At 42.7% G+C, this 72,089-nt stretch overlaps 3 protein-coding genes across 3 annotated transcripts in view; 1 reads left to right on the top strand and 2 right to left on the bottom strand.

The window, feature by feature from the left end:
- Positions 1 to 399: 399 nt before the first annotated feature.
- IL17A (interleukin 17A) lies at positions 400 to 3,907 on the top strand. The gene is made up of 3 exons (XM_022581471.2): positions 400 to 426; positions 1,557 to 1,759; positions 2,987 to 3,907. Exons 1-3 carry the CDS (start codon positions 400 to 402, stop codon positions 3,222 to 3,224), a joined length of 468 nt encoding a protein of 155 aa, XP_022437179.1. The 3' UTR covers positions 3,225 to 3,907.
- Positions 3,908 to 41,336: 37,429 nt separating this feature from the next.
- On the bottom strand, positions 41,337 to 53,952 carry IL17F (interleukin 17F). Its single transcript, XM_089918627.1, has 3 exons — positions 48,750 to 53,952; positions 44,443 to 44,648; positions 41,337 to 43,258 (listed from the first exon to the last, which is right to left on the bottom strand). The coding sequence occupies exons 1-3, from the start codon at positions 48,774 to 48,776 to the stop codon at positions 42,994 to 42,996; spliced, it is 498 nt and encodes a 165-aa protein (XP_089774753.1). The 5' UTR covers positions 48,777 to 53,952; the 3' UTR covers positions 41,337 to 42,993.
- A 10,078-nt stretch (positions 53,953 to 64,030) lies between these two features.
- The window catches only part of MCM3 (minichromosome maintenance complex component 3), a 17,732-nt gene continuing 9,673 nt past the window's right edge, over positions 64,031 to 72,089 (bottom strand). The window contains exons 10-17 of the mRNA XM_022582105.3: positions 71,851 to 72,025; positions 71,383 to 71,509; positions 70,429 to 70,579; positions 67,866 to 68,006; positions 67,270 to 67,373; positions 66,677 to 66,762; positions 66,178 to 66,247; positions 64,031 to 64,784 (exon numbers count right to left, since the gene is read on the bottom strand). Of these exons, the coding sequence (XP_022437813.1) occupies positions 64,586 to 64,784; positions 66,178 to 66,247; positions 66,677 to 66,762; positions 67,270 to 67,373; positions 67,866 to 68,006; positions 70,429 to 70,579; positions 71,383 to 71,509; positions 71,851 to 72,025 (1,053 nt within the window). The 3' untranslated portion in view covers positions 64,031 to 64,585. The remainder of the gene's footprint in view (positions 64,785 to 66,177; positions 66,248 to 66,676; positions 66,763 to 67,269; positions 67,374 to 67,865; positions 68,007 to 70,428; positions 70,580 to 71,382; positions 71,510 to 71,850; positions 72,026 to 72,089) is intronic.

The raw sequence follows: 72,089 nt of genomic DNA, 5'->3' as shown, positions 1-72,089 counted from the left end.
TTCCCCACGAGCCATTAAAATAGAAGATATCTCTTAATGGCAGTTTCACGCACGCTCATAAATAAATGGTTTCTGTGTTTCCACTCAGCTTCTGACAAGTCATAGTTCCTTGAAGAATGAAGAGAAGACATAGTCTTTAGAAGCATAAATTTCTGTCCTTCCCATTTTCCTCCAGAAGCAGATTATTGCCCATCATGAAGGGGAGGTTTTTCTCTGACCTCATTTGGGGATGGAACTTTTAACCAAAATGGTGTCACCCCTGAACTCACTCCTACACGCCAACGTAAGTGACCACAGAAGGAGAAAAGCCCTATAAAAAGAGAGAAGGTAGCGCTACACTTTGTCCATCTCGCAGCAAGCACAAGCTCATCCACTTACAGTGAACTGGGAGAAACTACCATGGCTCGTGTGAGAACTTCATCCGTGGTGAGTCCCGCACTAACGTGCAATGCTCTTGTCGATTTGGGCCAGATAATATTTCTGGACTTCAGGCATGAAATCCTGGATTCTAGCTATGGAAATCCAAGAATACTGTCTACATAGGATGGGAAATGAAACCCTTGATAGATACTTGTCATTGTATAGCATTTTCAAGAACTGGTACACATCAGTTTGAAAGGTGAGATTAAAACTGAAAGATAGCTATACTGGGGCTAAACCACACAAGAAGTGTCACACGATGCTGTGCTCTAAGAAAGAATGCTTATTGAAAATCTGTTTCTCTGAGTACAAGGGATTTAATATAATTCTCCCATTTTTCTTCAATCCAAAATGAGATGGGTCACTATCCTTGAGGATTTAATAAGTTGTGGCAGTGACTTTTCTTTCCATTATCCTATTATTATACTATAGTCTTGGTACGCTAACCCTATTTATTCTAACTAGACATAGATGTATAGATGGTATAGGTGTGGTTTAGAGTAAACGGTCTTTATGTTTTTAAAATATTTAAGTTAAAACGTCTTTTTTGAAACCCAATTTGATTACCGAATCAGTATATGTAAATTTAGAAAACCTGGGAAATATACCTAAGAAAAACATAAGGGGGGGGTCCATTTTGGGTTGGATGTTTGCCAGTGGTACCAACAGAATTTTTAACTGATACCACATGGATTTTCTACAGCCCTTTATTTCTAAGGTGTACATTTGATTTCACATAGGGTTTCACAGAATGCACGGGGCGGGATCGATGGTGCAGGAGGACATTTCTTCCTAGAAAATCAAGGTCATTACCATCCCAATGACCTGAGAGTGATGCATGTACTGACAGGTTGATGACTTGCCATCTTCACTAAAATTACTGCCAGCCAATGAATAGTGTGGTTTTTCTAAGTCAGAAAAGAAAAATGTTCAAGACTGGTAGAAATGCCATCCTAATATTATTTTGTTCATCTAACCAGCTTTTCATTTAACAGACCTGAAAATTTCGTATAGATGGTCCTTGTCCATAGCATGTTCTCAACTATCAGCAATTCCATCATCACCAACCACACTTTGTTGACAAAACCCACGTAGCACTAACCCAGTTTCCCACCTCTCTCTCCTTTCCCACCCAGTTCCAGTCACTGCTGCTGCTGCTGAGTCTGGTGGCTCTTGTGAAGGCAGGAATCATAATCCCACAAAGTCCAGGCTGCCCGCATGTTGAGGACAAGAACTTCCCCCAGTATGTGAGGCTCAACCTAAACATCCTTAACCAGAACGTGAAATCCAGAAGACCCTCCGATTACTACAAACGCTCCACCTCACCTTGGACTCTCCAGTACGTAAAAGTCCCAGATAAACTCTCTGTATTCTTCTACCTTGTATGTATCAGACTGCCAGTTAAATCACCTTGAGAATGGTATTACTCAGAATCATCCATCAAAACTGGAAGGGCCATTGTGTAAACCAATGACTCTCAAGCTTTCATTCTACAGATTGCTTTGATAGAACGCAGCTCTCCCCAGCCCCCATAACACCTATTCTACTAGTTCTCATTGCCCCAGAAATCCATCCAAATGAACGGTGGTCATCATTCTCGTATTTATGACACCCCAAGTCTGTTGTTTATTTATTTTTAAAAGAAACAGACATTTATTGTAGGAGATTAGTGCTTGAATTCCCTTTACCAGAGCTCCCAGAGAAGATTTGTTGAAAATAACTATTAATTAACTGGGATTTTTGTGCTTTTTTGGTTGTATTAACACTGGGAAAATATAGCTTGAATACCAGTGGAAGAAGTATCATGCTGGGTATTTCCACCCTTTTTTGAGTTAGACAACATCCCCAACAGACCAATATTTGCTGTGTCCTTAGTACATCTAGTATTTAGATGGATTAAGTACAAAATGTATTTTGATAATTTGATTTTAGGCAAATAATCCTCAGTTGTATGGAGCCTACAGATTCACCTGACTGTAGGGTTTCTCGTCTTCTTACTTCTACTTACTAAGAATAGTTCAAATAAATGAATTCAGAAGTCGAAGCAAATTATTCACTCAGCTGGAGGGGAGAGAGAAGGTTATAAAGGGGCTTAAGATTTTGTTTGCAGCCCTTCATATCAGCCGTGGGCTTTGTTCCGTCAGTGTGCTGTCAGATAAAATTTGAGTGCATTCTCTGCTTCAAAGACAGACTTCATTAAGTCAGATTAACAGTTATCTTGTTTCTATACTAGTCCTTTAGTCTTTTTTCATCTATCAAATGTACCCTAAAGAAATTAACCTTTGTGTCAAATTTAAATCCTTTCTGTGGTTTCAGTCTATCTTCTCTTGTGTATGCCGGAAATTGGGGGAAACTAATCATTGTCTTTTTTTCTATAACACTTCATGGGCTTCGAAACACAAGTTTTCCCCAAACTACTTCTTTTTCAGACTAACAGCACTTAGAGAATTCACAATGCCTATCATTTGCTCCCCTGTGAATCTGTCTCCCTCTGTTTATTCCTGTTTGATTTCCTTCCTGCTCTACCAGGAATTCACTTTCTTCCTGGCTTTTGTCTCCCTTGCAGCCGCAATGAGGACTCTGAGAGGTACCCCTCTGTGATCTGGGAGGCCAAGTGCAGCCACTTGGGCTGTGTCAATGCTGAAGGGAAGGTGGACCATCATATGAACTCCGTCCCCATCCAGCAAGAGATCCTGGTCCTGCGAAGGGAGCCTCAGCACTGCCCCCACTCCTTCCGGCTGGAGAAGATGCTGGTGGCCGTGGGCTGCACCTGTGTCACCCCCATTGTCCGCCACATAGCTTAAGAGCTTCCGGTCTGACCCCGACTCCCCAAATCAGTTAGGCTTTCTGGGGATTAGACCCAGCCCCATTTCTGACCCAAATCACCAGGGTTCTTAGTTCATCCAGTGGAAACTCCAGAGGGAACACTGGTTTAGAGATGGAATCTGAACCATCTTTCCCTTTCCCCAAGAAGGAAGTTTTAGACTGAGTACCAATTTGCTTCTTGTTTGCTTTTCTAAGGGCTTTAAGTTATTTATGTATTTAATAGGCCCCAAGATAACTTTGGGGCATGAGATTCCATTTTAATGAATTACATGTCTTATTTTGTATTTTTTTAAGACAAGATTACAGACTTGGGAATTTTATTATTTAAAAGGTAAAACCTATATTTATATGAGCTATTTATGGATCTATTTATGTTTCTTAGTCTTTAGAGAAAGGTGGAATATATGAGTATCTGTACTGCCTAGGGAAATCCTAGATAGGATTAAATAGCAGGTGAAAATTTCTGAGTTTGTACTGCATATGGCTACAGGATTTTCTTCTCATTGTCTCTTAAGAGTGCATGACATGGCTGAAAAGAAAGACTAAACCTAGTTTCATATTTATTACCCTAACTTTGTAAATTGTTCAGGTTTCACAAGAGAGACGGCAAGTCTAACTCTGCTCTGTTAAACTCTTGTAATAAAAACAATTGATAATAATAAAGTTTGGGAAGAAAATTCGTTTCCTTATTTGTTTTCTCATTAAAAGGACTTCTGAGGGCTTCCCTGGTGGCGCAGTGGTTGAGAGTCCGCCTGCCGATGCAGGGGACACGGGTTCGTGCCCCGGTCCGGGAAGATCCCACATGCCGCGGAGTGGCTGGGCCCGTGAGCCATGGCCACTGGGCCTGCACGTCCGGAGCCTGTGCTCCGCAACAGGAGAGGCCACAACAGTGAGAGGCCCGCGTAACCCAAAAAAAAAACAAAAAAAACAGGACTTCTGTGAGCTCAGCTCTTTCATATTTGGAAGGGTGTGCAAATTTATCAATAGAGCAAAACAAAGCATGCCTTTGAGTAGCAACAACCTCCACCCACCCCAAGTCCAAGTTCTCAATGTTATTCAAGACAATACAGGATGGAGGCCCGCATACTATTAATAGCCAATGCTGTGGACACGCGCACTCTGGAGCAAATTAAGCAAATAAAAATAATGGCCCTGGGAAAATGACATGTCATTTTTAAAGATCATACGGGGGGAAGAAAAAATCCTCCCGAAGGTATGACCTGAGGTTTGACAGGAAGGAGGAAGTTCTGGGAGGAGACATTGTTTTCAGACTAGAATGGCAGTGTCTCCCCAAGCTCAGTCTGCTTTTGAAGATTAATGTCAACCAGAGATCTAGAAAGGAACATTTCTCTCTTGCTCAGGTCATACCCCTAGGACAACCTCTCCTGCCCTCGGCCTCTGATTCTGTGCACCCCAGGACACAGAAAAGAGCCACCGGGGCAAAACAAACTTCAAGCATGAGAAAAGTTCAGCCCAAGTAAAATAAAAACTGAACCATATTCAATTCCAGAGTAGTTTCAAGTTTCAAGTCATAACCATTTTCCCCAATCATGGCCCAGCGTGTCCTACTTGCCCTACTTCTGGGTGCCCCTGAGAACTCTCAGGCTGGACCCACAGGCTCCCTGCTTCTCGAAAGACCATCTTCTGCAATATTTTATTCTCGAAACTCCAGCCGTACCCAGAGGGCCATGGCTTTTCTCTGCTTCTTTTCCAATTCCAAACCCAGGGGTCATCTTCTCCAGCCCCGCTCCTTCCAGTGTTCTTGTGCCCTGAGATCTTGAGTCTCATGACCAACTCCCATCATGGTTTCCACACAAGAGATTCACAGGCAGCTGCCACTGACAGTTTCTCACAGTCTGTGCTTTAAAACCTCTCCCTGCTGTTCATTTCTCACTCTTCCTTGAATGGTAGTGGTGAAAATAAAACCGTGTTTTTCCTTTGGGACGGAGAGCAAGAAAAGGACATATACATCCACAGTCCTGAACCATGATTTCCCACTAGACTATATTCCTGGGAATTTTGAGGGCGGGAAGAGGCAGTTGCTTTCCAAGCCTCTTCTCCCCTGATGTGGGTTGCTTTTATTCTCCCTTCATTTTCCCCAGTTAGCACCATCATTCACCCCATCATCTCTGCTAGAAATCTGCGAGGCATCCCTGACTCTTCCCTCTTCCTCTCTCTCGCTCCTGACACCCACAAATCCCCAACCTCATTGTTTCACTTCTTGAAAATTCTCAAATTAACGCCCTCCCTGCCCAGGTTCAGGACTTCATCTTTTCTCATTTCCCTCCTGCTATTGGAACAGCTTCCTGCCTGTCGTTGCTGCTGATCTATCCTCCAACATCTATCTATGGCACAAAATCAGACATGACAAAAGACGCCCTCTGTAACCTGGCCCTGGCCGTGCTCCTGCTTTATCTCATGCTGCTTCCGCCTTGATGTTTCACCCTGCAATCTTGACTGCCACGCTGTTCTTGACCTACGTGCCTGTGTCATGCGGTCCGCTCTACCTGTATACCTTTACCACCTTCTCCCTTCCTGCTCCTCTATTCATACCCTGCTGGTATGGTCTGAGTGTCTGTGTCCGCCCAAAATTCATATGTTGAGTCCTAACCCCAAAAGTGATGGGACTGAGAGGCAGGATCATTGGGAGGTGATTAGGTCATGAATGAGATTAGCGCCCTTATTAACAAGGCTCCAGAGAGCTCCCTCTCCCCTTCTGCCAGGTGAGGACACAACGAGAAGTCCTGGACCCAGAAGAGAGTCCTCACTCAATCATGCTGGCACCTTGATCTCAGACTTCCAGAACTGTAAGAAATAAATTTCTCTTGCATATAAGCCACCCAAAATATGTGATATTTTGTTATAGCAGCCCAAATGGCCTAGGACACCTGCCCTCCGCACTCTGCCCTACCCCCACTGCTCTGCCCATTCTCTCCACGTAGGTATCATCTCCTTTAAAGAGCCTTCCTGGACCTATCACTCCAGCAATCCCAAATTAAGTCTCTCTCTTCTGGGCTCCAAAAGCACTGTGGGTATCACTTATCACTACTCTTACATACGATATGAGCTCTTTCTTTTAACCAGTTGGTGGTCCCTTGAGAGCCAGCCCATCAGCACCTGACCTGGCACATAGCAGACAGTCAACATTGAGGTAAACTTTGAACCAGTTGTCCAGAGACACCTCAAAGTCAACAGACAAAACTAAAGTCATGAGCTCTATTCCCAAACTAGCTTCTCTACTGCCTTTTTTATTGACTCAAATGATATCACCTGTTCATCTGAGCGAAAAACCTAGATTTCTCTCTGTCACTCACTCCTCTCATCCAACGAAGAACAAATCCCTCATCAGTTGTCTCGTATCCTCTCCCTCCTCCCTAACTCCAGAGTCATGTTTAAAGGGGCACTGTAAAGGGGGACTTCCCTGGTGGCACAGTGGTTAAGAATCCGCCTTCCAATGCAGGGGACAGGGGTTCAATCCCTGGTCAAGCAACTAGATCCCACATGCATGCCACTACTAAGAATTTGCATGCCACAACTAAGGAGCCCACCTGCCACAACTAAGACCTGGTGCAACCAAAATTAATTAATTAATTAAAAAAAAAGTTGCACTGTAATGGGATCCTAACTGGTCTCTCTGCTTAGCTTCTTATTATAATTCAATGTCTCTCAGCTTCTTGGGGAGTCTAGTCAGGGTAAGTAATTAAGAGCTGTTGCAACAAGCAAAACTCAAATAAACAATGTTTATTGCTTGCTCATGTTACTATCCCCCAGGGGTCATCAGGGAGCTAGGCTCCACTCAGACATTCAAGGACCCAGGCAGATAGAGTTTCCCCCTCCTTGTAGCAGAACCAGAACTGCACTGTCTCATCCAGTAGCCACCAAGCACATGTGGCTGTTGAAACCTTGAAATGTGGCTCATCCTAACTGAGCTGTGTTATAAGCATAAAATAATACTGATTTCAATGGTTTTTTTGTTATTTTTGAGAGTAATTCTTTGCAAGAGCTCAATTATCAGTTTTCTGAGTCATAATTTTAATGTGTGGCCCACATGGAGAGGGTGCTAACAGTACACTTAGCATGTATCTTTCCTAGGTACAAAGCACGAACAGGTAGTGTATAAGATATTAGGGAGATTGTGAAAATATTCTTAATATTTTGAGGGGGTTAAGGCAGTGGAATGGTGAGATACTTGTTTTTCATTTTGGTTCCTTAGTTCTGGGGATCTGACATTTTCCTTTATTCTTAAAAAAATTGAGATGTAATTGACATATAACATTGTGTTAGTTTATTTGATATATGTATATATTGCAAAATGATTATCACAATAAGTTTAGTTAACATCTATCATCACACATAATTACAACTTTTTTTCTTATGATGAGAGCTTTTAAGATCTACTCTCTCGGCAACTTTCAAATATGCAATACAGTATGGTTAACTATAGTCACCGTGCTATGCATTATATCCCCAGGACATATTTATCTTATAACTGGAAGTTTGTACCCTCTTACCATTTTCACCCATCCCAATATTTTTTTAAATGTAAAATATCTTGCTAGTTTTTAAGTGAATCTGAAAATTGGGTTTAGACCAAATTAATTAAAAGAGACCATATTCAAATATATTGAACTTTTTAAATTTTTAGAAGTAAAGAAGATATAAGGCTCACACCTAGGAGGAAAATACAAAATACCAAATCAGGAACCAAAATTATATTGATGTCAAACTTTTCCACATTGAACACCAGGAAGTAATGGAGTAAAATCTTCAAAGCCCCAAAGGAGAGAAAGTACAGATCAGACAGCAGCTGTTCTGACAAGCCTTCTTTGACCACCAAATGATACATTTGTGACATGTTATGGAGTTATGCACTTAAGAGTTGCACATTTCTCTGTATGTATGCAATGGTTCAATACAAATTTTGCTTAAGAAAAAAAAATGTCTAACGTGTAGCTCCTCCCTCTCTCTCTCTCTCTCTCTCTCTCTCTCCCTCTCTCTTTCTCTCTCTCTCTCTATATATATATATATATATGGAATCTTCTTTATCGATTCATCTGTTGATGAGCACTTGGGTTGCTTCCATGTCTTGGCTATTGTAGATAGTGCTGCTATGAAAATTGTGGTGCATGTATCTTTTCGAATTACAGTTTTTGTTTTTTTCTGGATATATGCCCAGGAGTGGAATTGCTGGATCATATGGTAGTTCTTCTCTTAGTTTTTGTTTTTGGTTTTTTGGTTGTTTTCCTTTTTACTTTTTATTGGAGTATAGTTGCTTTACAATGTTGTGTTAGTTTCCACTGTACAGCAAAGTGAATCAGTTATATGTATACATGTATCCCCTTTTTTTAGATTTCCTTCCCATTTAGGTTATCACAGAGTACTTTTAGGTTTTTAAGGAACCTCCATACTGCTTTCCATAGTGGCTGCACCATGAGGTGACGTGAGGACACAGCAAGAAGATGATCCAGGAAGCAGTCCTCTGCCAGACCTTGATCGTGGTCTTCCCAGCCTCCAGAACTGTGAGTTTCTGTTGTTTATAAGCCCTCTAGTCTCTGGTATTCTGCTATAGCAGCCCGAATGGACTAAAACATCACAGAATAGTTCAAGTGAGGGGTTCCTGGTCGGTGAGCATGCCTCCTTCCTGAGGAGATTCAGGAACCCAGTCTCTTTTTCATTTCACGAATATAAGGGGTATTGGGAAATGAGATCCCTGGATGAGCAGATGCATCCCAAATACAACTCTGCACTGGCCAGCTCTGCTTCACTGGCCCCAGCCCACAGCTCGCAGTGTCTGCGAAGCCTCACTGCTGCCCTCCCTGGATGTTCCTGCAAACTCTCCAGGAAGGTGGAGCCAGACCATGAGCAAAATATAGAACACGGCTCCTGGGAGCCTCCCGCAACAGTGGGAATGATGTTCTCCCCTCATCAGCCAGGTTTGTGTTCACCACCTGGTTTTCCAAAACTAAGCAATATATCGTCTAAGCATGCAAATATAAGTGTGATACTATAGAGGACTATAGAGAAAAGCAAGACCAACATGAACACCAACGTCAGGATAGTTGTTCCTTCTAGAGGGGAGGGGAGGAGCATCTGGGCAGCAAGTCCTGGCGATGTTTCACTTCTTAACTTGGGTAGTGTGGTTTTGGGTGTTTGGATTTTGTTTGTCTTTATTGAACTCTTTAAATTGTACACATACATTTTATTCATTCTTTTGCATATATGATGCATTTCACAATTAAAATTTTAAAAAGGTACAGAAAAAAGGGAAAAAAGTGATAGATGCAGCTACACAAAACTGTAAATCTTCAATAGGTTAAAACATTAAACTGAAAGGCAAACAACAAACTGAGAAAATATTTGTCAGGAATACTGCAAGAGGTTAATATCTGGACTATGAGCCTCAGTACTAGACACACTCCCACCTCTGGAACTTTGCTCTTGCTCTTCCCTTCGCCTGACACACTCTTCCACTGAAAGCCTCACGAACTTCCCTCCCCTTATTCGAGTCTTTGGGCAAATGTCACCTTCTCAGTGAAAGCATCTCTGAGCACCCTGGCACTCCCTCTGCAACTTCCCTGATTTACTTTTCTCCATGGCATTCACCTCCTCCTAATATACTATTTCACATATTTATTCTGTCTTTGTCTATCTCTCCTCACTAGAATGGAAGCCCCTTGAAGGCAGGAATGTTTGTCTGCTTTGTTCAATGCCGTATGCCCAGCGTCCGGAACAGCAATTTCCTCCTTGTAAATGCTCACTAGACATCTGCTGACTGAATGATTATGAAAAGCTCACGTTAAATTTTTTGTATTTATTTTATTGAAGTGCAGTTGATTTATAATGTGTTAGTTTCAGGTGAACAGCAATACATATATATGTATAATTTTTCAGTTATACGTATATGCATAAGTATGTATAATTCAGTTATACATATATATGTATAATTGTTTTTCAGATTCTTTTCCCTTGTAGGTTATTACAAAATATTGACTATAGTTCCCTGTTCTATACAGTAGGCCCTTATTGGTTATCTAATTTATATATAGTGGAAAAGTTCACATTAATTGATAAGACAAGCATTAAGAACATCTACTCAAAAGACAGAAGATACAAACTAACAACACAATAAGGCATCAAAATGTCTTTGAAGCACATGTGGAAATATTTACTATCACTAATAAATAAATTCACGTTAAACAATTACCTATCTTTTGCCTATCGAAGTAGCCAAGTTTATCTTTTTAACTATAGTAATGTTGGCAAGAATGTGCCAGATTGAGCAATTATTCACTGCTAATTAGTGTAAAAGTATACAACATCCTGAAAAGCAAGTTTACAATTTCATTCAAGAAACTTAAAAATATTCATGCTCTTTGGACCACTAACTACTCTTCTAGAAAGTTATCAGAGCAAAATAACTTTAAAATATATTAATAAAACTGTGCACAAAATTATCACAGCTTATCATAAATATCAAGAAAACTTTTGAAATGTTTAAAATGTATTCTAAATACTTGGGTAAAAATCAGGATGAGAGAGAGAAAATAATTCAATTATCGAAAATAAGCTGGACTTCCCTGTTGGCTCAGCGGTTAAGAATCTGCCTACCAATGCACAGGACACGGGTTCAAGCGCCTGGTCCGCGAAGATCCCACGTGCCGCGGAGCAACTAAGCCCATCCGCCACAACTACTGAGCCCGCGCTCTAGAGCCCGTGAGCCACGACTATTGAAGCGCGCGCGCGCACCTAGAGCCTGCGCACCGCAATGGAGAGTAGCCCCCGCCCTCCGCAACTAGAGAAAAGCCTGGGTGCAGCAACGAAGACCCAACGCAGCCAAAAATTAATCAATTAATTAAGTAATTTTTACAAAAGGAAATAAGGTATTAAAAAACAGGAAGGAAATATTAAAAATACTAACAGGAATTACTCTGGGTCATGGGGAATGGATAATTTTCATGTTTTCTTTCTAATTTCTCATTTTAAATGAACATCTATTTCTTTTTAAATAGGGATGCCTTTATGGTCTGAAAACTGGCAGCTTTAAAAATAATGGTTGGGCTTCCCTGGTGGCGCAGTGGTTGAGAGTCCGCCTGCCGAAGCAGGGTACACGGGTTCGTGCCCCGGTCCAGGAAGATCCCACATGCCGCAGAGCGGCTGGGCCCGTAAGCCATGGCCGCTGAGCCTGCGCGTCCGGAGCCTGTTTTCTGCAACGGGAGAGGCCACAACAGTGAGAGGCCCGCACACCACAAAAAAAAATAAAATAAAATAATGGTTAAAAAATAAATAAACAAATAAATAAATAAAAATAATGGTTGTTTGGTAATTTGAATAAATCATTTCCTTTTTTTTTTTTTTTTTTTTCTTTTTCAGTACATGGGCCTCTCACTGTTGCGGCCTCTGCCGTTGTGGAGCACAGGCTCCGGACGCGCAGGCTCAGCGGCCATGGCTCACGGGCCCAGCCGCTCCGTGGCATGTGGGCTCTTCCCGGACCAGGGCACGAACCCATGTCCCCTGCACTGGCAGGCGGGCTCTCAACCACTGCGCCACCAGGGAAGCCCAATCATTTCCATTTTTAATGAAATAGTATAATGAATGGGAAATATGAGATTATATGAAAATGGCTCTAAGAAAGAGTCAGTATCTGAAACCTGGAACCTCAGACCAAAAAAATAAAATAAAATAATATAATATAATATAAGGTAAGGTAAATAAAATAAAATAAAACTTTAAAATATCCAGGCCACCATGATCATGGCCACTGAACCCCCTTGTGGCAGGAATGCCAAGTAGGGAAACAGTAAGGTAAGAATCCACTCTAGCTGGGGAAAAAAAACTGAAAAATTAACAAATAATACACTCTAAAGACATAGCTCCATGTTCAAAACATCAGGAAAAACATGTCACCCATACAAAGCAACACCGAAATAAACATATGCCTTCATTCTTTTTATGCTGTTGCGTCTGTCCCCTGGGATTGAAACCTGCCGCCATAGGTATTGTTTTACACCACCATGAAGGAGCCATCCATGTTGAAGGCACAAATTATCTACTTTGGGGCATAAATTACCCAAATGGACTATTTATCTTTATCAGTTTAGATCATCACTGCTATATCTCCATCATATGCTCAGCCTTGTGGTACCTCAGATGAAGAATAAATTCGTCAGGATCAAGAACAAGTTATGGTGGCAGTTTAGGTGGAGGTGGGGAAACAAGAGGAAATTGGCTTCAGAAGCTTTTAAGTATCAAAACATCACAAATCGAAATGCTAAGGTAACAGTAGTAGTTTTCCACCTCTCACATCGGGAAAGGGTTTTAAACATTACAACATCCACTCTAATCAAGTTTTCCCTCCCATCATTCCCCCGAAACGGTTCCTGTCACCAACACCGGCCTCAGCTTTAGTACTTTTGTGACATCAAGCAAGTTTTTAAATGTCCCTAAACCTTCACCCAGAAAAAGAAATTTGACCTGTGCCTGGGCAAAGTTTCAGAGTAGCTGGAGAAAGAAGTGATCAAAGCAATTGAAGGCTTAGGAAACTGACAGACAGGGAGAGAGAGAGAAACAGAGAGAGAGCAGGGACCTGGCATGAGGTCTTCCTGTTTCTTTTACCACAAAGGCCCATTTAGAATCCAGGTTCAGAAGCTCAGAGCCTATCACAAAAAGAGCACTGAGGAAGGCTGGTGCTAACATCAACAAGAGAGGCCTGGAGGCTTCCAGGGTGGTTGCTTGTCCTTGTGATTCCTCACATCCTCAGGCATCCACTACCACCAGGTGTACAACTTAGGGCAGAGCTGACAAGGTCAATTCTCAAAGCGTGGAGCTCTTTAATGGTGATGGAGGGGAAATCAGTGTATGTCTGTGGTTAAGAGCAAGCAGCCTTCAAAGGCTCCTCTCAAAGGTGATTTGTATCTCACTGCCTCCTGCTAGAAGACCACAGGTTGGTTACCCTCATGAGTTCCTGGAGGAAGTAACAGAACACGTGGTTTGCACATACCCAGATGTGTGCCAAAGAGGGATGATGGTGATGGTGACAGGGATGGCAATAAGATTTGCTCCTAAACTAACATTGATTGAGGACACCTGGGTCACTGAGCCTGCATTAATATCTTGGTAGAGGAAGGTTAAACGGCTGACTCATTCACCTTTATCTGCCCAGGGCCTTCCTGGAGGAGAAGGACCTTAGCTGACTGAGTCTTACTGGATGATTACAAGGAAAATTATGAAAGCTTATGTTGGAAGAAAGTTTGAACAGTCTTCCAGTCCATTTCTCTGTCAAAAGATAAGAGAAAGTGATACTATGTATGAGCAAAAACATTACCAAGATTAATTTTAGACAACTTCAAATACAGACCTATCCCAATCCAGGGATTATTACCCAAAAAGGCAAGAAGTCCTTCTCATGCCCAACTGAAATCTTTCTATCTTGAATTGGGACCATGCACCATTGTATAAAAATTCATTACAACTATTACTAAAATGGAGCAGGACCCTATGATCCTTGTCCCCCGGGTCCTCTGCCTGCCTTTTGTCCGTGAAAAAACTTTAGCCAAAGAATAAGTTTAATCAGAGAAGTGAGAACATGCAGAAACAAAGGAAAATAGTCAAAGGAGACCAAATAATAATAGTTTAGTCATTAAGCATAGTCAAGGACCTTTAGTTCCTTCTCAAGGGCTACAGATAATATCCTGAAACATATCCTTTGAAAAGTTGTCTTATAGACACTGAAACCACCGCCAGGTGGAAGAAGTTAACTACACGATGACCAGACTGTAGCCATGACGTAAGCTGCCACAATTCCAAGAACTGGCCTCGAGGAAATGGGAACAACCGACCCTGGAACTGAAGATTAACTGTACTTAAAACTATCAAGATGACACAGGTCAGACCACCGATGACCAATTTCAAAATGACTGTCAGAGCTGACTGTGCTGTTTCTGCATGTAGCCCCCTCCCTCTGTCTATAAAAGCTCTTGCCCCCTGATTGTCGGGGGCATGGGGAGTCGGCCTATAGACAGGTGTCCGCCCTGCCCCTCCCACCGACCCGGGTGCCAGCATCCAAAATAAAGTAAACTTTCCTTTCCACCAATCTGACCTCTTTAATGGCTTTTGAGCGGTGAGCAGCTGGACCCCACTTTCGGTTACATTACCTCATTATTGGGGGGGATGATATGGGATGTCAAATAAGCCACAATAACCTTACTTTTTAATTAAGAAAAAAATGGGCAGAAGACCTAAATAGACATTTCACCAAGGAAGACATACAGATGGCCAAGAGGCACATGAAAAGATGTTCAACATCACTAATTATTAGAGAAATGCAAATCAAAACTACAATGAGATATCACCTCACACTGGTCAGAATGGCCATCATCAAAAAGTCTACAAACAATAAATGTTGGAAAGGGTGTGGTAAAAAGGGAACTCTCCTGCACTCTTGGTGGGAATGTAAATTGATACAACCACTATGGAAAACAGTATGGAGGTTCCTTTAAAAACTAAAAATAGAACTACCATATGACCCAGCAATCCCACTACTGGGCATATGCCCTGAGAAAACCATAATTCATAAAGAGTCATGTACCACAATGTTCATTGCAGCACTATTTACAATAGCCAGGACATGGAAGCAACCTAAGTGTCCATCGATAGATGAATGTATAAAGAATATGTGGCACATACATACAATGGAATATTACTCAGCCATAAAAAGAAACGAAATTGACTTATTTTTAGTGAGCTGGATGGACCTAGAGTCTGTCATACAGAGTGAAGTAAGTCAGAAAGAGAAAAACAAATACCATACGCTAATGCATGTATATGGAATCCAAAAAAAGAAAAAAATGGCACTGATGAACCTAGTTGCCGGGCAGTAATAAAGATGGAGACATAGAGAATGGACTTGAGGACACGGGGTGGGAGAGGGAAGCTGGGCGAAGTGACAGTAGCATCGACATATATACACTACCGAATGTAAAATAGTTAGCTAGTGGGGAGCAGCCACATAGCACAGGGAGATAAGCTTGAGGGGTGGGATAGGGAGGATGGGAGGGAGGCTCAAGAGGGAGGGGATATGGGGACATATGTATACATATGGCTGATTCACTTTGGTGTACAACAGAAACTAACACAGTATTGTGAAGCAATTATACTCCAATAAATGTCTATTTAAAAAAATGAACGCACACCACTGATTCAGGAATAATGCAGTGTTGGTCTTAATGACATCAGATAATGATATAATACTATGTTAAATTCTATGCAATAAGTGCGTATTGCAAAGTGGCATTACCCTTTTAGGAAGATCTATGGAAATTTAAATGGAGCAAGAACTACAAAGAAATCATTATCAGGAAGAATTCTGGAGCTATAAGTTTGAGTAGGGGTGAGGGGATGGGAGCCGGTGAATGAATGGAGGAGTTGGTCTTAACTCGGAGTACAGTCAGGTCACCCAGAGCAATAGGAGAGTAGCTGGATCCAGGTATGTGGGTATATTTTTAGGACCTATAGAAGTTCTCTTCTGGTTGCTTTTATTTTCTGAATAAAATAAGAAGCAAGGTCATCTACCCAGAGTGATGGTGGTGAAGGAGGTAGTGGAGATTTGAAGAATATATTTATCAAGGAGATGAGAGGCAATAAATTGGTATCTGGCACCAGAAGGTAAGAGAGAACATGAAATAGTCATGTAGGGGAATGAGGGAGCAAATGGGTGTTTCAGGAGAATTACAGACCCAGCTGAGGTTAACGGTCATACATTTCAAGTAAGAAGAGTCAGCAGAATTGCAGGATTTTCTCCACCCACATTCAGCAGTGTAGGTTCAAGCACAGAATAAGTAAGTCAAGACTTGAATTTAACTGCTGTTGGGATTTTACCAGTTGAATATGACCAAGTGAGAGAGGCAAGGGACCGAGGTCAGGTGCAAAAGGAGTGGTTATAATAGCTGGCCGTGGGATTTAAGTGGGGTAGAAAGGGAAATAGGACACAAAGGCAAGAGACAGTAAACTGACTATAGGATTTAGCAGGGGCGAGAGAGCAGGTGACAAAGATTGTTGGACCCTCACATCAGTCACTGATGACTATTAACTTTTCCATTCCACTTGCATGTCACTGAGGTGCAATTTAATCTCCTGCTAATCGGTGTAACTCCAATCCAGCCTTCAGAGTGATGGAATTGATCATGGGCAGAGTGGCCAGTTTGGGGGGATGGTATGATGTGGGAGTGGAGGAAAGATCGGTTTAGGTTTAGACTCCTAACACGGGGTTTAGTGAGGAATCAGTCAAACACTTGACTAGAAGCTGAGACTGCCCCCTTGAATAGTACTTTGCATATAACAAATAGTTGCTGAATATGTTTGAAGAATGAAATTGAACGGATACATGAATGGCATTCTCAGCCTGGACGAAGTAATTTGAAGGATATGATTTTCCTAAGGGAGATGGTAAATAGTGGCAGTAGATACAGAGAGAAGGGGTGAATTTGAGAAATATTAAGGATAAAATTAATATGACTTGATGGGGAAGTTGGGGGGAAGTAAGCAGGAATGGAGAAAGTTAATGATGGTGCCCAGATTGCTGACTTGTTTAATCAGGTGGATGACAATACCCTGCAATAAGATAAGGAATGGAAGAAAGAAGAATACCAGGCTAGGGGCCAACGGGAGTGGTGAGCAACTTTGAGCTTATTGAGTCTGAGATATCTGTCGGATATCCGTGTGGCACTGTCCAGCGGGGACATGGAAAAATGAGCTCAGCCAAGATCTGAGCTTGAGGAACTTGGAGAGTAAAGCCCCTCAGTCAAAAGCAGGCTCCAAAGCACAGCGAGGGCACATACATGATTATCAGAAGCCATGCGTTCACTGGTGTCTCCTAAAGAGAAGTCACAGAGTGAAAGGATCCAACAGCGAAAGACTGAACCCTGCAGAGCCCTGATGTCTAAGGATCAAGAGGAAGGAGAGGGCTTCCCTGGTGGCGCAGTGGTTGAGAGTCCGTCTGCCGATGCAGGGAACACGGGTTCGTGCCCCGGTCCGGGAGGATCCCACATGCTGCGGAGCAGCTGGGCCCGTGAGCCATGGCCGCTGGGCCTGTGCGTCCGGAGCCTGTGCTCTGCAGTGGGAGAGGCCGCAACAGCGAGAGGCCCGTGAAACACACACACACAAAAAAAAACGAAGGAGAAGAGTCCATGAAGGAGACTAGGAAAGAGCTACCCAAGATGTATAAAGAGAAATCGCAGAGAAACGCCAACAGAAGAGAGAACTTAAAGGCAAGGAACTGGTCGAAGGAATCCAATGCCAAGAAATGTCGATCAGGTTGTGACCTGAAAGGCATCTGTTAGATATAAACTATGAAGCCATCAAGCCCTAGAGGGAGATGTTTCTTTGGAGGGGTGGAGGCCAAAATCAGACTAGAATAGTTTGAGGAGAGAATAGAAGGGGAGGACGTGGGAGACGCAGGAAGAGGCTCTTTTTGAAGGAGTTTGGCTGTAAAACGAAAGGTGATGGCCATGGGAACCTGCGACTTATTTGTAGGGTTTTTTGTTTGTTTTGGTTGTTGAAGACTGAAAATTCCTTTTTTTTTTCAGGTTTTTATTAATTATCTATTTTATACATATTAGTGTATATATGTCAATCCCAATCTCCCAATTCATCCCACCACCCCCCTCCCTGCTTTCCCCTCTTGGTGTCCATATGTTTGTTCTCTACATTGTCTCTATTTCTGCCTTGCAAACTGGTTCATCTGTACCGTTTTTCTAGATTCCACATATATGCGTTAATATACGATATTTGTTTTTCTCTGACTTACGAAGACTGAAAATTCTTGAGCCTGTTAATAAACTGAGAGAAAATGGCCGGAGGTTAAAGATATAGGAGAGCTGTCAGAAGAGTAAGGTTCCTTGGGCAAAGACAAGTCAAATATAAAGCCCAGAAAGATGTCTTTCCCGACTGGAAGCAGCAAAGAATGGTTCAGATGGAGGCATATTTCTATCTGCCATGCTATTGAAAGATGTCTTTCTTTCCCCCACTTTCTCATCACCTAATTCTATGCATTCTGGTTTCTGACTCGACTGCTTTGCTGAAACTGCACTTTCCAAATTCTCAAATTACCTCCCAATTTCAGATTCAGTGGCATCTTCTCAGTTCTTTCCTTCTAAGCCTCTGTGGAGCATTCACCCTACTGAACACCCTCTCCTTCCTAAAACTGTCTTTTGCCCTGGTTTTTGTGACACTGTGACATTCTACCTCACCTCCCTATTAATTTCTTCTGTCTCCACATTGGTTTCCCTTCTTTGTCTTCTGCCCTAAATGTGGATATGGTCCCAAGATCTGTGGGTTCAGCTCTCATCTTTATGAAGATGGCATTCACAGTTACATGTCCAATCCCTGTTACATGACTTACCTGTCCAGGACTGTGCTGTTCAGGCCTCCACCCCAAGATATTTGTTTGCAATAGAGCAGATGAATCAGAGTCACTGGGCATTGTGAATAGCACCAAATCAATAAAGAAAATCAATGATGATGGGCCAAATTTTCCAACATATAGCTATGATTGAGCGATGGCTACACAAACATGAAAGCAGCAATACCCAGTATCACCTGCAGTGGGTTTAGAATAAAGACGAATGCCAACCCACCAGGAGATAAGAGAAAGACGAAAGGTGGACCATGAATAAAGGATAAAACTGAAGCCAGGTTATTCACCAAAGGACACATGACAAGATGTCATATATTCTATGAAGAGAGGCTCAGAGGAATCCTCCCAAGATCAGGACAAGATGACATAAAAGGATAGGGGAAAAATCAACTTTCCTGATAAAACATTGACTCAGATGGAACTGCCAGGACCTGGGATCAGCCCCTTGTGCATGCAGTCCCTAAGCAGTGACACCTAAATGAAGGGGCAGGGCTCTTTGGTGGCACAAGTGTGTAAATCAATATAGTGTGGCATGCCAGTTAAAAGCACACTGAGATACCCTAACTCACTCACTAGAGTGACTAAAATTTAAAAACCAGCAATACCAAGCGCTGGAGCTCTTATATGTTTCTAGTGGGAATGCGAAGTGACACAGTCACTTTGGGAAATAGTTTGGCAGTTAAATGTACACTTGTCATAGGCCCCAGAAATCCTACTCTTAGGCATTTGCCCAAGGGAAATGAAGACGTATGTCCAAACAAAGACCTACATGTAAACTTTTCATCATAATAGCTAAACACTGCAAACAATTCAAATGCCCATCAACTAGTATAGGAATCAATGTTAGCACATACATACAATGGGATACACTCCACAATGACAAGGAGCAAACCACTGACACCCAGCAACATGACTGCCTCTGAAAATCATTACGAACATGAAAGAAGGCGATTGCCAGAGAATATAGCCTCAAACTACCCGCTGCTCAAACTAAGAAATCGTATTTATATTTGACAACCATACATTCAGTCTACCATTTCACTATACCTGTGATGAGCAAACAATCTTGCCTGAGGGCAAGTTCCGGAAAAGAAGAACAAAAATATTTGCAGGCTACACATTATTTTATAAATTGTACAGTTATGTTTTCTTTTTGTTTTGTTTCGTTTTTTTATCAGGAGGTACAGTATCTGCAACTGGGCTTAAGCATTTGTTTAATATTTCTTTAACCAAGGGTTTCAGAATTATTTGGCAAAGTTTCTGAAATGACAGAGGTGCACATAGTACAGTATCTGGTTTTAACTTTTGCCCTTGAATAGATGTTGTTGTTCTGTAAAGTATTCATGAAGCTCATCACTGTCCCAGAAAACTGAGCCTTTATTTCTGTGTCATATCCAAGTCAACTCGCGCAAGCCCCCTTCTCTCCAGGCTCAGTCTGCCTTGTGTCTCTGCGAGCCGTGTGGTTAACCAGACCGTCTACACCGTCCTGAATGGTTGATGGCTCACCATGGTGATGCTTACCACAAGAATGTGATAACTGTATCTCTCAGCTCCAGAGAGAAAAGGTGGGGTTGGGGGAGGGGAATGCATGCACTTTCTTCATTGCAGTGAAGTAGAAATTCTCGTCTTGAATAATGTTTGAAGCTAACACAGACAGAAAGAGAGCTACTCCAATGCCATTCCCTTTGGAGACTCTTTCTCTTCCTTTTAAGACCCTTTGCCTGTCCTCAGCATCAGCTTCAAGTTCAAGGCTAAAGAAAAATCAAACAGGACAAACTCTTCTCTACTTCTAGAAGTGAAAGATTCTATAATCATTCATGGCTCAACCTGAAATACTCCTGAGTTGTTACCGTAGTTGTAATTTTTCCAGATTTTTTCAAACACTGGCAGTTCAGCAAGTTCAAATAGGTTCTAAACAAAAAGGAAGAAAGAGAGAGAAGGGAGGGAGGGAGGGAGGGAGGGAGGGAAAAGAGCTTCTATGGAGAAACAACTGCTCAACATACATGACATTTCTAAATCCTCATTTTTAATTACTCCTGCTGAATACTCAGATGTGACCAAAAGAATCAATGAGCTCAATCACCACATTTATGTCGGCAGCAGCACATATTAGAAAAGTGGGTGCATCCACCATAAGCATAAGCATGATTCGGCCACAGCGTCCTTCCACTCTCTCATCCCCAGTCAGGTCAGTAGCAATCAAATCTCAGGGCAAATCTCAGAGATGCTTCTCACGCCTCATCTTACAGAGCGATGGTTAATGGACACGTGCCTATGATTGACTGTATATTGTTTTATAACATGTAAATTTAACCAAACATAATATGTCTAAACATGTAAACTTAAAATAGACATTTATATAAAGTTGAGGTAGATACTATTAAGGCATGTATTAAATTCATCACTACCTCTCAGTGATTCACAAAGGCCATGATTCCTGGGTGTTCTGTCACTCGAACAAGTTTGGGAACATCTGCCCAGGCAATCTCTGTGTCTATGATATCAAAGTTTACCTTCTCTTCAAAATATCAACCCTACCCTCATTCCCCTCCTACTCCCAGAACCTGCTTCCTCAGCCCAAAGCCTTCAACATTCACCCTTTTCCTCAGTTATAAGCTTTCCTTGTGCCTCAAAGACAGTGATAGCAGTAGAGGGAGGGGGGGGGGGTGGGGAGAGGGGGGGAGAGAGAAAGAGAGAGTGTGTGTGTGTGTGTGTGTGTGTGTGTGAAAGAGAGAGAGAGAGAGAAGTATTTGGTGCCCAAAGGCAAACCTTTCCAGTCAGTTCAGGGCAGAGCCACCTGGAAGGAGGAGATAGGCCATGAATAAGATCAGAAGGTCCTGAGAGCAGCACCTAAGAACCCAGGGGGCTGGATGAACCTAAGATTCTCTCCAGGAATCTCCACAGGGAGGAGGGGAGGGCCCTCTGGCTGTCTGAACCAATTGTCATCTAAATTTCAATAGACAGGAGGACCCCAGCTGACCGGGGCCATCTTTGCTGACTTGTTTCTGTCCCCCTTGTAGACCATGAGCATCACAGTGGAGAGAATGGCACCTTTGTGATCTCTGATTCCCCAGTAGCTGACACAGTACTAGACCTTAAAAGGAGGGTTTTCGGAGGATGACTGGAAAATTGAACCTACCTTACCAGCTCAATGTGTCAACCTCCCAGAGGTGTGTATTTTTCAGTAAAGTCCTCAAAAGTGATGTTTCAAAGAGAGGGTTTCAGCCGAGCACAAAGATATAGTTTGCTGGCAGAGTCTCTTCCCATGGCCCACAAATTACAGCACAGGGAATGTAGTCTGTCTTGCTAAGCTTGAGACCCAACCATAGCTGACATTCCTGGAGGAATCCCACATGAGGATGAGAACGAAGCCTGAGAGGCTGTGGAAGCGGAGGAACCAGGTTTTCCTAAAAAACAGCATGCCCACAAAGACTAATAATCCCATGTTGCCCTACTGCCCTTTAATCTATCAGATTCAAAGAGTTGGATGAAACCAAAGGATTTCAACTAATCCTTAGATTAAATGTGATTGTCATGCACTGTTTACTTTTATGCGTTTAACCTTGAACAGCTACAGGTATAGTGAAGGTCATTTGGGAGGCTGAAAATGTAGGTCGGGTTCAAGTTCGTAGAATGAGCACCCCACCAACACTGACTTCCTTCCCCTGAGGTTACTGTAAGAAGTTGCCTGTTTCAGTCAGATGGTGAGAAGCCAACTTCAGGCCCCAGAATACTCTTCATGCATCTCCCACACAGGACACTCAGCAGTCAAACTGAAACAGCATCCCTCTGCATCCTTTCAGACCTACCACATGAGTGAGTCAGAGGCATTTCCCTCTGAGGCCTCCACCTCCTGCTCTCACCAAAGACATGGTTCAATAGAACTGGCCACGGGATTAAGCAAATTGTCCAGAATACACTAAAAAGAGGTCTAAGCACATGAGCCTCAATTACTGCTCTGAGGCATGAACAGTGGCCAGGAGATTAGAAATGTGTAGATCATAACCAATAATTTCTAGCGTGAATGTTCTCCCAGCCTTGAAATGTAATTCTTATTTAGACTAATCAAACATCCAAGTTGATGAAGAATTAGCCATGCAAGAAAGATGTCAAAGAAAAAGAAAATTCAATTCGTTTCCTATCACTGCTATAACAGATTACCGCATGCTTGGTAGCTTAAAGCAGCACACATTTATTCTCTTACAGGTTCACTGGGTCAAAACCAAGGTGTCAGCAGGGCTGTCCCTCCAGAGGCTCTAGGGGAGAACAGTTTCTTTGCCATTTCCAGCTTCTAGAGCTGCATTCCTTGACTAGTGGCCCCTTCCTTCATCTTCAAAGCACATCACTCCAACCTCTGTTATCAGTCATCACATCACATCATCTTCTGTTGTCAAATCTCCCTCTGCCTCCCTCTTATAAGGACATCTGATTACATTTAGAGTCCACCATAATAATGCAAGATAATCTCCCCATCTCCATAGCCTTCATGTAGTCACATCTGCAAAGTTCCTTTTGCCATTTAAGGTAACATTCACACGTTCCAGGTATTAGAGTGTGGATATCTTTGGGGGCCATTATTCAACCTACTATTCCACGCAAGAAAGATTTTCACAGAAGAAAACAATCAGATACACCCTACAGCACTCTTAACACAATTGAACATAATATTCTCTTGATTATTTAGGAAACAATATCGAAGATCATTCTCATTATGAACATCAGTTCATCACCATATTCTAGGAGCACAGAAATGCTTGTTAGTATAGAGTTCTGGCGAATAAACGAAACCAGAGATTCAGCTCTATTTGACTTCAGAATAAATTATGAGGTATGGAATCATTTTCGTTCAGTAAGAGTGCCCTAATATCTTTGAAACCTTAGAGCAAATAGTAGAATTTGAGAATTTATTTCCAAGAGGCAAGGAAATTTTTTGCTTTGCACTAGAGGTATCTTGAAACCCCCTATTTTTTTCTGAGAAGTGCCAACAGTTGGGCCATTTAATTATGCAAATATAAAATACAGCAACTTAGGAACTATAGTTCCTGGGGATTAACTTGCTTTTTGTAAAAGGTGATTTTAAAGGTCATTAATACCGAAGGCAGAGTTGCATCTCTGCAGACTATGTCCTTTGCACAAAAATTCCTTTCTAACTATCAATATACTTCATTGTTACACCCTGTTGTTTTTAATATACATGTCTGTGTTTGTGAGTTTTTAATTAACGTTGTTGAGGTGGCCAAAAAATGCTGCAAAGATATAAAGGCACAATTTTTAACTCCTGCTGGACGACAGAACAAAAAATAGAATTGAACTAGGCATAGCTCAGGTTGCCTAGACTCACAGATTTAAGGCTGAATGAACATTTAGAAAGGGTAACAGTGCTGGGCTATTGCAGTCTGAAATAATTGTTTTTGGAGCATATCATAATTACTATGGCCATGTAATAACCCCCCCAAATTTCCTGGTATAAAGCAACCATTTTAACCCCACAGCTAACATCATACTCAATGATGAAAGGCTGAAAGCTTTTCCTCTAAGATAAGGAACAAGGCAAGGGTGCCCACCCTCTTCACTCGCATTCAACATAGTACTGGAAGTCCTAGCCAGAGCAATCAGATAAGAAAAAGAAATAAAAGGCATTCAAATTGGAAAAGAAGTAAAATTGTCTTTGTTTTCAGATGACACAACTTTATGTAGAGAAAGTCCTACAGACTCACGAAAAAACTGTTCGATCTAATCAACAACTTCAGTAAAAGTGCGGGATACAAAATAAACATACAGAAATCAGTAGCATTTTTATTCACTAACAATGAATTATCTCAAAAAGAAATAAAGAAAACAATCTCATTTACAATAGCATTAAGAACAATAAAATACTTAGGAATAAATTTAACCAAAGGGGTGTAAGATCTGTATACTGAAAGCTGTAAGACAATGGTGAAAGAAATTGGAGAAAACACAAATAAATGCAACAATATCCCATGTTCATGGATAGGAAGAATTACTATTGTTAAAATTTCCATACTACCCAAAGCCATCTATAGTTTTGATGTACTCCATATCAAAATTACAATGAAATTTTTTACAGAAATACAAAACACAATCCTAAAATTCATTTGGAACCACAAAAGACACCAAATAGCCAAAGAAATACTGAGAAAGAACAAAACTGGAGGCATCACACCTTCTGATTTTAAACTATATTATGAAGCCATAGTAATCGAGACAGTATAGTACAGACATAAAATAGGCATATAGATCAATGGAATGAAATAGAATCAAAATCTCCAAATAAACCCATGCATTTATGATCAAATAATTGACAAGGGAGCCAAGAATATACTAAATGGAGAAAAGACAGTCTCTTTAATAAATGTTGGACTTCCCTGGTGGTCCAGTGGTTAAGACTCCACACTTCCACTGCAGGGGGCACGGGTTCGATCCCTGGTCAGGGAAACTCCACATGCCATGTGGTATGAAAAAAAAAAAAAATGTGGCTGGGAAAATTGGATATTCACATTCAAAAGAATGAAACTAGACTCCTATCTTATACTGTTTACAAAAATAATCTCAAAACAGTTTAAAGACTTAAATATATTATATATTTTTAAAAGGTTTAAATGTAAGACCTGAAAGCATTAAACTCCTAGAAGAAAACATAGGGGAAAAACTTCTTGACACTGATCTTGGCAATGAATTTTTGGATATGACACCTAAAGCACAAACAACAAAAGCAAAAATAAACAAGTGGGACCAAAACTCCTTGACATTGATCTTGGCAATGAATTTTTGGATATGACACCTAAAGCACAAACAACAAAAGCAAAAATAAACAAGTGGGACCACGTCAAACTAAAAAGCTTCTGCACAATAAAACAATCAACAAAATAAAAAAGCAACCTATAAATTGAGAGAATATATTTGCAAACCACTTGTGTGATAAGGGGTTAATATCCAAAATATATAAGCGACTCATACAACCCAATAACAAAAACAAATAATCCAATTTAAAAATGGGTAAAGAACCTTATTTTGTGTTCCAGTACCACAATTGCACCATCTGGGCATGGGGGTTTCCCCCACATGTCTAATAAGCAATTCTCAGACACCAGCTGGTTGTCCTACAATTCAACTCAATACTGACACCACCTACCCCGAGATAGCATCAGATTCCACAGGGTAGGGGTTCAGTTCTAAATGACTCCCCCCAACCCCCCTTCAGATGACAGTCACAAGCGCTCGTTGTTACTTGTGCTTCGGACCAACTAGCTACAGACTGGGGGTTCCCATGACCTCCTTCTAGGGTTTGATTAATTTGCTAACGTAGCTCACAGAACTCAGAGTAACATTTAACTTACCAGATCATCAGTTTATTATTAAAAAAATGTAACTCAGAAACAGCCAAATGGAAGAGATGCACAGGGTGGAAACAGGGCAGAGCTTCCATGCCCTTTCCAGCTCGCCACTCTCCCCAAATTTTCACCAGTTCACCAGCCCAGAAGCTCTCCAAAGCTAGTCTTTGGGGTTTTTTCTGGAGGCTTCATTACATAGAATGGATTCAATCTCACAATATATACGTATATCAAATCACTGTGTTGTACACCTTAAACTTCTACAATGTTATATGTCAATTATATCTCAATAAAACTAGAAAAAAATAAAACAACCATTTGATTTCAATCACAAAAATTTAAGAAGGGCTCAGCTGGGCAGTTTTCTCTTGGGACCACGAGCAGGCCGATTTCCTGGGTGCACAACCTGTATGGTCACATAGGGCCCTCAGCTTAAACAGGTCCTATAGTTGGTTTAACTCTGCTCCACGTTCTGAGTTTTGTAATGAGGAGTTGTGCACTTCGTCACTCGGCCCCATAAACCATGTAGCCGGCCTTGCTCATGAGGTGCCTTCAGATACCGGCTGGCGCTCCGGCCTCTGAAGACTCAGCTAGACAAAGTGAGCAAGATGGCTCCCTCACACGGCTGTCGGCTGGGAGTGCCCTGGGACTGTCACCCAGAGCATCTACACATGGGCTTTCCAGCATGGCATCCTCAGGGTAGCTGCGCTTCTTGAATGGCAGTTGGCTCTCCCCAGAATGGGCGTCCCCAGAGAACCCGGTGGAAGCTGCATAACCTCTTGTGATCTAGCCTGGGAAATTGTAGAGCCTGACAGAAATGACCAGGCCTCCACCTGCCGGTGGCTGGGCGGGGCAGAGATTGGCTGTCAAAAACCAGAAAGTTGATCAAGGTAGTGAGCATCCTCGGGGAAAACTGGAGGGAAATGAGGATGTTGCTCAGAGATTCCCAGAAACCTGTGAGGAAGAGGGCCTGGGAAAGAACTGGCCTTCCTATACACAAGCAAGATGAGGGCCATTACAATCTGAGGTATTTATGGAAGCTGGCACAGTTGAGAATCTATTGGTTACATTTCCAATGAGCTTTCCATAAGCTTAAAATTCTGCAATTGCATGATTAAGCAAATACTGAAATTAACGTGCTCTCTCTGAACACTCACAGTGAGAAGGATCCTCAGAGAAGACGCTGTGATTCAGAGATTCCAGTACAGGCAAGGGATTCCCAGTGGACCACCTACAGCAAGGCAATGTAGCTGAGGAATAAAAGACAGGATAAGTATTGTCACCTCAAGGAAGGTACTAACTCAGTCTCTGCCTCAGTGTTCCCATCTGTACAGTGACACTAATTAATAATTCCTAATTGTAGAGTTATTACGACAAATGAGTGTGTGAATGCATATAAGTTAGAAGAGGTCTATTCTATTGTAACCATTCAACAAGTGTCAGATTTCATTAAAAAGGGTTCCAATACTAATAAGAATACCAGGGAATCCCTTGGTATTCATCAGTAAGAGTAATTAAATCAATTCTTTTTTTACTTTTATTTTATTTAATTTTTATTGAATGATTCTTTAAATTCTATAATGCTTTATGATTTTCAAGTTTCACACACATGATTCTATATAATCCCATAATAATCCTTTTATCCCCCTACCTCTATATTGCCCCTCCCCCTGCCCCTCTCCCAACTGGTAACCACTAGTTTTTTCTCTGTATCTGTGAGGCTGCTTCTTTTCTGTTATATTCACTGGTTTGTTGTATTTTTTAGATTCCACATATAAGTGATCTCATACAGTATTTGTCTCTCTCTGTCTGACTTATTTCACTTAGCATGATGTCCTCCAAGTCCATCCATGTTGCTGCAAATGGCAAGATTTCATTCTTTTTTATGGCTGAGTAATATTCCATTGTGTGTGTGTGTGTGTGTGTGTGTGTATACATATACCACCTCTTCTTTATCCATTCATCTGATGATGGACACTTAAGTTGCTTCCATATGTTGGCAATTGTAAATAATGCTGCTATGAACATTGGGGTGCATGTATCTTTTCGAATTAGTTTTTGGATTTTTCGGCTATATACTCAGGAGTGCAATTCTTGGGTCATATGGTAGCTCTATTTTTAGTTTTTTTGCGAAACCACCATACAGTGGCCATACCTAGTAAAATTCATTCTCATATGACAAGAACTTCAATTCATCTAAATTCTCAAACCCAAATCATAGTACTTAGTGGATTTCACAAAGCTAAGCAACACAGAAAGAGAAAAGATTTGTTTGCTTTTACACTTAATCCAATGTCTATGTGTTTTCAAATACAGTCACCAGAAGTTTGGCATCCCACATGCAGACACAGTCAAAAGCAAGTGGCTTTCTTAATGGACCTCACTTGAGGTTTGAGGTAACCGCAGAAGGCAGTCAGGCGTTTGACAAGTGGTCTGTGGGAAATCTGGGTCTTTTTTCTCTTAGAGGTCTCTTAGGAACCTGGGAAACTCTTGCCTCATGGATTAGTATTTTCAGAATTTTTCATAAATAGCGTGTCCCTTCTGGGGAGGCTCATCACACACAGACCCCACTCCAGCTTCCGCACTCACAGCCCATCCAGAGCTGTGCCTCCCAGATCTGGTTTCTGTCAAAATCACGAGACCATGGTTGTGGGAAATGGTTACATGGCTTCTGGTGTTGTTACCACCACAAACAAGGTCTGATCCTTGCCTTCAGGCCATGCAAAGGGCTGTGGTATGTCACCTGCAGACAGCATGTAAGGAAACCACAGAGGTAAGCTAGTGGAGTAGGAAGTCTCTGAGAGAACAGAGAGAACGCACATAGAATTTTAACATGTAAGGCAGCTGTACATATATAAAGACGTACACTCTTCTGTCTGTAGTGTATATATCACATTAAAAAGTCATTAAAACAGGGCTTCCCTGATGGCGCAGTGGTTGAGAGTCCGCCTGTCAATGCAAAGGACACAGGTTCGTGCCCCGGTCCGGGAAGATCCCACATGCCGCGGAGCGGCTGGGCCCGTGAGCCACGGCCGCTGAGCCTGCGCGTCCGGAGCCTGTGCTCCGCAACGGGAGAGGCCACAACAGCGAGAGGCCCGCGTACAGCAAAAAAAAAAAAAAAAAGTAATTAAAACAGGTATAAGCATTATCTAATTTTTCTAAGCAAAACTAGTTAAAGGTTCACAAATAAGGAAATACCCAAACAAATTCTGATTTGTCAACTTGAAAGAGTAGTATGTAGCCACTAAAAATCATTGTGAACCATATGGAAACAGAAAATGTATAAAATATAATATTAATTAAAAACTATAGATCGCACATATGTTGCAGTTACAGCCTCATATAAAGCATGTATCTGTGAGATGTATGAGCAGAAAAGAAAGCAAAATATTAATCTAAAAAATACAGATGAAGTTGTTTACAAAACAAAAACAGACTCACAGACATAGAAAACAAACTTATGAGTTGGGGGGGCTTCCGGGAAGATGGCGGAAGAGTAAGACGCGGGGATCACCTTCCTCCCCACAGATACACCAGAAATACATCTACACGTGGAACAACTCCTACAGAACACCTACTGAAAGCTGGCGGAAGACCTCAGACCTCCCAAAAGGCAAGAAACCCTCCCACGTACCTGGGTAGGGCAAAAGAAAAGAGAATAAACAGAGACAAAAGGATAGGGACGGTACCTGCACCAGTGGGCGGGAGCCGTGAAGGAGGAAACGTTTCCACACACGCGGAAGCCCCTTCGCGGGCGGAGGAGAGTGCAGCAACAGGGGTGCGGAGGGCAAAGCGGAGAGATTCCCGCACACAGGATCAGGGCCGACCGGCACTCACCAGCCCGAGACGCTTGTCTGCTCACCCGCCCGGGCGGGCGGGGCTGGGAGCTGAGGCTCGGGCTTCGGTCGGAGCGCAGGGAGAGGACTGGTGTTGGCGGCGTGAACACAGCCTGCAGGGGGTTAGTGCGCCACGGCTAGCCGGGAGGGAGCCAGGGGAAAAGTCTGGACCTGCCGAAGAGGCAAAAGACTTTTTCTTCTCTCTTTGTTTCCTGGTGCGCGAGGAGAGGGGATTAAGAGCGCTGCTTAAAGGAGCTCCAGAGACGGGCGCGAGCCGCGGCTAAAAGCGCGGACCCCAGAGACGGGCATGAGACGCTAAGGCTGCTGCTGCCGCCACCAAGAAGCCTGTGTGCGAGCACAGGTTACTATCCACACCCCGCTTCAGGGGAGCCTGTGCAGCCCGCCATTGCCAGGGTCCCGGGATCCAGGGACAACTTCCTCGGGAGAACGCACGGCGTGCCTCAGGCTGGTGCAACGTCACGCCGGCCTCTGGCGCCGCAGGCCCGCCCCGCACTCCGTGCCCCTCCCTCCCTCCGGCCTGAGTGCGCCAGAGCCCACGAATCAGCGGCTCCTTTAACCCCGTCCTGTCTGAGCGAAGAACAGACACCCTCCGGCGACCTACACGCAGAGGCGGGGCCAAATCCAAAGCTGAGCCCCTGGGAGCTGTGAGAACAAAGAAGAGAAAGGGAAATCTCTCCCAGCAGCCTCAGAAGCAGCGGATTAAAGCTCCACAATCAACTTGATGTACCCTGCATCTGTGGAATACATGAATAGACAACGAATCAACCCAAATTGAGGAGGTGGACTTCGAGAGCAAGATTTATGATTTTTTCCCCTTTTCCTCTTTTTGTGAGTGTGTATGTGTATGCTTCTGTGAGAGATTATGACTGTATAGCTTTGCTTCCACCATTTGTCCTAGAGTTCTATCCGTCCGTTTTTTCTTTTTTCTTAATATTTTATTTTAATAACTTTATTATATTTTATTTTACTTTATTTTGTTTTACTTTATCTTCTTTCTTTTTTCCTTCCTTCCCTCCTTCCTTCCTTCCTCCCTCCCTCCCTCCCTCCCTTCTTTCTACTTCTTTCTTTCTACATTTTGTCCCTTTTATTCTGAGCCGTGTGGATGAAAGGCTCTTGGTGCTGCAGTCAGGAGTCAGTGCTGTGCCTCTGAGGTGGGAGAGCCAACTTCAGGACACTGGTCCACAAGAGACCTCCCAGCTCCACATAATATCAAACGGCGAAAATCTCCCAGAGATCTCCATCTCAACACCAGCACCCAGCTTCACTCAATGACCAGCAAGCTACAGTGCTGGACATCCTATGCCAAACAACTAGCAAAACAGGAACACAACCCCACCCATTAGCAGAGAGGCTGCCTAAAATCATAATAAGTCCACAGACACCACAAAACACACCACCAGACGTGGACCTGCCCACCAGAAAGACACAATCCAACCTCATCCACCAGAACACAGGCACTAGTCCCCTCCACCAGGAAGCCTACACAACCCACTGAACCAACCTTAGCCACTGGGGACAGACACCAAAAACAACGGGAACTGCGAACCTGCAGCCTGCAAAAAGGAGACCCCAAACACAGTAAAATAAGCAAAATGAGAAGACAGAAAAACACACAGCAGATGAAGGAGCAAGATAAAAACCCACCAGACCTAACAAATGAAGAGGAAATAGGCAGTCTACCTGAAAAAGAATTCAGAATAATGATAGTAAAGATGATCCAAAATCTTGGAAATAGAATAGACAAGATTCAAGAAACATTTAACAGGGACCTAGAAGAACTAAAGATGAAACAAACAATGATGAACAACACAATAAATGAAATTAAAAACACTCTAGATGGGATCAATAGCAGAATAACTGAGGCAGAAGAACGGATAAGTGACCTGGAAGATAAAATAGTGGAAATAACTACTGCAGAGCAGAATAAAGAAAAAAGAATGAAAAGAACTGAGGACAGTCTCAGAGACCTCTGGGACAACATTAAGTGCACCAGCATTCGAATTATAGGGGTTCCAGAAGAAGAAGAGAAAAAGAAAGGGACTGAAAAAATATTTGAAGAGATTATAGTTGAAAAATTCCCTAATATGGGAAAGGAAATAGTTAATCAAGTCCAGGAAGCACAGAGAGTCCCATACAGGATAAATCCGAGGAGAAATACGCCAAGACACATGTTAATCAAACTATCAAAAATTAAATACAAAGAAAACATATTAAAAGCAGCAAGGGAAAAACAACAAAAAAACACACAAGGGAATCCCCATAAGGTTAACAGCTGATCTTTCAGCAGAAACTCTGCAAGCCAGAAGGGACTGGCAGGACAAATTTAAAGTGATGAAGGAGAAAAACCTGAAACCAAGATTACTCTACCCAGCAAGGATCTCATTCAGATTTGATGGAGAAATTAAAATCTTTACAGACAAGCAAAAGCTGAGAGAGTTCAGCACCACCAAACCAGCTTTACAACAACTGCTAAAGGAACTTCTCTAGGCAAGAAACACAAGAGAAGGAAAAGACCTACAATAACGAACCCAAAACAATTAAGAAAATGGGAATAGGAACATACATATCGATAATTACCTTAAATGTAAATGGACTAAATGCTCCCACCAAAAGACACAGATTGGCTGAATGGATACAAAAACAAGACCATATATTTGCTGTCTACAAGAGACCCACTTCAGACCTAGAGACACATACAGACTGTAAGTAAGGGGATGGAAAAAGGTATTTCATGCAAATGGAAACCAAAAGAAAGCTGGAGTAGCAATTCTCATATCAGACAAAATAGACTTTAAAATAAAGACTATTAGAAGAGACAAAGAAGGACACTACATAATGATCAAGGGATCGATCCAAGAAGAAGATAGAACAATTGTAAATATTTATGCACCCAACATAGGAGCACCTCAATACATAAGGCAAATACTAACAGCCATAAAAGGGGAAATCGACAGTAACACATTCATAGTAGGGGACTTTAACACCCCACTTTCACCAATGGACAGATCATCCAAAATGAAAATAAATAAGGAAACACAAGCTTTAAATGATACATTAAACAAGATGGACTTAATTGATATTTATAGGACATTCCATCCAAAAACAACAGAATACACATTTTTCTCAAGTGCTCATGGAACATTCTCCAGGATAGATCATCTTGGGTCACAAATCAAGCCTTGGTAAATTTAAGAAAATTGAAATTGTATCAAGTATCTTTTCCGACCACAATGCTATGAGACTAGATATCAATTACAGGAAAAGATCCGTAAAAAATACAAACACATGGAGGCTAAACAATACACTACTTAATAGTGAAGTGGTCACTGAAGAAGTCAAAGAGGAAATAAAAAAATACCTAGAAACAAATGACAATGGAGACACGACGCCCCAAAATCTATGGGATGCAGCAAAAGCACTTCTAAGAGGGAAGTTTATAGCAATACAATCCTACCTTAAGAAACAGGAAATATCTCGAATAAACAACCTAACCTTGCACCTAAAGCAATTAGAGAAAGAATAACAAAAAAACCCCAAAGTTAGCAGAAGGAAAGAAATCATAAAAATCAGATCAGAAATAAATGAAAAAGAAATGAAGGAAATGATAGCAAAGATCAATAAAACTAAAAGCTGGTTCTTTGAGAAGATAAACAAAATTGATAAACCATTAGCCAGACTCATCAAGAAAAAAAGGGAGAAGACTCAAATCAATAGAATTAGAAATGAAAAAGGAGAAGTAACAACTGACACTGCAGAAATACAAAAGATCATGAGAGATTACTACAAGCAACTCTATGCCAATAAAATGGACAATCTGGAAGAAATGGACAAATTCTTAGAAATGCACAACCTGCCAAGGCTGAATCAGGAAGAAATAGAAAATATGAACCGACCAATCACAAGCACTGAAATTGAAACTATGATTAAAAATCTTCCAACAAACAAAAGCCCAGGACCAGATGGCTTCACAGGCGAATTCTATCAAACATTTAGAGAAGAGCTAACACCTATCCTTCTCAAACTCTTCCAAAATATAGCAGAGGGAGGAACACTCCCAAACTCATTCTACGAGGCCACCATCACCTTGATACCAAAACCAGACAAGGATGTCATAAAGAAAGAAAACTACAGGCCAATATCACTGATGAACATTGATGCAAAAATCCTCAACAAAATACTAGCAAACAGAATCCAACAGCACTTTAAAAGGATCATACACCATGATCAAGTGGGGTTTATTCCAGGAATGCAAGGATTCTTCCATATACACAAAACAATTAATGTGATAAATCATATTAACAAATTGAAGGAGAAAAACCATATGATCATCTCAATAGATGCAGAGAAAGCTTTCGACAAAATTCAACACCCATTTATGATAAAAACCCTGCAGAAAGTAGGCATAAAGGGAACTTTCCTCAATATAATAAAGGCCATATATGACAAACCCACAGCCAACATCGTCCTCAGTGGTGAAAAACTGAAAGCATTTCCTCTAAGATCAGGAACAAGACAAGGTTGCCCACTCTCACCACTATTATTCAACATAGTTTTGGAAGTTTTAGCCACAGCAATCAGAAAAGAAAAGGAAATAAAAGGAATCCAAATCAGAAAAGAAGAAATAAAGCTGTCACTGTTTGCAGATGACATGATACTATACATAGAGAATCCTAAAGATGCTACCAGAAAACTACTAGAGCTAATCAATGAATTTGGTAAAGTAGCAGGATACAATATTAATGCACAGAAATCTCTGGCATTCCTATACACGAATGATGAAAAATCTGAAAGTGAAATAAAGAAAACACTCCCATTTACCATTGCAACATAAAGAATAAAATATCTAGGAATAAACCTACCTAAGGAGACAAAAGACCTGTATGCAAAAAATTATAAGACACTGATGAAGGAAATTAAAGATGATACAAATAGATGGAGAGATATACCATGTTTTTGGATTGGAAGAATCAACATTGTGAAAATGACTCTACTACCCAAAGCAATCTACAGATTCAATGCAATCCCTATCAAACTACCACTGGTATTTTTCACAGAACTAGAACAAAAAATTTCACAATTTGTATGGAAACACAAAAGACCCCGAATAGCCAAAGCAATCTTGAAAACAAAAAACGGAGCTGGAGGAATCAGGCTCCATGACTTCAGACTATACTACAAAGCTACAGTAATCAAGATAGTATGGTACTGGCACAAAAACAGAAAGATAGATCAATGCAACAGGATAGAAAGCCCAGAGATAAACCCACACACATATGGTCACCTTATCTTTGATAAAGGAGGCAGGAATGTACAATGGAGAAAGGACAGCCTCTTCAATAAGTGGTGCTGGGAAAACTGGACAAGTACATGTAAAATATGAGATTAGATCACTCCCTAACACCACACACAAAAATAAGCTCAAAATGGATTAAAGACCTAAATGTAAGGCCAGACACTATCAAACTCTTAGAGGAAAACATAGGCAGAACACTCTATTACGTAAATCACAGGAAGATCCTTTCTGACCCACCTCCCAGAGAAATGGAAATAAAAACAAAAATAAACAAATGGGACCTAATGAAACTTCAAAGCTTTTGCACAGCAAAGGAAACCATAAACAAGACCAAAAGACAACCCTCAGAATGGGAGAAAATATTTGCAATTGAAGCAACTGACAAAGGATTAATCTCCAAAATTTATAAGCAGCTCATGCAGCTCAATAACAAAAAAACAAACAACCCAATCCAAAAATGGTCAGAAGACCTAAATAGACATTTCTCCAAAGAAGATATACAGACTGCCAACAAACACGTGAAAGAATGCTCAACGTCATTAATCATTAGAGAAATGCAAATCAAAACTACAATGAGATATCCTCTCACACCAGTCAGAATGGCCATCATCAAAAAATCTAGAAACAATAAATGCTGGAGAGGGTGTGGAGAAAAGGGAACCCTCTTGCACTGTTGGTGCGAATGTAAATTGATACAGCCACTGTGGAGAACAGTATGGAGGTTCCTTAAAAAAAACTACCAATAGAACTACCAGATGACCCAGCAATCCCACTACTGAGCATATACCCTGAGAAAACCATAATTCAAAAAGGGTCATGTACCAAAATGTTCATTGCAGCTCCATTTACAATAGCCCGGAGATGGGAACAACCTAAGTGCCCATCATTGGATGAATGGATAAAGAAGATGTGGCACATATATACAATGGAGTATTACTCAGCCATAAAAAGAAACGAAATTGAGCTATTTGTAATGAGGTGGATAGACCTAGAGTCTGTCATACAGAATGAAGTAAGTCAGAAAGAGAAAGACAAATACCGTATGCTAACACATATATATGGAATTTAAGAAAAAATAAATGTCACGAAGAACCTAGGGGTAAGACAGGAATAGAGACACAGACCTACTAGAGAATGGACCTGAGGATATGGGGAGGTGGAAGGGTAAGCTGTGACAAAGCGAGAGAGAGGCATGGACATATATACACTACCAAATGTAAGGTAGATAGCTAGTGGGAAGCAGCCGCGTAGCACAGGGAGATCAGCTCGGTGCTTTGTGACCACCTAGAGGGGTGGGATAGGGAGGGTGGGAGGGAGGGAGACGCAAGAGGGAAGAGATATGGGAACATATGTATATGTATAACTGATTCACCTTGTTATAGAGCAGAAATTAACACACCATTGTAAACCAATTATACTCCAATAAAGATGTAAAAAAAAAAAAAACATAAGTTGGGGCAGGAGGAGGAATAAATTAGGAGTATGGAATTAACAGCTATACACTACTTATATAAAATAGATAAACCACAAAGACTTACTGTATAGCACAGGGAACTATATTCAATACCTTGTAATAACCTATAATGGAAAAGAACCTGAAAAAGAATATATATATATAACTTAATCACTTTGCTATATACCTGAAACTAACACAATATAGTAAATAACTATACTTCGAGAAAAAAAGTACATGTTGTTATTGTGGGATAATGGTTGGTTTTTCCCTTTCTTAATAACACACCAGACAACACATGCCAGGTCCTATGCTAAGCACCTTATATATATTATCTTATTCTAGCCTCTCAACAATCCTGTGGAGTAGGCGCGGTGATCATCCCCATTTTACAATTGAGAAAAGAGGAACACAGAGAGCTTAGGTGACTTGCCCAAGATTATTAGTAATTGGTGCAGCCAGTAAGTGTCAGAGCTGGCATTTGGCTCCAACACCTACATGCTTAGTCATTATGGTGTGGTTTCCGATATTGCTTTGATGCTCATACAATTTAAAAGAAGAGACGAACATTTTGCAGGTAAGAAGTCTTCGTGCTCTTTTTTTTTCCTTTTAGTTTTGAAATATTTTCTCTTCACTACTGAGCAAAATTCTCAAAATCAGCACGGGTAAGTAGCTGCTAGTGTGCCAGCAGTAGGTCACAATTTTTAAAGCATACATTTCACGCAGCCCCTGTTATAAAATTACAAGACCAAGGTCACACACCTGCTACTAGCAAACAGAGGTGTGTTTCTAGAAGGACATCAAGAAGTGCTATTTGTAGATCAAGGGTTAATCCTGAGACCCTCCAGTGACCTTTGTAAGAAGCATGTTAATCAGTCTTCATTTCCAGATAGGAAAAGATTCCAGTGAAGAAATATTAAGACACTTATCCAAGTTTACCCAGATCAACTGATTAGATGATCAGGCAATAGGAGATCCGATCTGTTGTCCAAGATACCGGAGTTTAAACCTTGAGGCTAATATTTTACTAGCTCTTGTGACCTTGGGTAAGTATTTAGTTCCACAGTTCCCTCATCTGTAAAACGAGGATAATAATATTTCCAAACTCACACCACTGTTGTGAGGACTAAGGTGCGTGTAAAACAGCCCAGTGGCTGACACACACAGCCAACACTCAATGTATACAAGCTGCTGTCATTGTTATCATTTTCATTCTTTTTAACAACCCTCGATAGAATTGTTATTGGGTTTAGCTTCCTGGGTCACATTAATACTCCAGATACGAAAAGTAAGATTCCGTTACAAATACCATTAAATCCTATCACAAACATAAGAAGATGCAGAATTATGACTCGGTAAGTACAACCCCCCTGATTTTCAGATTCACAGATATAAGGGATAAGTGCTTCTCCCCACTACCCCACACCTGATCTCTCACTGCCTGGAAGGACTCTGTTTTCCTGGGTACTCTTTAGGGAAGAAGGAATGTTTTTGTAGTCTGTTATGACACTTGGAGATGCACAAGCAAGGCTTAGAGCTCGTCAGCTTCAGAAGCTACCTTTTTTCCAAAGATTCTTTCCTTGGCACCAAAGAGGGTGCCAAAAAAAAAAAAAAAATGATGTCTCAGTGTTTGAGAAAATGTGTGCTCCTTTGTAACCTGAGGGGAGTCAGGCTGAACAGGTACCCTTTCTGCAACTTACTGAACCAAAATGCTTTGTATCTGTGGAATAGGCTACAATGTACATTTGGGACAAAGGGGAATTTTTTTAATGTATTAAATCTATAGCTTCCTCCATGGAGAAAGAGATCAGATTTGCAGTTACCAGGAGGCGGGGGAGAGGGTGGGAACTGGATGGTAGTCAAAAGGTATAAACTTCCAGTTATAAGACAAATAAGTACTAGGGATGTGATGTACAATGTGATAAGTATAATTAACACTGCTGTATGTTATATATATGAAAGTTATTAAGAGAATAAATCCTAATTTTAAAAAAAATTTATTTATTTTATTTATTTATTTTTTGACTGTGTTGGGTCTCTGTTGCTGCGTGTGGGCTTTCTCTAGTTGCGGTGAGCGGGGGCTACTCTTAGTTGTGGTGCGCGGGCTTCTCATTGTCGTGGCTTCTCTTGTTGCAGAGCATGGGCTGTAGGCATGCAGGCTTCAGTAGTTGCAGCACACAGGCTCAGTAGATGTGGCTCGCTGGCTCTAGAGCACAGGCTCAGTAGTTGTGGCGCACGGGCTTAGTTGCTCCGCGGCATGTGGGATCTTCCTGGTCCAGAGCTCGAACCCGTGTCCCCTGCAGGCGGATTCTTAACCACTGCGCCACCAGGGAAGCCCTTAAATCCTAAAATTTTTTATCACACACAATTATTTTTCTATTCCTTTAGCTTTGTATCTATCTGAGATGATGGATGTTCACTAAAGTTACTGTGATAATCACTTCGTGGTGTATGTAAATCAAATCTTTATGCTGTACACCTAAAACTTATACAGTGCTATATGTCAATTCTATCGCAATAAAACTGAAAGAAAAAATCTATAGCTTCCTCTACTCTTTTCAACTTAATTTAAGGTGTTTAAACAAACGATCTTTATAATAATAACATACTAACAATATATAGATCATTTGTTTAAACTACCTTAAATTATATATTGAATACATGTGTACACAGAGAGTAAATAGAGAGTATAAATTTAATAACCACGAGGAATATTATAACTGTGGTGTTTAAGCATAAAAGTTGGTTGTGATTTTCCTGGGGCCAAGCAAAATGGGAAACGTAAGTTCTGTGCCTCTTGGAGTAATGACTACCGGTAACTAGGTGCCTACCATTTCCTGGGTACTCAATTGTCTTTTACGTTTTTTGTTTCGAGTATATTACACTACTCTTTAAAATAGCTATTATCCCCACTTAACATATGAGGAAACTGAGTCTCAGAACCACTAATTGGCCTAAATTTATACAACCAGAAAATAGAACCAAGATTCAAAATCAAGAGCTGTCTAAATATTAAACGCATTTTTTCTACCTCTCCTATTAGAAAAAAAGACAAACCAATTTCATAACCGTTTCCCTCACTGTAAATTACAAGCGAAACTTCTCCCATGTGACGTCATAAATATAGGTGACTTCTATCCATGTTTGGAGAGGAAGAGAGAGGGAGCGAGAAAGAGAGAAATTGAGAACGTGTTTTTCCCCTCAGCCAAGACTTCGTAAGTATGAACTGGATATCAAAAGAAAATTCTATATGCTTTCAAGTTGCCATGTGGAAAGAAAAGTTCCTCTCTCCACACACTATATGGTGATTGGATTTGGACGCCTGAACCATTCAACTTGACCACTTCTCCTACAGGCAAAACAGGACACCTCCAAGTCCCAGAAAGCTGGGTGCAAAGCTAAGGAGCACAGGAGGGTCTCAGGTGGCTGCCAGGTCCTCCAGGAGGGAGCCATCATTCCCTAGGCACCTATGCTTAGGGAATCTGGGGACAAACTGACGCAGTGTGCCACTCTGTGAGTGGGAGAAGACCTGCAATTTCCTCTACAGCAGCCAACCGTGGAGGGAAGCTGTAACTCAGGGCTCCAGGCTCCAGGGGGCGCCATGTACAATGTACCTGGAGATGTGGGCTGGGGAGGTCCTTCGTCAGGGCTCCCAGAGTCCTTATTGGAAACGCTATAGAACCAACATGAAAAGTCACGAACTTGGAGTCAGTGAACCTGCTTATGTCACTAACTACCCAAGTGACCTTGAGCAAGACATCTAATTCATCTGGGCCTCATCTGCAAATTTAAAAGGTCGACAGGTGATCTACAGGCACCCCTCCAGCTCTAACTACGTGTATCTACCACAGGAGAAATTGCCTTCCCTCCGACCTTGTAACCGGCCTTCTGGTTTCCATCCCTTTTATACACTTACCACCAAAATTCTCTTATGAAATACAGCTGTGCTCTTATAACATCTGTAATGGAGCATACAAAACCATCCACGAGGGGGCCCTCTGCCTACTGTCCTTTGCCTACTGCCATGTTCATTCATTCACTCATGTTTTCAATCGTTCTCTCAAGAAATATTTATGTATCCTCCACTGTGTCCCCGTGTCCACATTATCCCAGGCATATGCTGTTCCCTTAACACACCAAGCTTTTTTGTGCCTCTGCACTTTTGTTTATACTGTTCCTTTTGCTAGGAATGCCCTTCCCTCATTTTCCTCTAGAGCAACTCTTATTTAATCCAGTGCAAAAGTCATCTCCTTTCTGAAATTTCCTGGTGAGCTATCACCCGCTGCGTCTTCTTTAAATCTCAGACCTTGATCATGGTACTTAGCACATCATTTTGAAATTACATGTGACCACATGTAACAAGATAATATCTTGATACATTCAGAGGCATAATTTTTTCCTCTGCAATGTCCTTCACCTCTATACTTCTCTCACCACTCAGATTGAGGCTTTTCGTGTGTACTACCTTCAGGGTAAAGCTATTACTGCCAAAATGAACAGGGAAAGGAAGATTCATTGCACAGATTTCTGCACCAGTATGGACTTATGGGATTCACAGCAAACTTACAAAGCTGATAACTATGAGAGAAAATGGTTTTTAGATTCCAAGAGGCTGAGCATTTTAAGTACCAACGTCAATGTTTATACCATAAGTGAAAGACTCTGAAGCAAAGAGAAGAGCCCACTTACCAGCTCCTCCATCCCCACCCTCACCTACAGACTAGGTAAAAGTTGCCCCCACTAAAGAGTTAAAAATGGGTGCCAGTCTCCTGCCCGCTGCCCATCCTCAAGCCAAGTTGCAGGTGGGAGTGAGAACTGATGCCCCATCCCCTCTCCGGAACTGAAAGGCAGCAGAACACAGATGTGCCTTGAGCCGGTAGTGTAGCAGTGAAGGAGAAAATGTGGTGCATCTGGGCGAGAGAGGGACCAGTGAGCCGCTGAGTGGTAGGGAGACCAAAATCTGGAAGCTCCTGTGTCTTCAAGAAGCACAAGAGATTCATGAAAGACCACTAGTGATTCCAGATGCAGAGTGACTGCCATAGCCCTAGTGACCAGGGGGTCTGCAGGCGGCCACTACCAAGACCATGGCCCCGCCATGTGCATTTGTTACTTTTCTTCATGTCTCCAGTAGCTACCACAGTGGCCAGTAGATGTTCACGTTGTAAAATAATATAGCCAGGAAGACAGAGCAGTAAAGAGTCATAGGGAACACGAGCCCTGTTTGCACCATTTTCTTTAACTCTCCTCCTAACCCCCAAGAACCATTAATAATAGAGGAACTCTCCAAGGCATGGAAACAGAGAGGAGATTGCTGGTTGCCAGGAGCAGGGTGTGGGGGAATGGGGAGATGTTGGATGAAAGGGACACACTTTCATTTATAAGATTAATAAGCTCTGGGGATCTAACGTACAGCCTGGTGACTATAATTAACAATACTGTATTGTATTCTTGAAATTTGCTAAAAGGGTACATCTTGAATGTTCTTATCACACACACACAAAAAGGAATTATGTGAAGGCATGGAGGTGTTACGGAACCTTATTGTGGTAATAATTTCACCATATATACATGTATCAAATCATTACATTGTTATCACTTAAATTTACACCATGTTATTTATCAATTATGTCTCAAGAAAGCTGGGGGGGGAAGCTAATATCACCAAGATCACACACAAATAATAATAATAATAATTCTGACACTAGCACTCTGATGAAATACGAAAAAACAGATGACAGGTGTATAGAACTTCATAGTCTTCAGGTCCACAAGGTTCGTGAGTACAAGCTGAGACTGGAAACAAACAACTAAAGTATTTTTCAATCATCAATACTTTATTATATTAGTACTTGTTATATTAATTTTTCTCCTACAATTTCATATAATCAATATATCATAAATACATGAACAGTTTCCCTAGAGGTATAAATATCAGGCCAACCTCATCTATATTTAGCAAATGCTTAATAAACAGGTGCTGGATCCTTATCTCCATTCTTCCCGCCCACCCCATCCTGCACAGACCCTCCCACACACTCTTACATTGTGCTTATTTTATTTGTTGCCTTTTGTGGAGCAGAAGCCCATTTTACCAACAGGGCCCCCATCCAATGACGGCATGGCTGGGAGGTGGTCGTGATAGCACATAAGCAGAGTAGGTGAGGGTCCTGCATTCTCCTCCATCTATTTTCAGGGGGGTGGGACATAGGAACATCTCAGGACCGTATAAAGATTCTGAAGCCCCAGAAAGTTACTCTATCTAATACAGAGCTTTGAGAGTCCCATGCAGATCTTATGAAGAGACCTGGGAAGTGGACAGAATTGGGAACCACACAGGACTCATGGCAAAGTGCTGGGTAAAGAGGGGCGTTTCTACAGCTTCTTCAGCTGAGCTGATCTGCCGCCCTCAAGCCACGCACGTAGCGGACGATGGGGGTGACACAGGTGCAACCAACAGTCACCCGCACCTTCTCCAGCCGGAAGGAGCGAGAGCAACCCTGGGACTCCCTCCGAAGGACCAGGAACTCTTGCTGGATGGGGACGGAATTCATGGAGCTGTCTTCCTTCCCCTCGGCGTTGATGCAGCCCGTGTGCCTGCACCGGGCCTCTGCGATCTCGGAGGGGTATCGGTGGGGGTCCCGGGTGACGCTGCAGGAGGAGCAGGGAGAAGCCGATGGTGAGACCGGGGGTGGGAGGCGGGGAAAGATGCACAAAGGATGGGGGCCCCGCGGCACTGGGCGCCCACTTGCAGGGAGGCGGTGCCGGGCAACTCAGGGCGGCAGCGCAGGCGCGGAGCAGACACCCTGGACTCAGACGCAGGCCCTTGGCGGGTGCTTAACTCCTTAGGCCTCAGTTCCCTCAACTTTAAAATGGGGGTTCGCAAATTCGTCTCCTGTGGGATTGTTACCAACACTCAGTGATACAAATGCGTATGAAACGCCACACCGTAAAACGTTGGCATTCCATACATGTTAGATCTTTTAGTTCATTTTCCTTTTCATTTTTATTATTATAATCATCATTCATCCTTTGGTTAGAGGCTGAACATCACTAGGAGGTCCCCCAGTACACAGTCTACAAAGCCTGCTGCTTGGGAAAGAAAACCAAAGCCCTGGGGGGTTGGTGAATCCAATGTCTTCTTTCAATTTCTCCCTGAATAGCCCCCTTGCCAGGGGGAATAAAGGCAGCAAAGCCAATCCAGCCAGCTGGCAAGCGTACACTCTGGCTTCCCAAGGCAAGCAGTGCAGGCAGCCCCAGAAGCACTTTTAATGGCCCTCGGGCTCTGTTTTCATACTTATATTTAGAGCATATAAATGAGTGCTTGCTATTCCGAGAACCTCCATGTGAGACAAAATCCCAAGTCTGTACCCTGAACATCCTCACCTAGCATCCCCTTCCCAAACTGGCCTTTCTCCTCCACTCTGGCCTCCTCCACACTCCTTGAAGACTGAAATCCAATCTGAGTGGCTCTCTCTGAACTGACTTTTCTGGTTCCCACTTATCTCTATGCAGAGACCATTATGTGGGCTGCTTTAAAGAGTCCTCTCTTCCAGCACAGAAAGTTTGTAAATTCCAAATCCAGGGCTGCGTGAAGCAGAAAAGGGCAAAGCGTCGATGAGAGTTTGGAAGCAAAATAGACCTTCGACCACATAGGAGGACTTAGCCCAAAATAGCAAGAAAATGTGAGCACCCAGGGAAAGTGGAATTTCCGTTTTTCAGAGTGAATGTCAGGACTATTATTTTTTCTATATTTTTGAAATTTTCTACTTATGGTTAGAATAAATTAACATGTTTTTCAAAAGAACGTGGAGGTCAGTCTCCTTGGCACATACTTGTAATCCCAGGGGGTGCTGGAGCGGTTCTGGAAGCCGTGTGAGAGGGGAACGCCCTGATTCTGCCTGAGGATGCGGATGTCAACCCTCACAGTGTGGTCCTCCGGAGGGGGGCAGAGGGCAGGATCCCCAGCTTTGGGGCTTTTCCGACCTGCCACCTCCCCCAGGAGGGTCAGCCCCAATGTCAACAGCAGCAGGGACTTGACCTGGAAATAGATGAGAATGGAACTGGTTAGGGACTCTGGTGTCACTTGCTGACAAGAGACAGGTCATGCTTCAGCTGAACTCAGGGATGGGATCAGGGCTCCTCTCTGAACCTCAGATCCTCACCTGGCAACAGGAACAGTCATAATAAGATACCAGCGTACCAACCTGAGAACTAAACTCATTAGCCTGGTGATTGAGCCCTCCACAGTCCGAGAGCTCCTGAACAGGGAGAAAGACAGATGTCAGGATCTGGGACTGGGTTTAAGTCCTGACCTGGTCTCTTCACTGAGCCTCTGCTTTCTCTTCTTTCCAGCCAGAGCATAACACTTGCTTCATAATAATATTCCCAAGATTAAATAAAACGTTCTTTGTAAAGCACCTACAATAAAAATAGGGGCTTAAGAAATGGTAACTCTTGCTTTTAATTTCCAACCTCACATCCATGAATCCTCCACAAAACTCTTTGTCCCAGCCATCCCTCCACCTGGAATACACTGCCCCACCCCTATCCATCCAAATCCTCCCCTTCCATCAGGGCCCCCACTAGGACTCCGTCTCCTCCAGGAACTGTCCTGAAAGTAGTTCATTCATAAAGCTTTTACCATCTAGCACTCAAGCAGCCCTTCTTTATTGTCTGGACATGCAGTATTTGTGTTCATACAGATCTACACCTATTAGATGGTAAGTTCCTGCAGGAGAACATGTCATAGAACAGGTGTTCCAAAATACTTTCTGGATGAATGAAAGAGCAGGTGAGTGAATGCATGAACAAAACAATCCATTTAAATTAACAACATAGTTAAGCTCAACACATTAAGAAAAACACCATGCAAAACCAACTATAGCAGAGTTCTAATGACCCATGCTGACTGAAGGAAGCAGAGGCACTAAGGATGCACAAGAGAGAAATGGAAACTATTTCTCTTTAGCTCCAGAAAATATATTTTTTATACTTACATTGAAATACCCATTTATCTGGTATTACAGGAGTGCACAAAGAAAGCGTTCAGTGAAGACCTAACTAAAATAAAGGAAGAGCTAAAAATCTCTCCAGCTTCCCTTTCTCACGACCTGCTTTGCTCACCCCACGGTGACCACCGACCCTCTCTGGGGATGGACAAGCCTCATCACCAATACTCAACATAATGCAGACCCAGGGCTGAAAGTGAGTTACTTTCATCCTCAGGGCTCAGTGTCGTTCAGGCTCACACTTTCCGTGAGTTAGGGTTGGGAAGGTGCTTAGACATGTTGATTTAAAGGACCTTCTTTTTATCTTTTGCAAGTGCTGGAGGCAGGAAATGATAAGAGTAAACAAAAAGGTCATGGCGTCAAGTGCTGTACTAATGTAGCTGATACTAAAAAGAAGCTGAAAGCAAGATTGACCCAGATAAGCCTGAAAGAGGCTGATTTCCCTCCAGATAATCAGCAGATGTCTACTTTTGTCTCTTGCAATCATTCATTCATTCAACAACTCTTTCCCGTCTCTGGAGTCAAAAGTCCTGGGTCCATAACTCAGTTCCAGGACTCTTACTAGCTGTGACTCAGTTTCCTCCACCAGCAAATGTGGAGATTAAATGATAGGACCCATATATAGCATGAAGAGCAGGGCTGGGACATGGAGAGTATTCAGTATAGGTACTATTGTTAAGTCTACATTGTCCTAATGATACACAGTGGACGAGAAAGATGTGGAATTTGCCCTCACGTAACTTCTGTCTAGACAAAGCACTATGACATTTTAAAAAGTAAAAGGATGCCTGCTTAGACAAGACGGTCCTTAGCTTCCCAACATGCTCAGCTCAACCTTTTACTTACTGCACTGTGAACTCCCGTAAAGAGAACATCTGAACACTTGTCTCCTGAACTCACCTGTGATTCGTGCTCACCCCATGTAGGAACATGCTCCAGAACCCGGGCAGCTCCCAGCCCATAAGAGTTTGCCCTACCACCGTATTGAGGATGTCCTGTGTGCCTGCACCTCCAATTTCTAACCCTATTCTAATGTCCTTTGCCCTGTCATGTTTCTTGCTGACAGTACAACAGATTTCTTCAAAGAAACCAAAAATAGATGTGGCTTTAGAACACAAAACTATCCAACAAATTTGTTTAAACACAATGGCTTTAAATTCAGAAATCTTGCTTCTGAACCATTCAAGGAAAAGAATATTACTTGGAGCCAGTAAACCTAGATTCATGTCCTCATTCTTGGGCATACAGTATCCAGTGATGTTAAATCACTTAAATTCATTGAGCTGTTGTTCATATGCACAATGGGGAAAGTCGTCCCAATCCGCTCCCCTGGATTGGTGCAAGACTCAGAGGTAAAAATAATGACATCATTAATATTAATATTTAACATTCTAATTCGAAAAAATACATGCACCCCAATGTTCATAGTGGCACTGTTTACAGTAGCTGAGACATAGAAGCAACCTAAATGTCCACGGGCAGATGAATGGATAAAGAAGATGAGGTATGTGTGTGTGTGTGTGTGTGTGTGTATATATATATATATGTGTATGTATATATAGTGGAATACTACTAAGCCATAAAAAGAATGAAATAATGTCATTTGCAGTAAAATGGATGGACCTAGAGATTATCATACTAAGTGAAGTAAACCAGAAAGAGAAAGACAAATACCATATGATATCATTTATATGTGGAATCTAAAATATGATACAAACGGACATATTTACAGAACAGAAACAGACTCACTGACATAGAGAACAAACTTATGGTTACCAAAGGGGAAAGGGGGCGGGGGAGGAATAAATTAGGAGTTTGGGATTAACATATAGACACAACTATATATAAAATAGATAATGAACAAGGACCTGCTGTATAGCACAGGGAACTATATTCAATATCCTGTAATAAACCATAATGGAAATTATGGTTTATTTATTCACTTATATATAACTGAATCACTTGCTATATACCAATGTTGCTAATACAACATTGTAAATCAACTCTACTTCAATTAAAAAAGAATTTATTGAATGCTTTCTCTATCCTTATTGGTTGTTATATTAAAATGGCCAAGTTAACTAAAAGCCATGCCTGCATATATCTGCTATTTCAGAGAATAGGTTTAGTCATTCTCAACGATATCAATTAATCCTTCCATGAGGGAGATACCATTATTATTCCTCTATACAGATAAGCGGAATAAGAATGCACAGAGAGGCTAAGTAACTTACCCCAAATCCCACACTTGGTAAGTGGTGAGGCCAGGTCTGTCTGACTCCAAAGCCCATGCCCGCTAACTACTGCACTTGGCTGCATTTCTTACCATCTCTAAAACAGTATATGAATATAACGTAGTATTATCATCACCACATGCCATGACCTTTTATGAAATCCAATCTCTTTTAAGTTGCATGGCTTGTAAAAAGAGAGAAGAAAAGGAGTATTTAAACCAATAATATGGTGAGTGGTTTCCCAAGCCCTGCTTTCATGCTGCTGTATTTTAAATTCTTCGAAGGTCTTACCTGACGAATGCCAGGTGAGATTCTAGACCCAGGGGATGCAGATTTCCATCACATTAACATCTTCCTCTCCTCCAGGAGGAAGGAGACAATGCAAAAATGACCAGCTCTCAGAGATGTGTCAAATGTCTCTCCCATAGGAGCCGCCCAAGTGCATCACCAGGTGATTTCACTCCCTGCATGCAGGGCGCTCCTTGTCATCCGCTCATCTTGGGGGGATCATTACCCCTATTGGGGCCCCAGCTTCCTTGGTTAAAATCAACATGTACAGCTCCTAAAAGTCTGGCTAAGCTCCCCCATGAGATGAGGGCCAACTTAACTCTACAATGGTGGCCACAAGAGAGACCATGTCCAGTTTGTGATGTCAAGAACTTCAAAAGCTAACACCAACTATGCCAGAGCCATCGGTGAAGAGCTATGGTTTTACACTCCATTATAATTTCTGGTTATTTTTTCTTTTTCTCCACCAGACAAGGATCAGCGTTAAAGTCAGCTCTGTTTTTTAAAGAAATGACCCCCCAAAAGACCCCAATCTAGCATCATTCCTTATAAATCTGCTTTCCTGAAATCCTAGGGATGACCAACACAAGAATGATCCTGACTACTCACCACGGCCATGTCACGCAGGAATGTCATTGTCACTTTGCTCTGGTCACCTGTTTCGTGCAGGAAGCTCTTTCTGTGCTGTGTTGCCTTCTGTGTGCCCGTGTGGTGTCAACGAGAGCACTGTTGGTTTTATAGCAATCTCTGTCCTTGTTTCAGTTGACCTGCTTACTGTCTAACTTGTGGTTGCCCCAGAGTTACTGACGAATGTAGTGTTGTTTTTTTTTCTATTCCACTTCCTGAAGGGGAATCGAAGGGGGACCCTAAAAAGGGATGATGAAAAAAGAATCAAATCTTCCTCTTCTTCTGCCCCACTCCCACCCCCATTGTCCTCACACTACAGCAAATTTTCTTATGTACTACAGAGGTGAACCAAGTGACAAGCTGCTGTCATGATCTTTCATGTTCTTCCACAAAATGGCTAAGAACTCTAGTCACGCACCTTACATTCTACTTTCCAGTCATGCAATGTAAGCTGAGATTTAAGCGGATAAGTCATCCTTCGAGGAGGCTCGGTATTAAACAGAGGACTATCTTTAGCTCCGTTTTATGAATGGAAAAAACAAAACCAGAGAAATGAATGGCATCAGTGAGAGATTCAGAAATTATATCCCAGGCAATTAGTTTCATGGTCTCCCTGAACTAATTCTGTTTTAACCCCATGGTTAGACTCCTACCAGTGTTTGACAGATTGATAATCATTACTTATACAACATATAAACAACTATTATCTTGGCTGTGTCTGACTGAAGATGGTTTGATTTTTTAAACTAAATGGATTAGCAAGTAGAACCTTTAAATGCTCTGATGTGTAATTTTAAATGACTTGCAAAAATGTTAATTTATCTTAGTTCAGTTCAGGTCAACATTTATTAAGCACTTGCTGTATGCTAGGCATTATAGCCTAGGGATACACAGACATTTCTGAAATAACAATAAATTACTCTTTTTAATGCCCATTAAGATCAGGTAAAATTACACATGCTCTGTTAATAAGGCAGGGCACATTCTAGCAGGGTAAGGTTACTCTCCTCCATCACGTGTTTGAACAAGTTTGCCCCATTTTCTTCAAATGTAGGAAATAAAGAGGAAACAGCTCTTGGGCTCATGAAGCCCCTCCAAGATTGATCAAAATTCTTCTGTGATCATGAGTCTTTCACCCGTGTTTCTCCTCCCCATGCCTGTGCGTTCTTCTCTACACCTCTTCTCTGGGACAATCAGAAATGTAACCCCCTAAGAAGACCTCCTTGAATCACCGTTCCCTCCCTCATTACTCTGTGCTCATCTTTAGTCTACCTCACACTTGCTTATATGTTTTAGGATGGTTCTCTGGGGTCTTCATGGACTTGGGGTAACTTCAGTTCCCCCCAATAATCTCTGCCAGCATCCTTCTCTAAATATATATCCCCAAGTATACAATCTAAATTAAGACAGTGTATATATACAATGGAATATTACTCAGCCATAACAAAGAATGAAATAATGCCATTTGCAGCAACATGGATAGACCTGGAGATTGTCATACTGAGTGAAGTAAGTCAGAGAGAGAAAAACAAATATATGATACCACTTATATGTGGAATCTAAAAAAAAAAAAAGTGGTACAAATGAACTTATTTACAAAACAGAAATAGAGTCACAGATGTAGAAAACAAACTTATGGTTACCAAGGGGGAAGGGAAGGAGAGATAAATTGGGAGATTGGGACTGACGTATATACACTACTATATATAAAATAGATAAGTGGTAAGAACCTATTGCATAGCACAAGGGACTCTATCTACTCAATACTCTGTAATGGCCTATATGGGAACAGAATCTAAAAAAGAGTGGATATATGTATATGTATAACTGTTTCACTTTGCCGTACAGAAGAAACTGACACAACATTATAAATCAACTAAACCCCAATAAAAGTTAGTTTTAAAATTAATTAATTAAGACAGTATATTTTCTATGCATACACCAATTCAAGACAAGTCCCCTAGGCAACCCCTTCAGGGGCTTTCCCTGAGCCCATCTTATAGAGAATTTTCAAGGCCTCTCTGGATACATTCTTCCATATACTCGGTGAAGCTGACACCGTGAAATCAAGAGTCATGTTTTCAGATTTGCTTGTATCACACAAGCTATCAGAGCAATACGTGCAATAGACCCTTAAAAGCGTATTAAGTTGAGTGGGCTGAGCCACTCACTTTCTGCAACAGTCTCTTCTCCACGCAGAGCCATACCTCCATGCAGAGAAGACCACAGCAGCTCTCCCGGAAGAAGAAACAAGGAAATCGCCTTGAGTTAAGAATGCCTGGTTCAATACAGAAGGATTTGCTGGTTGCAGAGAAAATTAAATAATTTTTTTTTAATGTAAGAAGGAAGCAACGTTGAATTTTCATGTGCCCAATGGTCACAAAGTTTTCCCCCATCAAGGTAAAACTAACTAACTTATCAGGATGTCAAACTAGTAATCAACCATCACCAAGTTTGAATTCCATCAGTGGATCCAGATCATTCTTTCTTCTAACAATAATAAACCCTTCTTATTTGGGGACCCAGTAATAAATATATGATGAACACACAGCTGATTATGGTGGAAGCCCTTCACTAACTGGCCCTGTACCACTTGCGGCCCAAGCTGCTTCTGGCTTTAAGAGTTTCAATAATCCAAGTGGAGCTATCATTCAACACACCAACAGCTACAGCACTCTACACACAATTCCAAGGGCCCACAGAAAAAGACAGCAGGAAGCTCTGTAGTGGTATGAATGAGTTACACACAGCCTCCATGTCGTAAAATATTACAGCTGTTCAAACATTCAATTAAGCAAGATTTTTGTATGCCCTCCCATGTTCTGGAAGCCGTGCTGCATTATAGGTAATAGACTGTACTAGTAGAGTCTCTACCTTAATGAGTTTAAAATATAGTTATGGAACGAAAGCAAACACACGTATATTAACCAATAAGATAACGACACGGGATTGTTGGATATATTGAGAGCTAAATGAACACATTTAGTTTTACAAATCCAACCCTCAAGAGGTTTCATCTTCACTCAAGAAAGGGGAGTCTAAACATTTGCAAATATTTAATTTAATGAGGACATACATTCATAATTAAAATCTTTTTACACTATAGTTTGAATTAATGTATTTTATATTATTTTGCAGTAAAACATAATTCAGATTTCTATAGGCCTTAAAACCACAGACAGTGCTTCCTATTTGAATTGTCTTCTGTAACAGACTTCACTAAAATTGGACCAACTTGAAGGAAAGAAAGAAAGAAAGGAAGGAAGAAAGAAAGAAAAGGGAGTCTAATCAAGAAATGTTGGCACAACCTAGCAGTATACATGTGGATACAGAAATCGATGCCTAGAAGTGAGGGGCTTCCACAGCAAAAGGCTGAAATGGTGGCATTGTCCATGGTGGTCAGGTGGTAGGCTATGATGACAATGAAATTGGAAGCTAGATAAATGATGACCAATGTTATGAATGGCAAAACATTTGGTAAAATTATTGCCTGCAGTAACTTGAGAGGCAGATATTGTACCTAGAGGTCCAATAAGAGCTCTAAAGGAGGACACTGGGAACAGAATGCCAGCTATGTGTGTTGGAGGTTATTGTCTGCATTTGGTGAGGTAACACAAGAAAGACATGAGCTCAGGAAAGAGTAGGCAGGTTTGCAAACAAAAATGAAAGAGAATGAAGAGAGTCCAGAAATTCAGAGCCTTGCAAGTTTGGAAAAAACCCAACTATTTCTATCCCCACAAAGCAAAAGATACGATTGGAAAAGCCTCTGAGGTAGAAGTGCCCAGTAAAACCTTTCAACCAAATACATTTCCTACAAGCGGGAATCAAAATGAAGCATCTGGAAATCCCTTTACGTAGGTAAGAGGACTCAGAAAAAAACAGTGTAAGGGTAGAGTTCTAGCAATCTACCATTAAATCAAGACAGGGAGAGTTATACTTGCCATCACTATTTCAGATGCAGCCAAAGAGCGTATTGGGGGGGAAACCTCCCAGCTGGGTGGAGCCAGCAACCACAAAGAGTACTGGGGAGGTGAGCCCTGCTCAAAAAGCAGAATCTGGGTCTGATCAAAGCACATCCCACACGCCCTGGCTAAGGGAGCCCCACAATGTCAGCCAAACAGGATTTCAAGGTTGTAACAGATCAAACCTACTGTGTGCACCTCCCATTCTTTCTCTCTCTAAATGGAAGTGTTTCATCCTAGTCTAAACTGACTGAGAGAGACCTTAAAAATTTTACAGGATTTTCTTACTCTCACTGTTTATCAGAGCTCTGACTCCTTATTAAAATAGCCAGTTAAACAATGTTAGCATATAACAGGTTTAAAGAATATTGATAAAGAATTAAATGCAAAATATAAATTATCACTATCTCATTATCATTCTTATTATCATTCACTATCTTATTCACCAAACAAAAGCTATTAGTATATAATTTACTTTAACTCCAGTCTTTTTTCTAAATGAAATTAAAACACGCCTTTCTAATTTCCCTGAAGCACTGATTTATTTATGTTAGAGTCAGACCCTCTGAATATGGGTTAAAACATTAGGTCAGAATGGCCTCAAAGCATTATGGCTTTTATTCCCAACCTTCTTGCAGCTCTCCTCGTCATCAAGCACAAAAAGTTTTCCTCCTTTTAGGCTATTCAAACTAATTAAATATAAGGTTTATTTGCCTTTTCAGTCCCTAGATCATTTAGAAAGTCCATGTCCCATTCCCTTTCATAACCCTACTTCTCCGTCCCCTATTGAAGAAAAATCATGGAGCATCCTTAAAACTATAAAGCCACAGACCCTACAAATCCACATAATTCTTTTTTTTCTCCCTTTTAATACAAACGACTGTTTCCAGTTTCAGGATTCTTTGCATCCATTACTTCATGTTTACCTATTTGTTTGAGTCAAATATTCAAACCCATTATGTACTTAATAGAACCTCCATAAAATCACACTCCATAGCAACCAATTCTTTTCTTTTTAAAGGTCAACATATTTCTACTGTGAAAAGATTTTCAAGAACAAAACAGCTTTACTTTTGGGTTAAAAATCAGAGTTCATTACAATGATTATTTTTCAGATGAAAATGCTGCGCCAGGGTCTTCACATGCCGAGGTTTGTGGCCATAGGAATTATTTGGGGCTTAGACACAGAAACCTTCTCTCTCTCTCTCTCCCTCCCATCCTCCCTCCTTCCCTCCCTCCCTCCCTCCCTCCGTGTGTGTGTGTGTGTGTGTGTGTGTGTGTGTGTGTATCTGTCTATTGTCTAAAAAACAGTGTAATTCCTGATCTTCTGATGAAAAGGTGAAGAATCTATGAAAGAGTTACAGGGAACAGAAATGAAGGGAGGGGATTGGAGGCAAAAGCTGAAAAAGAAAAAAAGTATCAGGTTGGGGGAAGACTTAGGAAAGCAGTTTCCCAGAGTGCTGCGTGAGAACTCTGGATGGAATAGGGTTGAGGTCACTGGAGAAAGTTCCAGATCAAAAGCAGAACCCCTCAATTCTGAATCTATTCTATGAACCATGGAGCTGTGTGCACCAGAATTTTATCTCCGTATTAACAAAAACACCATTTATTAAATGCCCACTCTGTGCCAGTCGCCATGCTGGGTACTTAACATGGATAAGAAGAAGAAAAATAAAAGTACTATCCATAAAAGAAGAAAATCATCATGAGTTTCCTCCATCCAGGAGTGCCATGAACTTCATGTTAGACAAAATGGCACTTCTGTTTTGGAGAGAACTTACCTTAGGCCTTTTTGGAAGCGCAAAGATAGAGTCTATCTCTATCCAGGGTAAACACAGAGAGGGAAGTTCTATTCTTCCACGGTGGAAACAGAGAAGGAAATCACTACACATACAAATAACAAGAACTTGAGTTATCACCAGAGAGAAGAGAAATGGAGAGAGATGCCAGTTAGAAACTTCAGTAGCTGACACAGCAAGGGAACTTTAAAGAGTCATGAGCCTAGTATTCAAATTGTTTCCATGTCTACATTGTGCTTTAATTCTCTTCCATTATTACCACATCTAAAATAAAATTCTTTACATGCAAAACAGTCCTATGATGTCCACACAGCAGCAAAGAGATGTGGAAAGAAAAGGCAGCCTCAGGAGAGGAAGCAGCAGAAATGGGTCAACAAGAATTTGGAATGAGAAAGTAAGCACCAGCCCCACCCCTGCTATCTAGCTTGCTAGAACCTGGGAGCTTGTTAAAAAGGCAGAATCGCAGTTGATGGTTGTTAACCAGACTTATCGTGGTGATCATTTCACAATACATACAAATATAGAATCATTGTTTTATACCTGAAACTAATATAACATGTCGATTACACCTCAATTTGAAAAAAGAAAAAGTAGCAAAGTTTGCATTAGAAGAAAATAGATAATAAATATGTGAAAAAAACCCCAGTTTAACCTCAAAAGCAATCAAAGTAATGCAAACTAAAATAGAATTCCATATTTAGGCTATCAAACTGGCATAGATTTTTAACCATGAATATTAATAGGAGAATAGGAAAAAGGGGCACTTTCAGGTATTACAGCTGGGAGTGTATTGGTACAACTTTTGTAGGGTATTTAATAATATGAAGCAAAAACCTAAAAAAAATGTTCTACCCCTGGGAATTGTTCTAAAGAAATAGAGAAGTACCCAAAGACCCACATACAAGGATATTCAGTGTGGGAAAATTGAAAACACCCTAGATTTCTAACAGTAGAATAATGTTGATAGTTCAGTGCATTGTTAGCATGTATATATGATAAAACCTATGTAGCCACTAGAAATTGCTTTCCAAGAAAATGTAATAACTTTAAAAATACCTTTTTTGTAACAATTTTTGAAAATATTAAGATACGGTTCTTCATATAAAGCATGACATTCCTTTGATGTAGATACAAACACACTATGTACATGTATATGTATATTTGTATGTGTGTGTATATGTGTAAATAAATGTACGCTCAGAAAAAAGCCTGAAAATATATGCAAAAAATAAATGCAGAATCTCGGGCCCTCACCCCAAACCTATTGAATCAGACTCTGCCTTTTTACAAGATTTCCAAGTGATTCTCATCACATGAAAGTCTGGGCTGCACTGCTTTAGGGAACATTAAAGAAAGTGCGGGATTTCCTATAAAATTACAGCAGGGCTCACTGGACACATTCTATTTTCTGAAGCTGAGAAATTGAGAGTCAAGCACACTTGAAAAGTGATTGGGATAAGAAAATCAGAGCCTTAAATCTCAGAGCTGCACTCCCTCGAAGCTAAGAACCATACACCTCTTCTTCTCTGCAAGGCTCTTTGGCAAGCGTGGGGATGGAGAGACCAGGAAATTGAGGTCCTTCCATGTCGAAATTCAGCAGCAGCCACCCACAGGCGGGCTACGGGCAACTCAGGGTTTCGTGCAGACTTTCACTTACTCATCAGCCAAGCTATTCAATAATTTCCTGCATCAAGGTGAATGGAATTAGTCAACTGACGACCAGAGCGTCACGCCCAGGGAAAGCCCAAGTGGGTGTCTGTCAAATGCTGCCCCGTGTTACTGGCTTCCTCCCACGAAAACCCTCAGCTGTTTCCACCAGGGTTGTACAGGAACCAGGGATTGGCAACGTTTGCTCCTGGACTTTCCCCCAGTCCCATGCTGACAACCCACAAAGTTCTGGGGTGGTGAACTGGGACGGAGGGTCTTGCTCCAGAAAGATGAGCTGGTACTCTACTCTTGCCTCTGGGTTGGATGACCAATTCCTTAGACATTGGCCTAAATCTGACGCATGGCCCCAACCCAGTTTGTTAAAGGAAGTCACCCTCCCAAAACTTCCACATGAAAGAACCTCATTTTCCAGCTTCTGCTCCACAAAATGTCTGGTATTTCTGAGGCCTCATCCTCTGCAGGCCAGGTCCTTTTTCCTGGAAAGTTCATTTCAGTTCTTCTGCTCATTTAGGCACTACCCAAACTCCTGGACTGTTCCTCAAAGTCTGTGTCCTCTGACCCAAAACCCACTAGTGTCTGACCCTCTTCTGAACTCTCCACTTGCTCTCGTGGAATTTCATTTAGCAATTACTAGAGACAACTTTTCTACCATCCACTTGAACAGCTATTTGTATGTGCTTTGGCTTTTTACGTTTTCAAATGCTTGTTCCTAATCTGCTCTCTGGATCTTAAACTCTTTAAAGGAGACACCCGTGGCTTCTGCACACCCCCATCCTAGCAAGTACACTACCCATGGCTGGTGCTCAGTGAAGACTTACTCACTTGACCCGATTTAATTTAATGTTCATACTAAGTTCTTAGTATGAACATTAATTAATTTCTTCTTCCACCCACTTTCTCGCTAAAGAGGGGGATCAGAATATGCCACCACAAAAGGTGCCACTTTGGCATAAGGATGCATTTGAGCTGAAGGCAATTGAGAAACAGCAGACTCAGGAAAAGCTCTCAGCCGTCCCCCTTTCTGTCTAAAAACCAGGCATAAATTTCCTTTTGTAAAGGTAACAATTTTCCATTTGTAAAGGAAGTTTACATATTAGAAAGAGGGGGACAACTCTTATGGATGGAAAAGGCACTAACTTGAGTCTGCATAATAAACCTTACTAAATAATCCTTATCTTTGATTAGGTTCCCCCATATACTTACCTTCCCTTAATCTACTTCCCCTAGAAGTTCAACACTCCCTCCTTCGCCTAGTTATCTATCCACAGTATATGACTCTTTGTTAAAATGGTATCTAAGCTGCTGGGTCTAACTGCTTCTTTGAATCTTCACTTCTTTTCTACAAAGGCCTCTGTATGCACACATAATAAATTCTTTCTCTGGTAATCTGGTTTTGTCAGTTTAATTTGCAGGACCCCAGGGACTAAACCCAAGAGGGTAGAGGAGAAAGTTTTTTCCCTCCTTCATTACTTTCAATTCCTAATAGATCAGATAACTTTTAAGAAATCTTATTTAAAGGGGGATATTTTGGAGAAAAGAAAACTTACAGACACAGAATATTATTTTCAAGTATTTACAAAATTTTTAAAAGGGAGAGGGATTGGACAGTCACCAGAAGGTCACACTGAAGCTTGATAAACATATGGTAGTGACATTCCAGAGAGGAATGGTACACCAGGGGGCTCTGTTTGAACGGGACCATCTCCAACTTCTCTTTCAATTTGGGGATCCTATGAAAACCAAAAATATATGTATTGATATTTTAATTAAACACACCCACAATCTCAGTCTTAGGAGTAGAGGTGTGTCTGAGTGCACACATATCTTGAGTGTTTTTGTGTGTGCATATCCGTGGGAGATAGGAACTAACGTAGCTTCAGCTTTCTCCTCTTTTACTGGAAAGCAGTCGCATGACTCAATTCGAATAATTCTGTGTCATCACTGCATGTTTCCCATGAAAATACAGGTTAAGAAGAGAATAAAATGGAGGGGAGAAGGACCAGAAAGAAAGGCACTGAAACAACCACACTTCTGAGAAATGTGTCACTTTCACTCTTGCGTGGACTGACTCAGAAGGACGAATGAATCTCGGGGTTCTCCTACTGTTCCTAGAAACGTTGTAGAACGACAGGATGAAATGGGTTTCCCGTGAGAGGCAGTTCTTCATCCTTGCTTGCTGAGGCAAGGGGATGAAGGATGCCTGAAGGAGAAGGTGGAGGAGAAGGAAATCAGTATCTACCTTACATGGTAGATAAAGCCACACAGCTTACAAAGCATTTTCATGTCCACGATTTTATCTGATTCACACAACAAACCCATAAATCTCTCCATTTCACAGGTTAAGAAATTGAGACAGAGTGCATGGAAACTGTCCAAAGCCACACAGCGATTAAATATCAGAGCTGAAATTCAAACCCAGGGCTTTTATTCTGAGCCCAGAGAAGGATAAATAACTTTCTCCAGATGCAGCCTGGAGAAAATTTGAAACACAGGCACCCAGGCCATGGTGGAGAGTGAAGAGTTGTCAGAGGACCAGACTTGCAGGGTGAGCAGCATCTTCCAAGCGACGCCTGCCCTGGAGTCAGGACACCTGAGCCCTCTGCCCATCCTTTGAAGAGGATGGGAAATGAAACCAGTCTTCTATTTTTTTTTTTTTGATTCTGAACACTTTTTAGCCTTTGCACATTGTCTTACACACACTTATTGGTGTTTTAACAAGATAAATGAACAAGCAGCCAGATGGTTTCAATGACAGCTCTTAAGATGCCTCACTCTACCAACTTTTTACCTCTGGTTCTCAAAGATTATATAGTGGTAGAAAGTTGCCTTTTCTGCATTTGCTACGTGTAATGAGAGGAAGAATTTCTAAGCCACTTACATATCACTGAATTGCAAGTGTTACTGAAGGTATGATATGAGAAGTGAATGGTATGAGATCATAAAAATTAATTTCAAATTCTAACCAGAGTAAATTTGGCAATTTTAAAAAGGTGAGAGTGGGAATGGAAATGATATCCAATAAACTGTAATGGAAAAGAATATGAAAAAGAGTGTATAGGGACTTCCCTGGCGGTCCAGTGGTTAGGACTCCACGCTTCCACTGCAGGGGGCACAGGTTCAATCTCTGGTCAGGGAACTAAGATCCTGTAAGCCACATGGCACAGCCAAAAAAATAAAAGAAAAAGAATGTAAATATAACTGAATACTGTGCTGTACAGCAGAAATTAACACAACATTGTACATCAACAATACTTCAATAAAATTTAAAACAAAAATCAAATGGCCCTGGGTTTGGATCTAGAATCCACCATCGACTAGCCATGAGACCCTGGGCAAACTATGTAATCTTACTCTAAACCTATTTCCTCCTCTGTAAAATTCGGATCATAAAACCCACCTCACAGGATTGCAGGGAAGATTTATTGAGATAATTTATGTGGTGCCTAGTCTATAGTAAGCCCTTAACCATGATAGTTGTTATTAGCAGGGCCAACCCCTTCCCAGCTGTCCCAATCACCAAGTGCACAAAGAAGCTGTTTCTGGGAGTCAGAGTTTGCTTGGAACAGCATGCCTAGGTTAACTCTAACTTGCTTAGTTTTTTTTTTTATCATCAAAGTTCAACGTGACAGGTTGAATTTTTGCACTTCTTCTGTAGTAAGATTTTTAGAAATCTGACTTTCAGTTCAAAGTTTTAAAACTACTAATCCCTAAATTCCTGTTGTATATGAATCTCAGTCTCAAAACACCTGATCTGTAACTTGCTGATACCACTGGATATGTTGTGAAGTGTCACCTTTAAAACTGGTTTTAAAGTTCACCCAAAGTAAATTATAGTAGTTATATTAGGGTGGTAAGATAATTTTTTGTTCTCTGTTTTCCTAAATACTCCATGTTGTTTTATTAGTCATAATTATAGTTTTTAAAAATAGAACTATGCCCATAGTTCTAAATTCCAACTTTAGGCTATGTTTTTGGAGATTTTACCAGCTCTGTCATCGCTCTCATTCAGGACTCCATCTACTTAAATTAGAATAGCAGCACGAGCTGACCTTTCTATGTCAAGGTTAAATGTTGGAAACGTAAATGTAAGAAGGCTTAGCTTGCTACAAAAGTACTTGCTGGTAGAACTATTATCAGAAGGGTAATTCTTAGCAGAGGCTAATATCCTCCTACAGGCTATGGAAAAATACTCAGAATTTCATAGTAAAAATATTTAGGAAAAGAATTTAGAATCTTAATTCTCTCCCTTGAGGAATAACTGAAGAGAATGAGGTAGGATTCCATGCTGGTTAATAATGGACCAAGCAGAAACCAGCATTCATCACCGAGGAAGCAGTCCCAAAAAAGAAAAGGAACTAGGTTTATATTTCAGCAAATTAAAATGGGGTTAAACAAAAATTAATTTTATTCTAAATTTTTTCTAAGAATTAAGTACAATTCCTTGAGATAATTGGAAACATACTGGAGTTCCACCCACAAAATCGAGAAGCACAAATATTACTATCCTCAAAAAGTATGTTTAACAGGATGGTCGACTCATTCTGACCTGCCTGCCAGGGCTAACATGTCTTCTGGGTAGAACTGACACTGGGTGTCTCATGCATTACCAGAAGGGACCTCAGAAATCACCTAGTTCAACCACCTCCTTTTCCAGATAAAGAAACCAATAAGGAAGCGGCTTGGCCAGCCTGGCACGTTAATCAGCCACTTACTGCCAGAAAGGAACTCAAATGCAGGGCCCCTGCTGCCCAGCGCAGGGCTCACTTCCTCTGCCAGCGTTAGGCTCTCCGGGGAGATTTCCTGCGCATACAGAATCAGGGCAAAACGCCCCACCTCCCCTCTCCCCTCCTGGGGAGCAGAAGTGGTGGCACGTGGCTCCTGGGGAGGGCAGGGAGAAGTTGCGGGGAGGGAAGGACTCAGAGCTGGTGTGAGGATGGAACAGCCGGGCAGCCAGCACACAGGTGACCCTGGCACCTGCCTGATTCCACGAACTACACCCTTTGGGGAAACTTCACCCCAGAAAAAGTCTGGAGTCAGTAGGACAACTGGTGTAGTTTGAAAACTCAGGGAAAATGAAAAGAGGACAACCTATTGATTCTTTGGTTTCGGGGAGCCCTTCTCCTCTTTTTTTTTTCTTTTTTTTTTGCGGTACGCGGGCCTCTCACTGCTGTGGCCTCTCCCATTGAGGAGCACAGGCTCCGGACGCGCAGGCCCAAGCGGCCATGGCTCACGGACCCACATGCTCCGCGGCATGTGGGATCTTCCCGGACCGGGGCACGAACCCGTGTCCCCTGCATTGGCAGGCGGACTCTCAACCACTAGCGCCACCAGGGAAGCCCCCCTTCTCCTCTTTTTCTTCCTCCTCCTTGTTGTCCTGATGACCTAACCTTGCAGGGCTCTTCTGAGGCCTGAGGTGACACTGCCCACCCGGGGCAGGCTTCTGTCCCTGGGAGACGGCTCAAGAGCCCATTGTCACAAGTCGAGGCAGGGGTCCTCCCTGCAAGACGGGCCTGAGTCAGAGCCACAGGGACCATCGAGGAAAGCGTGGAAAGGCAGGGAAAGGGACCGAGCTCGGGGATTCAACACAGGGAAATCGTTTTAAATGGTTTTGATCAAAGGATTGTGGGCTTTTTAAAACACATCAAAATGAATCACTTTGAAAAAAAAAAAAAAAAAGAATCACTTTCTTTTAGTGAAACCAGGAATTTGAGGTGATAATGGCAATACCATGGAGTATTTCCCTGCCGGCTAGCACCTACCAGCTGCCCTCAGTCACCTCACAAGCACCCTGCAAAGGCAGGAATTATCCCCATTTTACAGATGAATTAACCAGCAGTTCAACACTTGAAGTTATTTGGTAAGCGGCAGAGGACCTAGATTCCAGCCACACTTACCAATTGTCTGTTTTGACAACTCTCTCATACTGACACTTCATTTATCCAGGAGGGTTAAAGAGTAAGCATAAAATTTTTCAAGATACAACTGATTTCTCAAAGCCCCACAAATTATTTGAACTCTTTCAGATGGCAAACCTAAATGGCAACAGACTTCTTTTGGAAGGAAGCACGTGGATAAGGAAGCGTGTTTTGTTTTTTTTTTTTTTTCCGGTGAATCGGGGCCACCATCGTGATCTCTGCGAAGCCACAGTGATGCCCTCAGGGGGCACTGACCCGCAGACCAGTTCACCCCTGCCCAGCAGCCTCATTCATGTCCCTGCAGCAGGAAGAGGGGGCCTCTGGACAATGAGTAGGAATACTTCCTTTAAATGCTTAGCAACCTTCTTATGTTGCTTAAGTTGGGAAACAACACACACAAGTTTTTAGAAGGTCAACGTGAAGATTCACTGAGTTCCTAAGAGTCAGGTTATTTAGTACAATTGACATCCCTTTTGACGACTGAATACACTGTGCTACCTTCCGTTCTTGTGGCTAAACGTGGCATTACAGCTGTTGCTGAATCCGGTGTGCACCTAATTACTCTCCCACCCTGTGCCTCAGTTTCTTCAGGTGTGAAGGAGAGAGGACAAAAGTCCTATTGACAAAGCGTTTAGCCTTTCAATAAGGAAATGCTCATCTGAGGGGACCCTAAAAGCCCCTAGCTCTTCTTCCTACAGCACCCCAACGGAAGCTCCCGCCTCTTCCTGATAGCCTCCCTCAGGGCCCCTCAGTTCCTTCCGCTCTCACTGTGCACTCTCCTTTGGCATATAAATCATATTTCGTAGTTTTCAACTTTTCACTGACACATTAGATGTATATATACCCCTGCCTGGAGGTCTCCAGAGCATCAGGTCCTCCATTTGCACCCAGCACAACGCAGGACTCGCTGCCGGTGTGCAATTGCGTCCAGTTCCTCCGCTGGCACCACTGCCCGCTCCTTGGACTGTACTCTCTAGAGCTCTCCCAACAGGACTTGGATTTCACATCTGTGGAAAAACCAGGAAGATGACCCTGAACTCTCACCTACTGCCTCACGGCCTCAGGGTAACGGGCTGCCCTCAGCGACAAGGGGGAGGAAGCAGCTCCCGGATCTTACGGCTGGGAACCTGCACAGCCTCTCCTCAGAGCAGTTCCAATCCATGTGACCCAGGCCCGTCATCAAGTCACACTTTTTTTTTCTTTCTATTTAAGTAACCTCAAAAGTTCTTCAGAAGCTACCTAAACCATACAGAGGATAGAAGTCCCGCCCTGGCCCCTCCACAAACTTCTGTGCAAACAAACTAACAAACCCTAAGGGCTGGACAACAGGTGTTAAGAGGTTTCATAAAGGGACTTCCTTGGCGGTCTGGGGGGTTAAGACTTCGCCTTCCAAGGCAGGGGGTGCAGGTTCCATCTCTGGTCAGGGAGCTAAGATCCCACATGCCTCTCAGCCAAAAAAACAAAACATAAAACAGAAGCAATACTGTAGCAAATTCAATAAAGACTTTAAAAATGGTCCACATCAAAAAAAATCTTTAAAAACAAAAACGCTTCATAACGCTCCTGTAAGGGGATCTCTTAACGGGCAAGAATTCACATGATTTTGAGGCATCCGATGTATTGGGTATTATTTCTCCATGAAGGGGCTTTGATTCCTGCTCAGAAAAGCCTGGCAAAAGGTCAACTCTCCTGGACTTTCACTCACTGGCCTCCTGCGGCTGTTTGGGTTTGCAGCTTTAACCAATAAATGCTGGCATCCCTGAGGAAGAAATCTGCCCAGAGAAGGCCTAGCCCCCAGAGTGCAGTTGCCTGCTGCCACCTTGTGGTGACTCAGTCGAAACGCGGGCAGTCCATCCCGCAGGGCGGAGCTTTCAAGGAAAAAAAACCACAATTAAATATGTCCATAAAATCACACAGTATTAAGGTCACAATGGGTAAGTTTATTCAACGTCTTGGATATTTGAGTCAAAAGTACGTGTAAGTCAACTAGTGCTACTGCAAAGCAAGCTTTCTTGGCCTTAGGACTTGCCTCAGAGCTTCTCTCCATCAGCACAGAAACACCCAAAGTCTGTTCTAGACCAAAGTGCTCGGGGGTGGGGGGATAAAAAGCCAACACAGAAAGGATGAACAGAAACCAGCTGTGCCCCCCAAAATACTCAGAAGTCATGTTACCTACAGCGAACAATGGTGTGGCTTGTTTGGGGAGGGGCCGTGAGGAGTGTGGTCCAGTCTTTTGCAGTGAAGATGCATCATCTTCGTCCTGCCCACCTTCTTCTTCTCTTAACCCTGAAGCAGCTTTCATGACCCATCCCCAGGCTTCCACCAAGCCCTGCCTCCGCTTGGTCATCCGTCCTCCACTTCAGTTCAATTCAACACTGACATTCAGGGAATGAACACATAGGCTGGGGGGATGGGGAGGAGGAAATGGGAAGAAACTTTCTTGGCCGAACCCCACCGTCCACAGACGAGGGACCTCAGATGAGGAAGACGATGCCCTCGGAGACCATGACCTGGTTGTCATCCTGCATCCTGCTCAGCGCAGCCTGGATCTCCGCAGAGGAGAAGGGCTCTTCGTTGTCCCGACTGATGGATTCTGTGAGGCGATTCATGCCCACCGACTGTGTGTGAGCTTCCTGGAACACCTCCAGGAGGGCCGCCTTGAAGGCCTTCAACCTGCCCAGGACAGGAGAAACAGGGTGAAGGAGCAGGAAGTGGCCCACGTGCTCTCAGGCCAGATCGATGCTGGGGTCCATCAGCACAGGCATCCTCCAACTGCACAGCCTGCCCCGGATGGCTGCTCCACGCCCAAGCTTCCCCCTTAAAGCTAAGTTGTTGTAGTACAGAGCTTCCTGCACAGTGAGAAATAACAGCATTTTAAAAACCAGAGGCCTCTGAGCATGTGCGAAACTGGCATCCATATACCATCAGCAGAAACGCAAACTTGGATGGCATCTTTGGGAGGCGAATTAGTCACATGTACTACAATTTTAAAGTGCATCTCCTTTGACCCCAGGAATCCATTCCTAGAAGCTAACCCCACAGCTCTTCCCCCGCCACTGCACAGTGATAAATGTTAAGAATGTTTTACTGTCAACAGCAGTCTAAAGAAGGGTAAATGTCCACCATTAGAAAACAAAAATAAAAATTTACACATCCATACTATGGAAACCCTGCAGTCATTGAAAAGAGATCTCCATGTGCTGATTCAGAAAGTGCTTTAAGATATAGTTCAATGGGGCTTCCCTGGTGGCGCAGTGGTTGAGAGTCCGCCTGCTGATGCAGGGGACACGGGTTCGTGCCCCGGTCCAGGAAGATCCCACGTGCTGCGGAGCGGCTGGGCCCGTGAGCCATGGCCGCTGAGCCTGCGCGTCCAGAGCCTGTGCTCCGCAACAGGAGAAGCCATAACAGTGAGGGACCCGCTTACCGCAAAAAAAAAAAAAAAGTGTAGTTCAATGGTTGTCCTGGAGGATGGAATTATACTTGATCTTAATGTTTTTTCCTAAATACTTTTCAATTTGTTCAAACTTTTTTCAGTGAAGACACTGTGTTGAGTCTGTTAAGGTGTTAAAAGAAAACAGCAAACCTTAGCCGTGGACTTACTTTGAAATCCAGGAAACATAAAATTTATAGATAAAACTGTTTCTGAACCTCTAGTGGTAAAAATTCTTTATCTCAAAACAAATGACAACAGTTCAGTGAGGAGGAAAAAAAAAAAAAAAAAAATATATATATATATATATATATATATATCTACTACTGAGAGGAACCCAAGGTTACAGTGAGACACAACTTGTCCTTGCTCTACAACCCTTCTTCCTGAACTCACAAGGGTATTGATTTAAAATTCCCACAGAGAGAATTATTTATAAAGCAAATGGTAAAACATAAACAACTGGGGATTCTGAGTAAAGAGTGTAAAGAATTCTTTACACTATTTTTGCAACTTTTTTCAAGTTTGAAATTGTCAACAGAATAGAAACTGTTCTAAAAACCCTCGGGCCTCTAGTTCTGAGCTCCATTGATAACAGTTTTCCTACCATCCCGGGGAGAGGTCTTCCCTCCTCACCTGGATTCACTCAACTCCGCCTTCTGGGACTCCTTGGTCTCCTGTGAGTCTGTCGCCTTTGGAGTGTGCACTTGAGGGGGAAAGGGTGGCAGAGAGCGGGAGGACGACAAGGTGAAGCCATGTCCACAGAGCCCAGAGGCCCCTCTCCAACCCCGCCCTCATGAGCCTGCAACACTCACTCCTGGGGCCCTCGGGGGCCAGCCAGGGCAGGCAGGGAGAAAGGCCTCAAGTCAGACGGGGGACCCTCAGCACACGGGATCTGGGACGCTCACACCAGGCTTGGCAAGGAGCACAGTTCACCGGGGAGGAAGCAGACAAGGGGGCAAAGCTTATTTCCAAAGTTCTGACTGAGTTTCCTGGGATTCTCGTGGACAGACCTCTTAGACACAGGGTCCCAAGTGGGGAGCCCACTGGGAGCCCACCAGCAAACGCAACAGGCAGAGCACTGAAGGTTCAGCAGTCAGGGACCACCTCGTAGCACTAGGGGCCGCTCGCTTACCCTGAGGCATCTCCTCCTCCGTGTCGCTGAAGTCGTAGGGGTCATAGGAGTCCCCATCCTTGGCATCCGAGTGACGGGTCTTCCTCCTAAAATGCCCACAGCAGTTAGGGGACGGACTTTGGTGAGCTCCGTCCTGCACCTCTGACCACAGAGAACCATCTACATACAGTCCAAATGGAACACTAGGCCCAGGCCTGTACAAACTGCTACCTTTTCTGAAAGAGACCAAACGTCTCTGGGCTAGAGCACGAGCAGGCCCTGCTTCCCAACGCTCTTCTCTGTCACCCACCCTCATAAATTCAACCACAGGTGTGAGAGGAAAAGATAACCTGGAGGAGAGACTTCTGAAACGTGGACTCAACAGCCTCTGAGCGGGTTACTGCTCCTCTACTTAGCCCTTCCCTAGCAGGAAAGAGGCCAAAAGCTTCACACCGAGGACAAAGGGGGCTGTCACCCTCTCTGCTCGAGTCACCTTCACCCTCTGACTCACTGCAGCACTGGCCTGGTCACCCCTCCCCGCAGCCTTGCCCCTCTCCGCCCCTCCCCAGCCCTAATCTAAGTCTTTCATCTCCTTCCTCGGTGCCTCATCCGACCTCTTCCTCTTCTGCTCTTGGCCTTCCTGGCTTTTCTCCACTTCATCTTCTGTCTCCGATTCATCCTCACTTTGCTTCTTACGTTTCTTCTCCTTCTCGAGAACCTAGGACACCAAGCCACACGTGGGTGTGCAGGAGGGTCACAGATGCCGGGGACTGAGTAAAGAACAGTCCCTCCTGCACCATCGATAGCAGTGACTCCCTGGGTCTGATGACCTGGACTCTCTCATTCCTGAGTCCAGGACCAGGGGCAGGGGGTTGGCTGCGACCCATCCTTAAAGCTGCTGGAAGCTGGGTGCCATACCCTTCTCACAGTATGTGCTCAAGGAGCGTTCACTGAATACAGAAATGAATGGAAAAAAGTCTATCCCATAATGGTTAAGTGAAAAACAATTCATTTCTTTATAGATCAGGTGTTCAGTTTAAATTTAAGACAACCCCCATGCTAGCAAAGAGATTAAGTCAGGGGGAGGCCAGTGGAAAGACGCTGCTTTCTGCCAACAACCCAGATACAGGTGTCACCCGTGCACGGCTGTGAGGCACGAGCTCCGACAATTCATTCAGAGGAGCCTCAGGCCCAGCACCTGGATGCTCACCTTCTTGAAGTAAGCGTACTGGACCAGCTCCACAGCCACTTCTGCGTCCTGCATGTCCACGGTCTTGCTCATGCGGGCCTTGGCGTGGGCCGTGGCCAATCGAATCAGAGTTTCCAGTGTCCGGGCTGTCACTGGAGACGTCTGGGAGAGAAGACAAGGGGGCCCACTCATCCAGGATCCCCCCACGGCATGCCGGTCATGCCCGTCACTCCCACCGCACAGAGAGGGAAAGACTCCACCAGAAAAACTCTGGAAAAACCAACCCATGGAGCCAGAAAAAAGTACGTAAAATTCAGAAAGATAAAAACAACCAAGGAAACATGACTGAGGGCTGAGGGAGGGAGAACGAGGTGAATGGGGAAGAAAACCATCCAGCATCTTACAGCTGGAGAGGAAAGTGAGGAAGAACCTTTGCCGCAGGCCTGCAACGCACCAGGATCCCGCTTTTATGTTCACTGTGTCAGTCAACGGCCTTAATAACCTGGAGCAGCTTTAGAGATGAGGAAAATGGGACTCGAAGAGCTTCCAATAATTTGTCTAATGTCACACTACGTGGGGGTGTGAGAGAGGTTATCTGAGGACAAACTTTCTAAAGTTGGGTAAACCCACTTAGGTCCAGAGGAGAAGCAGAATTCTGACATGTTCTTATCAAGTGGTTCCCAAAGGGGTGGGTGTTATCCCAAACGGGGTGGTGGGGGGTGGTGGAGGGTTCATCTTTTTAAAATGCTATTGTCTGAAAGGCATCCCTGGTCTAATGGATCAGAATGTCTGGTTTAAGAATTCATTCCCTGTTGGTCCAGTGGTTAGGACTCCACACTTCCACTGCCTAGGGCACGGATTCATTCTCTGGTCGGGGAACTAAGATCCCACAAGCCGTGCAGTGCAGCCAAAACAAAAAAAGTTTCAGATGATTCTGATGTGCCCTCCTAGGTAAGCAGCCCTGACATTATCCAACCTTCTCATTTTATGGGTTGAAAAACTGCGACCTGGGAGGTGAAAGGATGTGCACAAGTTGCAAACGTTACTGAAGCCCTGGGGTCAGAGCCCAGGGCTGGTCTTTCCACACCTCCCGTCCCCCATCCTATGATGCTTCAGGGATGTATCTGGTCACTTCTGCTTTCTAGTTTTCTAAATGATCACTTACAACCAATCTGACATTCAAAAACAAATACATTCATATTTAAATAAATTCACCAATTTTTTTAATGATTTAGAAAGCTACCAGAGTATGTAGCTTATACATTCCATCGTAAACTCCAATTCTTGAATAACCTAAAGCTGATGAAATCCTAGCCTACACGAGCAGAACTACAGAGCCCAAACTGAGAGATTTACCAATCCCACTAAGACCACAACTAAGATAGTGTATTGTATTCAGTGAGAGGGCCTTTGACACACTGGAACATGTTCATGTGACAGGAAAAACAATTAAAAAGACAGGGGGCTGTTTAATCTGAAGAAAATAAGTCATACACAGTCTCCAGAAAACAAAATTAAGGCCCAGGGGTAGAAGTCATGGAGAAGCAGGTTTAAGCTCAATAAATAGAAGAGTATTCTAACATTTCAATGCAGTGATTCAATGCAGTGATTTCAATGCAGGCATGCTGTCACTGGAGGTGTCAAGGAAGTCCCAGCAGGAATTCCAGAAGATGGAATGCTTGTCTGGGTGTAAGTCTGGAATAGATGATCTGGGGTCATGTCTGAATCCAAGACTCTATGCCTCTATCACATCATGATGGTTTGGGACCTGGGTCTTTCTGCTGTGAAATCCTACCTGTATAAACTACACTGCCCCAAAAGACTTCGATAAATTCACGGGCAGGTGTATTAGGTTTCTAGAAATAGCCTTGGATGATCATCATGGCTACGCAACTCCTAATTTTTTTTCGAAGTCCAGCCCAAATATCTTACCCTTTGGGAATCCTTCCCTGACATTCATATCCCTTCTGGAAAGTCTAAAGGAAAAATTAACAGCTTCTGCATCTACACTCCAACTGTCTTTCACATTCATTCCCCTTTGGGTACTACACTGTGGTATATAATTATAGGTATATATGACCTTTTCATCTACTTTCTGCCTCCCGGGCCCAGGACTGAGCTCTTGGGGGACTGCACGTAAGAACAGAGACTCATTCAGTTCCTAGAAGTCGTTCACGTTTGCTGAATGTTTTTTTCTTTTTTTGGCCGTGCCGCACGGCTCGCGGGATCTTAGTTCCCCAACCAGGGATCGAACCCGTGCCCCCTGCAGTGGAAGCGCGGAGTCTTAACCACTGGACCACCAGGGAAGTCCCACATATTTGCTGAATAAATCACAGCTTCTGGAGGCCAATGTCATCTGAACTCATGAGAAACACGTTAGCTCTGGGGTTCACATTGCATTTTCCTTTGTAAAAGGAAATGATTACAGTAGCGTAACAGGAAGCCCTTCAGGCCAGAAAGAAAAAGGTAAGGAATCATTCAGTTAAAATGCTTCCAGTGCTCCCAGGGAGCGGGGACTCCCTCCCCAGCCTCACCCTGAGGGGCTCCGGTCACCCTCCGGTCACCATCCCACAGGCAGGCTCACCCTGGCGGTGTCCAAGCCCATGCTGTCCTGGCTGCGCAGGCATGAGTACTCCTCTGCGATGTAGGCGGCCGACTCCTGCGTCAGGATGGGCTTGATGATTTTGGCCACGTGGATGTATTTCCTCATGAAAGCTGCACTCACCATCTTCTCCCTGGACCCGCACACGGCAAATTTCACTCCCCTGCCACAGCCCAGCACCTGCCTGGGGTCGTAGCCTTGCCCCTCCTCAGGGAAGTCAAGGTCACGTGACAGAGCAGAGATACAGCCTGGAACCCAGTGTCACAAACCCCATTCATACACAACATGTACAAGACCCTCTCACATACTTTTATTTAATTCTATGGTGTTACTTAGGTATTCCTTGTGAAGTAGGTAGTTTAGGTATGAAGTGTAGGTGTTATCTGTCCTATTTTATCAGTGGGAAAACTATGGCTCAGAGAATCTTAAGTGGACTCAAATTTCATTTTCTGACTCCAAATTCCACATTCTTAAACCAATAGGTTTGAAGATTACACTATGCTTCCGACTGCACCAAGGCCAAAAATAGAGGAATGGGATCTCACATGTCAGGCACTGAGCACAAGTCTCCTTTATCCAAATCCACTTGCAACCTTTCCAGTGCTTGCGATCTACTGCCCCTTCAACAAAAGCTCACCACGAATGGCCACGAGACTTGTGCAACACTTCACGTACACGGGTAACATGACACACCCACCATCAGTTAGGTGGGCGTCAAAGCCTTCCATTTTAGGAAAAGACCAGAACCTAAGCTTGATCACCCACGAACATTCACACGGCAAGTGGCCATGAAAAAGGGTGCATCTGTGGATCCAGAAGAGAAAACAGGCCCCCATGATTACGACCCCAAGCATGATCTTGGCCTGGGCAGCACATATAAACATGTTCTACACAAATCTCAGGTTCCCTCCAGGAAGAGGTGTGAAGAACGCTCACTTCTTTTTCTTGGCCCCATGCAGAAGGCTATCATGCTTCTCGTAGATCTGGGTGTCCTGCTGGTCTTCCTGGCTAAAGTTGGGATCCTCCGTGGCCAGGATATCCACGGCACTCCCTAGAGGCATAGCTGGAAAACCAAGTCAGGAGAAAGAATAAGAAAGAGCTGAACCCAGGGGAAATCGCTTCTTCTGAAGAGATACAAGACTCTCAAAGCAAGGACCCAGAAGGAAGCAGACACGTGAGCCCCACAAATAAGGAGGCAGAACCACCTGGCCCACAGAAGAGGCTCAAAGGTGTTCCCAGACCCTGAAACGGACAAGAGACACACCGTAGGAACCAGGGAGGCGAGGGCACCTTCCACATCACCCCAGACGCTACCACGCCCACCAACGCCAGGCTGGGTCTGAGAGCGCGGCCTGTGTCTAGGTGCCCTCCCCTCAGTCAGGCTTCCTCTTCCCCCGGCCTCACCGTCACCATCCTGCTCGCCGGGTGCCCGGTAGCGGTGCATTCTGAGGACGTGGTCTGAGATCTCCCGATCCTGCTCAGGATCCATCTGATCCAGCATGATGAAGAGGAGGTCGAATCGGGACAGCAGTGAGTCCTGCAGTCCGATGTTCTCCATGGGGGTCTTGTACTGATCGTACTGGGTGGGGAACACGAGAAAAAAGGAGAGTGGAGACAACGTCAATGGGAAGAAAGAACAAGGA

The sequence above is a fragment of the Delphinapterus leucas genome, chromosome 10 (assembly GCF_059928025.1).
Source record: "Delphinapterus leucas isolate spDelLeu-1000000601 "Yukka" chromosome 10, BTC_Dleu_Yukka2, whole genome shotgun sequence".
Taxonomy (NCBI): Eukaryota; Metazoa; Chordata; class Mammalia; order Artiodactyla; family Monodontidae; genus Delphinapterus; species Delphinapterus leucas.
This window is presented reverse-complemented; position numbering and strand designations above follow the sequence as displayed.

Coding starts and splice junctions, on each gene's coding strand:
- IL17A (XM_022581471.2), top strand. CDS start 400: ATGGCTCGTGTGAGAACTTCATCCGTG. Junction 427..1,556: donor GTGTGAGAACTTCATCCGTG/GTGAGTCCCGCA, acceptor TTTCCCACCCAG/TTCCAGTCACTGCTGCTGCT. Junction 1,760..2,986: donor ACCTCACCTTGGACTCTCCA/GTACGTAAAAGT, acceptor TCTCCCTTGCAG/CCGCAATGAGGACTCTGAGA.
- IL17F (XM_089918627.1), bottom strand. CDS start 48,776: ATGACATTCCTGCGTGACATGGCCGTG. Junction 44,649..48,749: donor TCCTGCGTGACATGGCCGTG/GTGAGTAGTCAG, acceptor ATCTATTTCCAG/GTCAAGTCCCTGCTGCTGTT. Junction 43,259..44,442: donor AGCACCCCCTGGGATTACAA/GTATGTGCCAAG, acceptor CTCCTCCTGCAG/CGTCACCCGGGACCCCCACC.